The sequence below is a fragment of the Oncorhynchus clarkii genome, chromosome 5, assembly GCF_045791955.1.
Source record: "Oncorhynchus clarkii lewisi isolate Uvic-CL-2024 chromosome 5, UVic_Ocla_1.0, whole genome shotgun sequence".
Lineage (NCBI taxonomy): Eukaryota > Metazoa > Chordata > Actinopteri > Salmoniformes > Salmonidae > Oncorhynchus > Oncorhynchus clarkii.
The window spans coordinates 29,129,557-29,201,645 of NC_092151.1; the positions used below are offsets into that span (position 1 = coordinate 29,129,557).

The 72,089-nt window shown below is 40.1% G+C and overlaps 2 protein-coding genes across 7 annotated transcripts in view; both read left to right on the top strand.

The window, feature by feature from the left end:
- Positions 1-10,795: 10,795 nt before the first annotated feature.
- LOC139408627 (T-box transcription factor TBX3-like) lies at positions 10,796-42,614 on the top strand. Of its 6 annotated transcripts, none has more exons than XM_071152740.1 (8): positions 10,796-10,891; positions 33,434-34,031; positions 34,930-35,197; positions 35,650-35,796; positions 37,102-37,178; positions 37,812-37,969; positions 38,907-39,550; positions 40,721-42,614. In XM_071152740.1, the coding sequence occupies exons 2-8, from the start codon at positions 33,640-33,642 to the stop codon at positions 41,144-41,146; spliced, it is 2,112 nt and encodes a 703-aa protein (XP_071008841.1). In that variant the 5' UTR covers positions 10,796-10,891; positions 33,434-33,639; the 3' UTR covers positions 41,147-42,614. The 6 variants fall into 6 exon arrangements, with proteins under 6 accessions (XP_071008841.1, XP_071008837.1, XP_071008839.1 ...); XM_071152736.1 differs by having other exon boundaries at positions 10,830-10,891; positions 34,930-35,212; positions 35,632-35,796; XM_071152738.1 differs by lacking the exon at positions 10,796-10,891 and having other exon boundaries at positions 32,973-34,031; positions 34,930-35,212.
- A 19,882-nt stretch (positions 42,615-62,496) lies between these two features.
- LOC139409946 (T-box transcription factor TBX5-A-like) overlaps positions 62,497-72,089 on the top strand; it is a 24,026-nt gene continuing 14,433 nt past the window's right edge. The window contains exons 1-5 of the mRNA XM_071155353.1: positions 62,497-62,891; positions 63,719-63,891; positions 64,536-64,630; positions 66,364-66,483; positions 67,964-68,111. Coding sequence (XP_071011454.1) covers positions 63,748-63,891; positions 64,536-64,630; positions 66,364-66,483; positions 67,964-68,111 — 507 coding nt within the window. The 5' untranslated portion in view covers positions 62,497-62,891; positions 63,719-63,747. The remainder of the gene's footprint in view (positions 62,892-63,718; positions 63,892-64,535; positions 64,631-66,363; positions 66,484-67,963; positions 68,112-72,089) is intronic.

The following is a 72,089-nucleotide window of genomic DNA, read 5'->3' on the forward strand; positions in this document are numbered from 1 at the left end:
GATAGAATGAATTATAAGTGAAATAATCTGTCTATAAACAATTGTTGGAAAATTACTTGTGTCATGCACGAAGTAGATGTCCTAACCGACTTGCCAAAACTATGGTTTGTTAACAAAAGTGTGAAGTAAGTGGTTGAAGAACGAGTTTTAATGACTCCAACTTAAGTGTATGTAAACTTCCAACTTCAACTGTATATATGACATGGTACAGGTGTCTTCGTTTTTTACAACTCATAACCATGTGTGTGAGGTGTATTCCTTTGTTTCGATGTAGATTTATTGAAGACTACCAAGAAACACTCTGTTTGTCCATGATTTAGCCCACTGCAGCAAAAGGTCAAACACACTGTGAACACCCAACCAGCATAAGGTTCTGACATTGTGATGTCAGCCAGGATCTCTATGGTCATCCCTTACCGTTCAATTAGTAGTGAACATTCTCTCTATTTGTCATCACTAGGTTAAAAACCTGATGACAGTTGCTGCAAGGGGTGATAGTCCGGGCCCTTATGGAAATTGCCGGCCAAACTCCACAATTAAATCAAGGAAGTAGTTATTGAAAGTGATAGAGATTACAGAGTATTTGTCTTGGAGACTTCCGTCAACCTTCAGTTGTAGGTCACCAGTCTTGACATGGCCTTTTCCAGTCAGAATAAAGGTCTAAAGCCAATGAAACTTCAACTAAACCCCTGCAATCTCTATATAAACAGGCACTGAAGATCTGCTCAATTCTGACAACTTTATGTTTTTCTCAAATGTCTGTCTAGTTTATAAGATTATTAACAATGTTGCACCCATACCTCTGAAATATTTTGCCATATTAAAGGGATAATCCACCCCGAGGAATACAAATCATAAAACTCCTGTTAGCATGGTGAAAGCCTCTGTTCTGTCAGTGGGTAAAATAAAAAATGATCCCATGATTTAAATCATGTAGGAACACGTCATAGTTATATAATTCTCATCACTAGAGATAGGGGATAACACACTATCACATTTCATAATGCTTTTAAAACAATTACCTGCACTCCAGATTGCCAAATCAGCCAATAGACGGTATGGGCATACTTATCTAGAACACATACATCCGTTTATATCGTCCTGACAAAGTATATATTCTGCTTAGATGTGTTCAATCTAAACAGTGTACCAAATTATTCAACTCCGTTTCTCCTTCAAGCATCATATCGCAATGCGCCCTGTGTCTGTAGGAAACAGCGATAAGAAAGGAGGAGATAGGAATCCCTTTGGGCAATCAATGGAGAAACGCCCCACTCAACTCACATTGTCTCAATTCTCATGCAATCCCTGTTCAAAGTCAGAGTATAAATCGAGAACCTGCTTATTTTCCTCAAAAGCACGTAATGATTCCAAAGCTATAGAGAATAAGTTAATTATCTCACATCTTGGAAAATATTTGCAAGTTGTATTTCTTGTTCACTTAATTAATGCTAATGTTAGGTATTTGAGCTAGAGCCCAATTGACTCACATTCACTCCTTGAAGGAGAGCTCTCCTTGTCCCAGAATCGCCTAGAATGCACTGCGTGGCCCATTGACAACTTATGGGCAAAGTACACAATTAGTGATAAAACGATTCTAATGGAGTTTCCGATCTTCTCAAAAAGTAATCCTTGTGGGAAACCAACGTTACTCTACTCTCGCTCTGGTGCAGAGACGCCGTTTATAGCTTAGTAGCAGAGACGATTTGCAAAGTGAGTAAGACTTCTAAATTGATAGTGCAGTTTGTTTAGGCAATATTACAGCAAGCTTGCTACTTCACATGCTGATATTGACTTTGGTATTATTGTGTGTAAATATGTTTTCTAGCTAGCTAGCTACCTAGATAGCTAGCCTGCCAGCCAAAAGAGAGAGCGCATTGCATTGTGGGTTTTGTAGTAGACTTGAGCTGCAACAGATTTCCAAAAACCAAACTTGTTATAATGACAAAATAAAAATGTCTTCACAAAATGGATTGCTTTCACATATTAGTGTTATTTAACACTATGCAATGCTGTTATTTAATGGAATTAGTGGTTGGGGTTGGATTATCCCTTTAATCTCTTAACAAAACAGCAGTCACCCGGACCTCCACAAGAGGAGACTGTGTCATTCCTAAAAGTAAAAACACCTTTGGGCAGTCAGCATTCTCCACCTCGGGCCTTGGGAAATGGAATTCCCTCCCCTCTACCTTAAGAAGCACCAGTGACTTTAAATCATTCTCCATGGAGGTCAAACTGTGGATCAAGGCATATCAATCCTTCTTACATTGACTCATTCTTAATGCACTCAAGTCTCACGTGTCCTGTACTGATTGTACTATTTGTTGTATTTCATGTTTCCTTCATTTGTTTTAATCTGTTAAATCATACTATACTACTGTATGAGTGATGTGTATTTAGCTATGTTTATGTATTTAGTTATATTTAGTTAGGGACTGAGAATGAAAATAAGATGTGCTAACTCTGGTGCAAGCATCATATTTCACTGTTTTAATTGCATGGTCCCTTTAAATAAACTACTACTACTCTCCCTCTCTTGCCCTACATATCGGAGGATACGGAATCACCGCCACACAATCAATTCGTCAGTGGGAATGGAAGCAGGGCTTCCATTTTGAAGTTGGCTTAACCTTGCAGTGACACCTACTGTATTGCCGAGGCTTTGAAATGGTTGTGGAGAATAGTTTCCGCATGGCGGGATCTGCAATTAGACATGCCTGAATGAGCAAGAGAGAGAGAGATGAAGGAAAATAGGAAGAAGAGAGAGGGAGGAAGAAAAGGTAAAGAGAAAGGGAGAGTGAGAAGGAGAAGGAGAGGAAGGAAACATTTAAAGGGAATGAGAGAGAGAGAGAGAGAGAGAGAGAGAGAGAGAGAGAGAGAAAGAAAGAGAGTGTGAGAGAGAGAGGGGGGGGGGGGGGGGTGAATGAGGGAAAATAGAGACACCCATAAGTCTCAGATTTATGAGCAGATCATCAATTAACCACTCCAATCACAATGGATCAAGCTATTAAAGGAGCATTTAGTATAAACTACATCATGACTGACAACCCCCTCAAGTCACCAAATAGACCCTTGACAAGCAACGGACATTTTCAAATTCTCAGACTAAATTTTGTCCAGTTTGTAAATCTGAAAAGGCTGATGAGGACAAAATGAATGTCACTATCCACTCCACTTTAATGTTGTGTATGTGGTCCTACCTATAACATCCAGCTGCTGTACCCTAGACAGGTAAACCTTTCTGCTCTATTGTTGACATATTTACCTCGCTATTTGTCCTCCGCCTGCTGAATAAGGGCAGAATGTGTCAATTAAATGTATTGCTGATGGCGAGACAAGAGGAGGAAAATATCAATATGCAAGTGAACCCCTTTCCTGCAGGCAAATTACCGAATCGTCCTCTAGTGACCTCATGGGTGGAATGTTATAAAAAATCTGTATATAATTTCATAATTAAAAAACATTATTTCAGAAAACCCACCGAAAATCCTGTATTTCTATGTCAAACGGTTTAGTTATTTTGCAATTGTCTGCGATGTCTATAAAGTGTAATATTGGGATGCAAACTCAAAATGGAATATATTTTAACTCTACATCTGACATAAATGTAAATGTAAATCGTACAGGTGTCTTCTTTTTTTAAACCCATAACCATGTGTTTGAGGTGTATACTTTTGTTTCAAAGCAGATGTGTTTAAGGCTACCAATAAATCCTCTGTGTGACACTGATTTAGCCCACTGCAGTAAAAGGTTAACAGTGGGCTGTATTAAGCCTTGGGAAATTCACTGTAACAGTGTACAAACCAGTATACCAGTATATAGTAGTCATAGAGACTGCATTTCACGAAGCACTCTATTCACACAAACTCAATCAACTGGTTTCCAAATAAATATACTAAATCCAAACAATGTTACAGTGCAACAAAAATACAATGAATTGCATATTATTTCAAACATGCTTTGTTGAAAATATCATCGCTAAAATCAACAGAAAACAGGTCAAAAAAGGTGTTTTATTACTCCCAAAATAAATCATTCAATATTGACCTGAATCAGAGTCCCTTGATCAGAGTCCATATACCCAATTCATCCTAACATCCTTATAACATTTAACTTAGTGTGGGGACCTCAGACCTACAGTTTAAGACAGAAGTTTACATACACTTAGGTTGGAGTCATTAAAACTCGTTTTTCAAACACTCCACAAATTTCTTGTTAACAAACCATAGTTTTGGCAAGTCTGTTAGGACATCTACTTTGTGCATGACACAAGTAATTATTCTAACAATTGTTTACAGACAGATTATTTCACTTACAATTCACTTCATCACAATTCCAGTAAGTCAGAGGTTTACATACACTAAGTTGACTGTGCCTTTAAACAGCTTGGAAAATTCAAGAAAATGATGCCATGGCTTTAGAAGCTTCTGATAGGCTAATTGACATCATTTGAGTCAATTTAAGGTGTACCTGTGGATGTATTTCAAGGCCTACCTTCAAACTCAGTGCCTCTTTGCTTCACACCAAGGGAAAATCAAAAGAAATCAGCCAAGACCTCAGAAAAACAATTGTAGACCTCCACAAGTCTGGTTCATCCTTGGGAGCAATTTCCAAATGCCTGAAGGTACCACGTTCATCTGTACAAACAAGAGTACGCAAGTATAAACACCATGGGACCACGCAGCCGTCATACTGCTCAGGGAGGAGACGCGTTCTGTCTCCTAGATATGAACGTACCTTGGTGCGAAAAGTGCAACTCAATCCCAAAACAACAGCAAAGGACCTTGTGAAGATGCTGGAGGAAACAGGTACAAAAGTATCTATATCCACAGTAAAACGAGTCCTATATCAACATAACCTGAAAGGCCGCTCAGCAAGGAAGAAGCCACTGCTCCAAAACCGCCATAGGAGGGACTGGTGCACTTCACAAAATAGATGGAATCAAAAGGTAGGAAAATTATGTGGATATATTGAAGCAACATCTCAAGATATCAGTCAGTTAGTTAAAGCTTGGTCGCAAATGGGTCTTCCAAATGGACAATGACCCCAAGCATTCCAAACGGACAATGACCCCAAGCATTGTCCGTCGGGAGAAGGAGAGGAGGACCAAAGTGCAGCGTCGTATGTATCCATAATAATTTTAATCAAGAATGAATACACAAACAAAAACGACAAAAGAACAGTTCTGACAGGTGCAACAAACACTAACCAGAAAATAATCACCCACAACTCAAAATGGGAAAACAGGCTACCTAAGTATGGCTCTCAATCAGAGACAATGATAGACAGCTGCCTCTGATTGAGAACCATACCAGGCCAAACACATAGAAAAAGAAAGAATACCCACCCACCTCACATGCTGACCAAACTAAAAATAGAAACATACAAAGCAATCTACGGTCAGGGCGTGACACATACTTCCAAAGTTTTGGCAAAATGGCTTAAGGACAACAAAGTCAAGGTATTGAAGTGGCCATCACAAAGCCCTGACCTCAATCCCATAGACAATTTGTCGGCAGAACTGAAAAAGTGTGTGCGAGCAAAGAGGCCTACAAACCTGACTCAGTTACACCAGCTCTGTCAGCAGGAATGGGCCAAAATTCACCCAATTTATTGTGGGAAGCTTGTGGAAGGCTACCTGAAACGTTTGACCCAAGTTAAACAATTTAAAGGCGATGCTACCAAATACTAATTGAATCTAGGTAAACTTCTGACCCACTGGGAATGTAATGAAAGAAATAAAAGCTGAAATAAATCATTCTCTCTACTATTATTCTGACATTTCACATTCTTAAAATAAAGTGGTGATCCTAACTGACCTAAGACAGGGCATTTTTACTAGGATTAAATGTCAGGAATTGTGAAAAACTGAGTTTAAATGTATTTGGCTAAGGTGTATGTAAACATCCGACTTCAACTGTACCTACTATATAAAGCCCTAGTACTTTCACCACCATTCAACCCTAACCTCAGGCCTACCTACTATATAAAGCCCTAGTACTTTCACCACCATTCAACCCTAACCTCAGGCCTACCTACTATATAAAGCCCTTGTACTTTCACCACCATTCAACCCTAACCTCAGGCCTACCTACTATATAAAGCCCTAGTACTTTCACCACCATTCAAACCTAACCTCAGGCCTACCTACTATATAAAGCCCTTGTACTTTCACCACCATTCAACCCTAACCTCAGGCCTACCTACTATATAAATCCCTTGTACTTTCACCACCATTCAACCCTAACCTCAGGCCTACCTACTATATAAAGCCCTTGTACTTTCACCCCCATTCAACCTAACCTCAGGCCTACCTACTATATAAAGCCCTTGTACTTTCACCACAGTTCAACCCTAACCTCAGGCCTACCTACTACATAAAGCCCTTGTACTTTCACCACCATTGAACCTGGGCCAATGTTCCCCCAGAGGAGCTGTTAGTGGACAAATCCCTGCCATTGACCAGGTTCTGTACCTCCTGCTCTGGGATGATTGACACTTCGCCCCGCTTTGAAGTTCCACAGCCACAACAGAACAGCACAGGCAGCACTTCCTCCTCTGGAGCTCAGAGCGTGTGTTTGTGTGTTACCTCTTTCATGGAACCAGAGAGAACAAGAAAAAAAGGCCCACAACATAAAAAATAACCCAGATGTTTGCTACTTTGCTTCCTGTCCCAAACGCCGGGACAAGAGGAGGCCGTGGGCCTGCATTAATGAGGCTGGGTCTTCATCTGTGGATCTGATAGGGAAGGAGATGTACTATGATAGGCCATGGCACATACAGACACTCACCCGGTCACATGTGTTAGCCATAAGCTAGCCTTGCCACCTTAGTTAGGTTAACAGATGGACTGGGTTAAGCTTGCTTTAACTGAGAGCTGAAAGCGAAGCTAAACGGGGGGGGGGGGGGGGGGGGGGGGGTTGTTAAACTTTAACCATACACACTTAGAAAAAAGGATTCTAAAAGTGTTCTTCAGCTATCCCCATAGGAGAACCCTTTTCGGGTTCCAGGTAGAACTCTTTTGGAAAGGGTTCTTCCTGGAACTCAAAAGGGTTCAACCAGGAACCAAAAGGGGTTCTTCAAAGGGTTCTCCTTTAGGGACAGAAGAATATCCCTTTTAGGTTCTAGACAGTACCTTTTTTTCTAAGAGTGTAGAAGCGATAATGTAAGGAAATCAGATAAAAGTGAGGTTACTTCACAATCACTCAGTAACAACTATGTTGATACGCATGACATGGACCTGCCAAAGATCAAAACAATTGTAACTCTTTGATGGAGAGTGTACATAATATTATATATAAATTAATGGTCATGTTTTGAACATGACTTACAGAAAACGTTTGACCTCTGCCATTGCCAACAAAGGGTATATAACAAAGTATTGAGATAAACTTTTGTTATTGACCAAATACTTATTTTCCACCATAATTTGCAAATAAATTCATAAAAAATCCTACAATGTGATTTTCAGGATTTTTTTTCTCATTTTGTCTGTCATAGTTGAAGTGTACCTATGATGAAAAGTACAGGCCTCTCTCATCTTTTTAAGTGGGAGAACTTGCACAATTGGTGGCTGACTAAATACTTTTTTGCCCCACTGTATGTTAGGGCTGTTGCCAGTGTAATTGCCTTGTATTTTCAGTGGAGCCCATGAATCGGCCTTTTAGCTGGGTCTATTGTTGAGAATCCTCCCTTACATTCTAGACATCCTCCGTTGCCATCTCAAGACAGAGAAAGAGAACATTAAGCGTCATCTGAAATAATTATCCTGTAATTGCTAGGATGAAATGACAAAGGCTTGAACTTTTGCCTGTTCTTTACCTGAGCTATATGAAGCCAATGTCATCGCAATCATCCAATCGGATCTGAAATAGCCAGACAGCAATTTTTACCACTGCCTGCAATGTAATATTCTGAAACCATGCTATGGTGAACCATCAAATGTCTGAAAGAAGTACTGAACATCTCCTGAAAGATGTGTGTTATTTTTCTCCTGCTGTCTATTGTAGGATAACTATTTTTCAATTATATTTTCCATATTCTTAAATGATGAGTTGTACAGTCTTTAATTGCATAATCACCTTTTTCAACCTTTTTCCAAACAGGTCGTGGAAGTAAAAATACAATGTGTTCTCAATGTGTTCTCAATGATTTACCCGGCAAGAAAAATAAAGAGATGTCTGGCTGCATGATCATGAAACTTCTGCAAGGTTGTGTTTAAAAAAGAAAGAGATGTCTGGCTGCATGATCATGAAACGTCTGCAAGGTTGTGTTTAAAAAAGAAAGAGATGTCTGGCTGCATGATCATGAAACTTCTGCAAGGTTGTGTTTAAAAAAGAAAGAGATGTCTGGCTGCATGATCATGAAACTTCTGCAAGGTTGTGTTTAAAAAAGGAAGACATGTCTGGCTGCATGATCATGAAACTTCTGAAAGGTTGTGTTTTTTAAAATGTAAATAAGCCAAATAATAAAACGGTTTATTTTTTTCCTCCAAAATAAATATTACTCAAATTGTTATTGCAGTCTAGTTGTCTGATGTAGGCATTTGTCTCATCACCTGTGACAAATGTGAGGTTTGTATGGATAATTAATCAACTTGTCTGTCTTATACTTGTTGTAAATATATATAATTTAACAAGTTATAAGCCAACATGAAATAAGCCATTGGTAAGGATGGCTTGGTAAGATTGAAATGACTAAGGGTGGCAGCTAGCCTACTGGTTAGAATGTTAGACTAGTAACCGAAAGGTTGCAAGATCGAATCCCCGAGGTACAAATCTGTCGTTCTACCCCCTAGGCCATCATTGAAAATAAGAATGTGTTCTAACTGTCTTGCCCAGTTAAATAAAATACAAATTACATCCTACTTCATGTTAGTTTAACCTGAAATACTAACTCTCAGATTGTCACTTAAATTACTATAATTCAAAGTGAAATGAATGAATGACTAATATTGAAAAACTGACATTAGCCAGTATGGTTGAAGGGCAGGGAAGCATTGGAACTGTCAATCCTTAAGCTTCATCAAACATGCTTCACACCCAGTGGTCTTAGACTCACACCTGTTTCATCTAAGATCAGATACACACAATACATAGTGAGTCGTGTCTAAATCATGGCTTTACCAAGTATTTCAATTTGCAAACAGTGCAGATGTATCAGCTGAAGCTTTTACACTCGCTCTGAAAAGTTACGTTAGTTGCAACTCCTTGTCTAAAAGTACAGTACATAAGAGGAAAGAGTGAGGATGAAGAATGGAAATGTAAAGATTGCATGGAATGCTCTGGCATGAACTGTGAATGAACTCCTGAACCCCAATCTCCACCTAACAAAATCTGTCCTCAGCCTGATATATAGCCATAAAAAGCTTGTAGCAAGCACACAGGAATGTAATCTACAGATTAGAGATGCCTCTCAACGGGCTTCACAAAAAAATATTGCCTTCCCGAGAGGAGGTGCTATAGAAATATTATACAGCCCCTTTTGTGAGGATTATTCACTGTCCAGCATTATGTCTTTATGTTTACAGGAAATATCAATAGACATGATACTGGAGACTCAGGCTCTCATGAGAGAAATTAGTGACAATTCAGGAGTGTCTTCGTTCATGTTCTTTACAGTGCAAAGAACAGAGTAGTACCATCAAAACAAGTTCTCTGTGATACATTGAACAAGACCCTATAAAAAGGATATATACTAACCCCCAACCAGATACTAGATCTTTTAAACTTCCATTGCCTACTTCACAAGTCCAACAGCTGCAGCACAACCTTCTGACAACCTTACTCAACACATCTGTAACCACTACCGCAAGACCCTCAGTCTGATCCCTTCGATGCGATCATCAGTGACAGACACAGGGTTAAAAATGAGATTAATCAATGTAATTAAGATAACCACAGTAGCACAGCAAGAGTGGTATTTAACACTCATAATGCTTTGATTGTTTTTCCTGTGTAATCCCCTGTGGTGCTCTCAGCACGTTGAGAGGCTGATGAGTGGCAGGATTAGGCCTTCTAGGGGGGTTGTTTTGAGACACTCCCTCCCTGAGAGGGGCAGGTCTCTCTCTCCCTCTCTTTCTGCCTTGCTCCCTCTTCCTCTTTCTCACTCTCCTTCTCTCACTTTACTTCTCTTCCTCCCTCTCAACCACTCCTTCCTCCCCTCTCACTCTCTCTAGCTCTCCCTCCCACAGGAGGCTGTGTTGCATTCCTTCCAGGAGGGGCAGAGGTGTCCGTGGAAGAGCCATACTCAGTCTCCCCTACCCCCTCCCTGGGAAGACTCAGTGCGCCCTCCTCCCTGGCAAAGCTCTGGAGCTCCTTTGAGTGCGCTGCCAGCAGCGGCAGCAGAGACGTGACATGATTTGTTTGTCTGCTGCTGCATGTTTGCACCGATCACAGCCCAGCCCATACCTCCCCCTGCTCCCATCCAGGGGCTGCTTGGAGAATGGCTGCAGGGCTGGGGAGTGGGGGTTAAAGATAGTTTGGAGTATGATCCACGGTATGGAAACATTAATCATCCCAAAAATGTAAGCCTTGCTTGCATCCTTGCCCAGTTTGTGTGAGTGAGTAATAAAAAATTGCCATTACCGTTCAAATATCCTCTGTACAGTGTGTGAGGGTTTTCCCATCTTTTGTTATTGGCTTGTTTCCTGGTGCAGTGGTGCAGTGGAGGGTGTACTGTAGAGGCTTCCCAGTCCGCCCATTGATCCATAGAGTGGGCTGAAGGCGAGGAGCAGCCCTTTTTTTATGGCAGCCCGCTGGAGCCTGCCTATGGTTGTTCCTGGTTTCCTCAGATTGGTTTTCATTTAGTCAGGGTGCAGTGCCTCGCACATTCAGAAGGTGAGGTGAAGTGCTGCAGACATTTAGGGGAGCACCTAACAACTGCGCTCTGGGTAGGTGACACAATGGTATTCGGTGGTTTGCTGATACAATGTGTGTGCCTGTGTGTGTTGTTTTTATGAGAGTGGGGTGTGTGTACTGTAGACCTTTGTAGACCTTTGATTAGAGGTGAAGTGTTACCTGAAGTGATGACTGTGTGTGTGTGTGTGTGTGTGTGTGTGTGTGTGTGTGTGTGTGTGTGTGTGTGTGTGTGTGTGTGTGTGTGTGTGTGTGTGTGTGTGTGTGTGTGTGTGTGCGTGCGTGCGTGCGTGCTTTGTATGAGATTGGTGTGTGTGTGTATATATATACTTGCATGACGGCCTGTGGCTCTGAGCCTTTGGGTCAGATGCTGTGTTGTTTATCGTGTCAGAACTGGACAAGAAGGAAAATATAAAATATCACAATAATATACAGTAACTTTAAATAAAAAATCTATCTGAAACAAATTATACCTAAGAAGTTTACAAACATTTGACAAAAGAGAGCTATAAAGATTACAAAATGTAGGTATAAAGAATTGTCAAAGTAAATATGTCTATGCCATATGTTGCTAGAAATTCAAAACAGTTGATCAGCACATGGCAAACAATTGATATTATTATCAACAATAATCACCAAACGGTAGGATGGGGAAATTTCCCTAAGGTCTCTATGTTTACATGTGTTTATTTACATTTTTCCATCAGGAAAAAAGAGGCTAGAACGCTCTGGGTTGGTGGTCACAATGTCTATGCAGTATCCAATCAGAGAGTGGCTTTAATATGTGGCTGTGGGCCTTGATATCCCATTGCTCACAACCACAGCAGAGATCAATTATCCTGGAGGGCCCTGAACTTGGTCATCCTGTGATATCTTTAGCTTCTACTGGCAGCTCCTGGAAGGCTCCGGGGGGAGATGGCCGGAGAGAGATAGAGAAGAAAAAAAACCTGACTCCATATCAGCGGATCCATTTTCACTGGACCTTGAATATTTCATGTAGCAGGTCTTACAGCAGACACACAGAGGAGATAAATGGCAAACGACCATGTCCGTAACCCCCACTCATCCACACAGACAGCACACACCCACCCAGCCACTTCACCCCAAGGGCCACGGCAGAAGAATCATGTCTGGATCAGATTTCTGGTCACACTGACCATGTGGTTTATGTAACGCTCTAACACTGAGACATCTGTTAAGATGCACCAGACCAGAACATCCACATGTCCCATATATTAAAAACAAAGTAATGTCTTAAATTTACCAGAGATTATAGTTTCTATACAGTGGTTTAGGCTTAAAGGGTACAAACCACAAGGTTTTAAGATATCATTGTAAATATTAGAATGATACAAATTCAAGATCCTTTTCTTCAGTTCAAATGTTGTACGTCTTTCTGATAGATGTGTGCATAAAAATAACACAATATGACAGCAATCACATGAAAGGGGGATTTTGGTTGCCAAATGTTTTTCTTTCTAATATTTTCAATATGACACCCTGTTCCTTACATACACAAAACCATGTCCCACATATTTGAACATTTGAATTTGCCAGTTAAATGCTATAAAATAAAAAACTAATCATTTCAGAGAAGCCAGGTTATAACCAGACAAACCAAGTACGGTAACTATTGAAATTACGCAAAGATGGTATGGGAAAGACCATCCACCCACATACATGCTACATTCAAATATTACTCACTGCAAGAAGTGAATAACTTACCCCCAGGAGCCGACAGGCCATCTTGCATTTCAGGCAAATGCCATATGGGCTTGTTCATTTTTAGCCTAGTGGCCCTGTCTAACTTGATCGTTATCTGGCTAATGATGGGGGCCTCTTGCCTGGCTACCCATCCACATTGCTCCAGCCAACTGACATTTCTTCTCCATGAGGATTCTGGATTTTCTTCCCTTTCTGACGATTTCTAGAATGCAAACACATTCTGACCATTCTGATTGGTCCCAGAAACCAATGGGTTGGGCCAGAGCCGGCATACATGATGATGTTATCAACGTTGATACTCTGGTTGGTTATATTTATTAGAGATGAACCAGTCGCTGATTCATTTGTTTTGTACAACACCCCTCATTTCGAAGTCACACAAACAACTTCTAGCGTAGCCGTTTCAGACTGAATGTATGTAGCGATCAATAGAGCACCTGAATTCAATTCAGGGTGAGTCATCAGGCAAGGAGGCCTCAAGGAAAACAATGGACCGGTGTGGGGACCTCGAGGAGAAAATGGGCCAGTGTGTTAGAAATGCCAGGGTCGATTTCTGGTCCCAGTCTGCCCCTGCCTACCCCTGACCTCAAGACTATAGTACAACCTACTATAGCGATGCCGTTTCACTGGCTGCTTCCAAATACTTTCCTCTCTGAAACCGGAACAAGTCAAACCCTGTATTTGTTTATTATGTAAGTATGCTTTTGACCTGGCTTTCTCCCAAGATGGCTGTAACTGAGAGATTTGTTCGTGGAGGCATCAGTGCTGGCTATCAGTGGAGAATTATTTATAGAAATCCTCCCGTCCAAGATAGATGAGGGGAAAGTATAGGTTAGGGTAGATTTTGACAGGATGTCACGAACATCGATGTGAAGAACACCTTCGACATCAATGAATTATAGAAAATGTAAATGTTAGACGTTTAGATTACGGTCATCTCATTGCAAACCTCTTCTATTATATTGGTGTAATGTAGGCCTATGAGGCCAGATCACTCAGCAAGCTAAATAAATATGTGATACACATAATGAAAAGGGCCTGTCAAGCCGACCATGTCTGTGTTGTAAAAAGAAAATACTCATTTCAAAGGGAAGCACAAAACAAAACCTTTAACTGATCAAATCTATTGCATTCATTTGCCAATTAAAACAGAATGTAGGCCTATCATCCATTATGAGGAGAACTGAAGATTAGGAGTATTGACATAACAAACACACACACACACACACACACACACAATCATATCTTATTTAGGAAGTGGGTGTAAGTGACTCTTATGGATAAAAGAGACTCCAAATGTTTCTGATTTAGTTCATATATAATCTATAACTGCTTTATCAGTTCTCTAACTTTACACGTGTCACAGTTTTAAAAAAAACTCTCCCACTTGTTAAAGCGCAATATACTCTGTCAGTACATCCTTAAGAAATGTGAAATATGTCTTCTGTATGAAACAAATATGATAAGCTGCAATGCATATATTCACAGTGTCTTGGACCTAAGATTCCATAGTGGAGCTCCAGTGATTGCAGGACCCTCTTGATAAGATGTCCTCGCTCTCTTTCTCTATCTCTGCCTTCGGCCATAATAGAATACATGAAGGCCTTGAAATCTGACAAGCCAAAATGTATTTAGTATTGATGTCCCTCCCTGCCAGATTCAACAACAAATCAAATTGGCTGATTTCTCCCCTTTTTCTGAATGTTTTTATCTGCAGCAGAAGGGCCTGGCCATTGTCATTCAACGGCAGAACCATTTTGGAAATCACTGCTCTCTTTGTGCTCCCTCAGTCTCCTTGTCTGTATTCCCTGATGGGCTGCCCTAGATGGAACACTTCATTTTGTAATTTCCAAGTTCTGTATACAAATCCCCCTATGGCAGAGAAAGGAAAAGGGGAAATGAATGAATGAATGACGGTAAGAAAAGGTCTCAGAGTGAATCAAATTATGGCTTACTTTTTTAGATCATTTTAGTCGTTCTCTCAGCATTTCAAAATAGAATACATGTTGGAGTCTCCAGAATTTACATGACCTGACTTTACATGAATTAGCTATGCCACAAAATGCATGTTCAACTAAAAACTCTTCCATTATCAATAATGACTGATAATTGTGATGGATCTACTAAATCAGCAACACTATCAATAATTTTCTAAGCATGTCAAAACATGCACTTAAGGGTGTAAAAAATAAGAATGAAATAGCAGGACCTCTGCGAATGGTCTGCATAGAAAAAATATAATGTTTTAACTTTTTTTTAAACTAAAAAAACTACATAAAGCTCTGTGATGCATACATAAGTGTGATTTTATACAAACTACAAATACAAATGCACATGACTGACATATGGATACAACTTCAATTAATACAGGTTTGGACTGGAACCTTAACAGCATAAGCAGACTATGACACTATTACACATGCAGGGAAAGTCTATGAGTCAACGATATCATTGAACGACATCAATAAAAGGGTCAGCTAAAAACACTAATCCATTCAAAGTCATAAAACGTAGTAAAAACCAAAGAGGTTATAACAAAAAACAAACATTGATTTTCCTATTTCCTAGAGCCTGCAGTGCATTCAGAAAGTATTTAAACCCCTTGACTATTTCCACATTTTGTTAAGTTACAGCCTTATTCTAAAATTGATTAAATTGTTACCTTTTTTCTCATCAATCTACACACAATAGCCCATAATTATAAAGCAAAAATATTTTTTTTAGAAATGTTTGCAAATGTATTTATTTAAAAACGGCAATATCACATAAGTATTCACATAAGTTTTCAGACCCTTTATTCAGTACATTGTTGAAGCACCTTTGGCAGTGATTACAGCCTCAAGTCTTCTTGGGTATGACGCCACAAGCTTGTCACGCCTGTATTTGGGGAGTTTCTCCCATTCTTCTCTGCAGATCCTCTCAAGCTCTGTCAAGTTGGATGGGGAGCGTCACTGCACAGCTATGTTCAGGTCTCTCCAGAGACGTTTTCTTTCTTTTAATTAAATGTTTAAAACATACAATACACTTGTAGTGAAGCCGCTCAACAACTACATCACATTAGTCATCTAACAGCCTCCCATCCAGAGCGACACACAGAAGCAACCAGGGTCAACACTCTGCTCAAGGGCACGTCGACGCCCTGCTCAAGGGCATGTCGTCAGATCTCCAACAAGGTCAAAAAAATGGGACCTGAACCAGCGATCCAACTGCCAGCCCTCCAGAGATGTTAGATTGGGTTCAAGTCCGGGCTCTGGCTGGGCCACTCAAGGACATTCAGAGACTTGTCCAAAAGCCACTCCTGCGTTGTCTTGGCTGTGTGCTTAGGGTTGTTCTCCTGTTGGAAGGTGAACCTTCGCCCCAGTCTGAGGTCCTGAGCGCTCTAGAGACGGTTTTCATCAAGGATCTCTCTGTACTTTGCTCCGTTCATCGTTCCCTCGATCCTGACTAGTCTCCCAGTCTGAAAAACATTCTCAAAGTATGATGCTATCACCCTCATGCGTCACCGTAGAGATGGAGCCAGGTTTCCTCCAGACGTGATGCTTGGCATTCAGGCCAAAGAGCTCAATCTTAGTTTCAACAGACCAGAGAATCTTGTTTTTCATTGTCTGAGAGTCTTTAGGTGCCTTTTGGCAAACTCCAAGCAGGCTGTCATGTGCCTTTTACTGAGGAGTGGCTTCCACCTGGCCACTCTACCATAAAGGCCTGAATGGTGGAGTGCTGCAGAGATGGTTGTCCTTCTGGAAGGTTCTCCCATCTCCACAGAGGAACTCTGGAGCTCTGTCAGAGTGATGATTGGGTCCTTGGTCATCTCCCTGACCAAAGCCACTGTGTTCTTGAGGACCTTCAATGCTGCAGAACTTTTTTGGTACCCTTCCCCAGATCTGTGCCTCGACACAATCCTGTCTCGGGGCTCTATGGACAATTAATTCGACCTCAAGGCTTGGTATTGGCAATGTCAACAGTGAAACATTATTTAGACAGGTGTGTGCATTTCTAATTCATGACCAATCAATTGAATTTACTACAGGTGGACTCCAATCAAGTTGTAGAAACAACATCAAGGAGGATCTATGTAAACAGGATGCACCTGAGCTCAATTTCGAGTTCCATAGAAAAGGGTCTGAATACTTATGTAAATAAGGTATTTCTGTTTTGTTTTTAAAAATAAATTTGCTAAAATTTCTAAAAACCTGTTTTAGCTTTGTCATTATGGGGTATTGTGTGACGATTGTAGAGGAAAACAATAATGTAATAGACTTTTGAACAAGGATGTAACATAACAAAATGTGGAAAAAGGGAAGCGGTCTGAATACTTTCTGAATGCACTGTATATCACTCCACTCTGCCTTTGATAAGGTATTCATAGATGTGATGATGACTAAACGCTGAAAGCAAAAGACTACAATAATCGTCCTCCTTATTTTTAGAGCAACCTGTTGGTAGGTTATAATTGCTGTCAGATATCAGGTACTTTCACACTGCCTATTACACGTCATGGAAGATTATCTTCATCTGGGGCCTGAAATGCACTGCCTCTTCCTCGCCAGCTCCCTCTCTCTCGCCAGCTCCCTCTCCCTCTCCAGCTCCCTCACCAGCTCCCTCTCTCTCGGCAGCTCCCTCTCCAGCTCCCACTTCCTCTTCAGCTCCCTCTCCCTCGCCAGCTCCCTCTCCTTTTCCAGCTCCCTTGCCAGCTCCATCTCCATCGGCAGCTCCTCTCTCTCTCCAGCTCCCTCTCCCTCGCCAGCTCCCTCTCTCTCTCCAGCTCCCTCTCTCTCTCCAGCTCCCTCTCTCTCGCCAGCTCCCTCTCCCACGCCAGCTCCCTCTCTCTCTCCAGCTCCCTCTCCCTCGCCAGCTCCCTCTCTCTCTCCAGCTCCCTCTCCCTCTCCTGCTCCCTCTCCCTCTCCAGCTCTCTCTCCCTCTCCAGCTCCCTCTCTCTCTCCAGCTCCCTCTCTCTCTCCAGCTCCCTCTCCCTCTCCCTCTCCAGCTCCCTCTCCCTCTCTCTCTCCAGCTCCAGCTCCCTCTCCCACTCCAGCTCACTCTCTCTCTCCACCTCCCTCTCCCTCTCCAGCTTCCTCTCCCTCTCCAGCTCCCTCTCTCTCTCCACCTCCCTCTCCCTCTCCAGCTCCCTCTCCCTCTCCTGCTCCCTCTCCAGCTCCCTCTCTCTCTCCAGCTCCCTCTCTCTCTCCAGCTCCCTATCTGGAGCTGTGAACCAACCAGCAGTGTCAGAACTCTGACTGGCATCACAGACCTCTCAGGTCAACCTACTGAGTTAGCACACGCTAGAGGGTTAATACACTCTAAGAAGGGCTTTTTCTAGGGCTTTTCTACAGTCAAACTCGTTAGGGTTTTGGTACAAAGCAAAAAGCTTGTTGTTGCCTGCATGCAGCATGCGCCGTAATCACAATGTTTCATTTGGCATAATGTTGTGTTACTTCAACTGCATTTGGAACTGCTGCACACTCTCCAACATGTCAAGGAAAGAAAACTATAGCATTTTCCCAATGAACCGTCTTTAGACATTTCAATGTGTTATTGGTAAAATAACTACTGTGGAATATTCATATTCCATGTCAAGTAAATTGTCATGATCAGCATTCTGTTAACTTTTTTATTTTATTTTACTTTATTTAACTCTAGGCCTACACCCCTAAGTGATCCCAGAAATATTTGTAAACCCAACAATATTAATGAATAGCCTATATGAAAAATATGAAATGATTGTGACATACAATTTGGAAACCTGAAAGTCTTATCCAGTCATGATGTAGGCCTACAGACAAAAGTCATGAGTCATCAGTCATGATGTAGGCCTACAGACAAAAGTCATGAGTCATCAGTCATGATGTAGGCCTACAGACAAAAGTCATGAGTCATCAGTCATGATGTAGGCCTACAGACAAAAGTCATGAGTCATCAGTCATGATGTAGGCCTACAGACAAAAGTCATGAGTCATCAGTCATGATGTAGACCTACAGACAAAAGTCATGAGTCATCAGTCATGATGTAGGCCTACAGACAAAAGTAAGATTGGCCCCAAAAGGTTGATCTTTAGAATAACATCCATTATAGCTGCATTGTAACAACAGTATTGATTAATAACTATTTCAATTTCAATTCATTATAATCATGTATTCTTATGAATGAATGATGGTGATCACGTAATTTACAGATTAGGTTATTTGTGAAACATTATACTCAAAGAAAAGCCAGAACACTTGAGCATTGGGGCGCTTGTGTGTGTGTGTGTGAGGGTTGAGCCTTGGGACGCTTCTGTGTGGGTGTATGAGGGCTGTGACTAAATGTGTAGTGTTAGCAAATAGTGATCTCCCTAAGGATTAACATCAGGGCAGCGTAATGACCTAATGATCAGGCCACGTCCTCTATAATCCCGCTAATTGTTTTCACCAGGTTGAAGGATTTGGGAGCCGACCCTGCACCCAGCATTTACCTCCTGAAAAAAAAATCGTAAGGGAGGCGTTACAACCATTTTGTAGTCATGGTAGGATGAGCTAACATGTTGTAACATCCCTAGCCTACATATTTATTAGTCCAGAGCCTAGACCTATGTGCAGGGATTCATCATTTATGTCAGTGAGGACGTGATGTAGGCTAAATAGGTAAAACTGTGGAAAAATGTAAGTGAAATGCTGACTGGGCTAGATGACTTTGAGTTGCAAATTATAACGCTACCTATAGGCCTACGACATATATTTATATACATATTATGTATATGTATTTTCGACGTTTTTTAGAGAGAAAAGTGTAATCTCGAGTAGCCTATTAGTTCGTAATCCTGCAGTGATAGCCTATATTGTCGATTCCACCAAAATACCCTGATACATTTCTTCTCCTGTTAGGCTCTAACCTATGCCCGGATGATTGAGGTATTAGTCTCACGGGATAAATTTAATGATGATGCAAAATTCATTGTTTTTGCTGAAAATGTGTCACCCAATAACTGTTGCTGTGTGTAGGCCTATGTCTGATTAACCAAATTATTCTAAATTAAATGGCATTGATTCCTCTCCGTTAGGGTACTACCCGTTAAGATTTATGTTAATGCCGATACAAATAAAATAAATCAAATCAAATTGTATTCGTCACATGCGCCGAATACAACAGGTGTAGTAGACCTTACAGTGAAATGCTTACTTACAAGCCCTTAACCAATAACGCAGTTTTAAGAAAATACCTAAAACAATTAAAAATAAAAGTAAGAGATAAGAATAACAAATAATTCAAGAGCAGCAGTAAATATCAATAGCGGAGCTATATACAGGGGGCACCGGTGTCGATGTAATTGAGGTAATATGTACATGTAGGTAGGGGGGATGCAAATAGTCTGGGTAGCCATTTGATTAGCTGTTCAGGAGTCTTATGGCTTGGGGGTAGAAGCTATTCAGGAGCCTTTTGGACCTAGACTTGGCGCTCCGGTACCGCTTGCCGTGCGGTAGCAGAGAGAACAGTCTATGACTAGCGAGGCCTGAGTCTGACAATTTTTAGCGCCTTCCTCTGACACCACCTGGTATAGAAGTCCTGGATGACAGGAAGCTTGGCCCCAGTGCTGTACTGGGCCGTACGAGTTTAGTTATACGAGTTTAGTTATTAGATTATTTATGATTATTCAACAGCTAAACATGGCTATTACTTTTCATATCAGAAAGCTGCTTTGCGAAGTTAAAAGCCCAGAAATAACAGGTTTGTCAAGAAGTTACTCTGTCTCGCAGAGATTTCTTTTGAAACAAGTGACCCGCAACAGACTGGAGACTCCTAAACCCATAGCCATAACATCAAACACTCTCTACTATTTACACCGCAGCAGGGCGAGCCGGCCGCTGCCCAGCAAAATGAGAGAAGGTTAATGCACACATGTCAGCGGTGGGGTGGACCGACGAGTACAAGGAAGAGAGAACACTGGTCGCCGGCGCTCTGCGATTTGTGCTGCTCCATTTAAATAACTTGCCTTTAAACATGGTAGTGGAGCGCCAGGCACCCAGCATAATCATTTGTTTACAGTGCGTGCGTTGATAGTCATTTTTTAGGGTGACGTTTAATCCAGACTCGAGGGGAGGTGTCTTGCAGAGCCCAGACAACCTGGCTCCACCGGCCATCTCTATAGGCTATATGGCTGTCTATTTGAGGAGACATGGTGTAAATCTCTCTGGCAATCTTTACTTTACACTCCCTGTGACACTCACCTGAAGGTAACTTAATGGTTTATGGCCAATCAAATGAACCACCTTTCTTTCCCTGTACCAAGAAGGACAACATGATACTGCATACTTGGAAGTTCATAATTTTACAGACGTGTTGGGAGTTATTGATTTTTTAAGTTGGAGTATTCACTGCATAGCTGCTTCAAACTAATATTTATGGTTGGTATCTTGATAATATGGACATTAGCAAGCCAATGGATATTTCATTAGCAATGTATTGTCCATGAGCAAAGTTTATTAAAGGTCATATAAGCCTAAACAAGCACAATCCGTCCCACGGGAATTTATTATGGACCAACAACTATTCGTTTGGAAATTTGGAGAGAAATGGTAACTTGTAAAATAGTTTTCTATTATTTAAACCACTATCTACAAAATTAGTCTCCCCATTCAAGTGTGATTAGACCAATCTCCACAGTAATATAATAAGTGAATATGTAAATAAATAAACTAAGAGTTAAATAAACATCTGCAAATGGCTCCACTTTAAGGCATAACATTGTTGTTGCTACATTATATCTCACCCTTGATGATAACTCTAGCACTCAAACACAAACACGACACATGAATAAAGCCAACCTGGACTCAGGGGTAGACATAACATAGTAAATGTAAATCCGGGCCCTCTAATCAGTATGATATGTTATGTTTGGTATGGTATGTATTAATGTCCATCATCCATTTTGTATGATATGTTACGATTTACAAATGTAAGGAATTGCAATTCATACAATATGTTACGAATTTGCAAAACGTATGATATGTTCTGAATTCCAATTTGTTGTGGCTAATGTTAGCTAGGTGGAAAACGCTAACATTAGCTAGGTGGCTAACGTTAGCTAGGATAGGTTAGGTTTAAGGTTAGGGTAAGTATTTAGGTTAAGGTTAGGGTAATGGGAAGGGTTAGGTAACATGCAAAGTAGTCGCAAAGTAGATTAAAAAAAAGTTGTAAGTAGTTAAAATGCTAAAGTTGTCTGTGATGAGATTTGAACACGCAACCATCAGGTTGTTGGACATTCACGTTATCCACCCACATAATCCCGAAGCCCCCCTACTTTCGTTTTTGCCATAAGTAACCTTCTGTCTCATGTTACCTTACCAAATGTAACATATCATAGTAATTGAGTGTCCCGGATTTACATTTACTATGTTACGTCTATGAGACCAGGCTGATAAAGCATGATCATTCAATTATGTTACTTTTAATGCTTGTCTCAAAAGTGTTGATCTCCTAACTCCTCCTAACTGCAACCGTCTTTATATTGTTGCACCATGGACAGATAGAGGAACTTGAGTTAGTGTAATATTTACTGTTCACGTTTTATTGTTTATTTCACTTTTGTTTATCCATTTCACTTGCTTTGGCAATGTAAACATATGTTTCCCATGCCAATAAAGCCCCTTGAATTGAGAGAGAGAGAGAGAGAGAGAAGCCCCTTGAATAGAGAGAGAGAGAGAGAGAGAGAGAGAGAGAGAGAGAGAGAGAGAGAAAGAAGCCCCATTTCACCCAGTGCTCAGCAAAGTAGGTCTGTGCCACTCTTGATTAGGGATTGTTCTCAAAAGATGGTTTCAGACATGAGATAATGAGGTCCTGATAATGCGGGTCTCCTTTAAGTTTTTCCCATGAATCCGAGCTGTCGCCAGTTCACTAAACGACACTGTACATCGGCACCAAGCTACTCACTTCTAATTTGTTGCGCACAAAAGCTGATCCACCGCAAATCCCTACTAACAAACGAGGGGCAGTGAACAAATCATATAGGCCTAAAGTTCAATCTTCCTCATTTCTCGACTAATTAACTGGAATCCCACCTTATTCTTAATACAGTGACCAATTAATTTGCGATTTATGTCAAAGGTCCAAGGGGCCCAAGTAGGTCGCCAGGAACATTTGTGAAGGCCTGTGGCTTCACTATGGGCTATGGATCTTATTAGGCGGATGACCCTGATGCGTAAAGGTTACAGGCTTTTTAGTGCCACGGTTTGAAACCTAAGATTTTTCCTAAACGGATTTTAATTGGTTGGTTGAATGGTTTGTGTGCATGTGTCTTGTATGTATCAGATCCATCCGAATACACACACTGACATTTTAGCACAGAACTGAATGTTTGCTTATCTGCACAACAGCACACAACTACAAAGGCCTGGGAACGTTACAGGTTTCACTATCAAATAGGAACAGGACAGGAGGCCTACAACAGGTGTTAACGTAGGCCCATAGTTGTATTTCCAATACATTTCTATCATTGTTTTAAATAGCCTATAGTGGCTTAAACTTATCTGACAATGGCAATTGCTTAAATTCTTAAGGAATGTGCATGCTTGTAAGCACGTGGTGTTAATGCATGCTTGCAATTGTGTGCCCAGTATAACTTTTGAATGTGTCTTTTGTAATCACGTTGTTATTTACTCTTTAGGTGTGCATGACAACCAATGATATCACCATAACAGTTAACTTAAAATGCAGTCACATTTTTCCCCCAGCAAATCTTTTTTTCAACCTTTGCAAAAGTGAATGGAGACCCTACCCCTCCTATTCTATTTGATGTTACAGTAGATGCTAGTCCAACCAGGTTCAGTTGACGTTCAAACACTCCCCCTCATTACACCAAAAATGTCTCTATGCAAAACATCTGCGGGAACTTCAATAAGGCAAAGCACAACTTCTGATCGCATCCTACTTATCGTTCAGTTGTATTGGCTGCCTTTGTAAATATGGCCAGCCGCATGTTTCAAATGTCACAAGACGCTGACAACTTTAAATGTGGAAACACCAAGTAAAGATAGCCTATAATATGCAGGGAGCCAATGGAAGATCCGTCTGCAATGTGCCTTTTATTAAAGCAGTGCTCTATGACTTGAAACGAACAAATCATTAGGCCATTTTAGGATACAAAACGAGAAAACAACCATTTTGATTGTAAAATAAATGGTGTTATTTATGGAAGAATTGTACGTGTCGGGGGGTGGATTGTTAGCATGAGGCGTGCATGGACATATGGTCACTAAAGTGGTGTATGAATCTGACTTTAGGATCATGCCACTCAAATCCCCAAATCCCCAAATTGTACACGAGTCATGTCAGTGTTTGCACTAACATAGACCGAATTGTAAATTAAATGTAAACACATTCAATAGGCCTAGATAGGTATATTATTAAATTATAACTTGTGAGTTGCTGTTTGTAAATGTCAAAAAAGATGATCATCTCAAGTGGAAGTAACTGTCGCTTAAATTACTGAAGATATGGCAAACACATAAACGAAAGACTGCTAGATAGTTTACGTTTTCAAAAGTTTTATAAGCACAGGAATTAACCCTGCATGCCAGCAGCGCTTCCCAAACTTTAAAGCGCTTCCATAACTTAAATCTATCTATATGTGGCATAAGGTTCTGAGTTCCTTATAGAGATAGAGATATGAGTATAGGCGTGTAGCATATGCTTTCTTTTATTAGGCTTCATTATTAAGATGAGCATAACGCTGTTATTAAAACCCATCATATATAGCATTTTTCAGTATTGAGTATTGAGTATTTTTCAGTATTGGGTATTGAACCACTGTTAGCCAATTTAGGCTATACAAATTCATAGATGTTGCTAAAATAGGAAGAATGAGAATATAAACGGTGAGAATATAAACGGTATGTTTGTTCTTGGGTGATATAGGCCTAACCTAAGGCGGGATGCCCAGAGGAATTACCAATAAACATTCAGAAGGCATTATGGCTGAATAGTTTGGAGAGGAATCTATCCAAATCACAGAGGAGCAAGTGATGGATTCAATTGACCGCACTCAACCGTTTTAGTTCGCCGTGTATAGTTTAGATTGTTGTTCCCGCTGCTGACAAACCCGTTAATTCACCTAGTAGCAGAGACAAGGGAACTGGCAGGCAACTTCCAAAACATTTGGATTTCAACCGAAAACTCTCTACTCAAAATCACGTCTAGCCAATCATGTCCGTACATTATTTTTTTAAATGATAAATATCCTAAATTAATCACGTGTGTTGGAGCCTATATCCTTTACGGTTGGTGGGTGTTGGGGAGAGAGAGCCCCACTGCAAACGGTTGAATGCGCAATGAACACTAAAACTCACAGTAAAAGCACGAGATGTAAGCCTATAGGTTTTCACCCTTGTTTCTGGTGAAGCTTTGAAACGTTAAAAACATAAACGACTTGCTTCACAGCATGTTTTTCCAACAGGTAATTTAGTTATTTACAATTAGCCTACTACACTCTAAATAATAAAATAACTAAAACTTATTGAAATGAATTAACTTTTTCCTCCAAAATGTGTTTATGATATTAGATAAAAATATTGTGTTATTAAATGTTTCATAGACTCTCTAGTTCAGCCTTTCATTTGGTGAGGACTTCGTCAATATTTCCCTTTTATCGATTTTGAAGCGCGGTGATGTAGGTAAGCCTATGTTAGGCTATATCAGAAAAATAAACATCGTGGTGATTTTTTAAATGAAATAAAATAGACAGTTGAATTGTATAAAAACACAAATTTGGGACACATTTGATGTAAGATTGCGTCTATTTCTCTAGGGAAAAACATATAATGTCTTAAAATTACTCTACAGCTCACCATTACTCATTTTGTGTCATAACATAGTTAATCAACCATTTCATCTTATAATACATTTGAAAATATCTTACACTTGAGCCTGTCACCAAATAATTTCTAACATACTCATAAATCAGAAAGTTAAACCACAGTATTCATTCTAGAATATAATATTATTCAATCCACATAGTTTCCTAACAATTACAAAAAAGTGTATCCTTCATATTGTCATCCATTTGGCCTTGCTTGGATGATATTCCAAAGAACTCTTCTCTGCTGTACACCTAAAATAAATCACACTTTTCAGACCAAAAAACAACAGCTATTGTAGCCATTTGAGTTCATCCAGTTGCCCCTGAAGCCCATGTTGAATGAGATGGATTAAGGGGCTCAGCCCAACAGCCTGGGGAGCTACAGGAGAATCCTCCTCATAATGAAGCAGAAAAACCCTCTGAGAAGGTATGCATAGTGCACCGGAGACATGGACCGCTAGACTCAACCCAAAGCTCCTGGACGGCTAGACTCAACCTAAAGCTCCTGGACGGCTAGACTCAACCCAAAGCTCCTGGATGGCTAGATTCAATCCAAAGCTCCTGGACGGCTAGACTCAACCCAAAGCTCCTGGACGGCTAGACTCAACCCAAAGCTCCTGGGGGGGATGACAAAGTCCTCTCCACAACCTTTTAAGGCTGTCAAGATATTGGGTTCTAGATTTTAAAAAAACAATAATCATGTTAGTAAGTGATTACTGAATACATGAGTTGGTAAAAGAGCTGTCTGGAATATGCAGCTGAATACAGAATGGTGTCTTTCAGACTGGTGTTTCGGGAGGGAAATTGTGACCACTAGGATGCATGTTTAAGGCACTGGATTGGATTTAATGCTCAGCAATGTACTTGATATCTACCCAACGACAGGGAGAGAACTCAATACTCAAGTAAATATTCATTACTCAGAATGGTTGATTCCAGAGCATGAAGACCTATTCTACTGTATTCAAGCCATCCATGGAAATCCGCTATAGTCCCCTTAGCCCCTCAGACTACATGGTACTTGCCTTTCTGCCTATGGTTTTCCATTTCAAAGGTCTCTATCTCCATGTAAATTCCAAAACAATGTAATACAATCTGACCCCATTGCACATTTTCCAGAACTATGGGGAGGGGGGGGGGTCCAGCGTTTTGACATGAGCCACACTCTTATCCCACTTAACCTGTTGAGAGTACCCACCCTAACCCAATCCTAAGATTATTTCTGTAGGATTGCAAGCTTTATGCCGCCCTCAACCTAAAGACAGAGAGTCTTGGTTAAATATTCAATGGAAGGGCCCTGTAGGGTCCAGAGGTACTATAAAGCCACACAATCAAGTACTATGCCTATTGCCAAGGCAGAGAACTAAATGGACAGAAGATATCCCCATTAGGCCTTCCTTGTCCCATGCAGCAGGGAACCATACTCAAAAACAATGCACTCCCCATCAACAAAAAAAACTTAGTCTGTGCAAATGTTCCTCTTGTTCATCTTGTCTAGAAACATAGTTGTATATTCTTTACAAGCAAAGGGCTTATATAAAAACCACACTGCAAACAAACTATATACAATACATACGTACACAAATAGAAAAGGTTTGTCAGAACAGATAACACATCCTACTACTTATAAATGTATAAATTCATTGATCAGTAATAGAAACCTGTGGTGAAAAATAGATATTATTTCTAAAGCGGGCAAATGACCTGCGGATTGCTGTCTTTTATACACTCTCTAATTGTGTATTGTTTGTAATACTGAATGTGATTCTATCAACAAGAGCAACCTTTTCAGAAGAAAGATCTGAGTTTTGACCAATTGCTGATGAGTGGTGGCAAATAAGACAAAATAAGGTGTTTCACATGAATGGCCCACATCTGAGTCATTTACCACTGGAATGTACTGCACAGCTACAGGGAGTATAGCCTACTAACATACTATTTTCACTACTTAAAGTATATTTCACTATTATTGCAAACCATTCAGTCAGAAACCAGCATCCATTGCTGTTTTGCAAACATTAGCCAAGGATTTATAAGGCATGTGTAATGTTTTGTTCTACTTATTACCTGAAGATAAGCGGTTTAGTAAGCAGTTAGTGAGTTCATGCTCTTGTAATATTGCCTCAATATCAGTAAATGCTGCCAGACATTTCAACTACAACCTCTCATACTTCAGTAGCTGTACAGAAATGTGTTTTATCTCATATTTGACTTGACTTACATTGACGAATTTACAACATTTTGTAAATATGAAGTTGTAAGTCAAGGTTAAGAGTAAAGCTCACTGCAGAAGGACCTCATCAGTCAGAAGAGCACAGGTATTCCCAGTGCAATTTTCTATTGCTCTCTGAACTGAAGTAAATCCATTACTTTGACATGCAGTCATTAAACACATCCCCCTAATTAACTCAAATGTTTTTCATCAAAATCGGTAACAAGTTCCTGCAATAATAGAAGAGAGCAAGGGTTGACTTGCATAAAAATGACTGACAGGCCAGAATCATCGACAGGTGAGAGTTTATCATGTTTCAAGAAAATTGACTGAGTATGGTGCTGATTTTGGAAAGGGCATTTCGCAACCTCTGCATTTGGATCAATGGTCCACATGAATCAATTTGAAAAAAGTGATATTACTTACACCTTTGGGGTAAATAATACATGTTAACTATGTTGTCATTGCAATACCTAAAGAACAGTTACGACAAATGTATATCGACACATATTAATTTCAAGCATTGCACAACTTAATTGACTAAACTTGTCCCTATCATGTGAAGTTGTGTCTAAATGTTCCAAAAGAACAACAACGTTGCCATTACTCAACCCTGCACCTTAGAGGAATGGAATCACTGGTTACTTTAATAATGGAACACTAGTTACTTTGAGAATGTTTACATACTGTTTTACTAATTTCATATGTATATACTGTACTCTACTGTATTTTAGTCAATGCCACTCCAACATTGCTTGTCCTAATATTTATATATTTCTTAATTCCATTATTTTACTTTTAGATTAGTGTGTATTGTTGTGAATTGTTAGATATTACTTAACCGTTGGAGCTAGGAACACAAGCATTTCACTACATTTCACTACACCTGCAATAACATCTGCTAAAAATGTGTATGTGACCAATAAAATGTGATTTGATTTGATTTGACATACTCCATTCTCAGGTAGTGCCATAAAGTCTCATCCCATTTATCATTTACAATCTGCAAATAAAGACGGAAGCAAAAATGAAACACGGGACCCCCATAATCAATTCTCAGAAAGACTAAAAAGTTTGACTTAATAAACATACAAACAATACACATTACATTAATCCAGTGAGCTATCCAGTCTTTAGTTTTTCTGACTGTACAGATCACCTAGGGAAAGGACAGTGTGTATCAAGTGAGAGAAAACACTACTTGATAGTTTATGGGCATTACTTGTACCAACAAAACTTCTGGTTTTGTCCAGCATAGATAACATTAATTATAAACATTGATAAATAGATATACATGATTCATTGACTCGTCTCTCTAAACAAAAACAGTTATTTTCTCTAAAGATTATTTCTTAAAACAACATTGTCTATGCCTATACTATAACAAACACACTATTGATAAACAGTAGGGCATATAAACAAGTCACCTTTGTATTTGACAGGCCCAAACTACTTAGTATCCCTACAGTCTACTACACAGACTGGAAACAAACAGAATGGGATTTCAGAGCCTATTAAACAAATATATAACTTTTTGATTGTGATATACATTATCACTCTAGATATGAAAACATTGACAACACCACCTCATCAATCAGTTGTGTTAGGTATGCATTTGTATTGACACTTGGGAGTCCCTAATAGCCCTAACCCTGTAAAACTTTATATAGTGCATGGACCGCTCTCTCAGGGCTGCTTAGCTAATTAAGCCTGGTGGCCACAAAGAATGAAAGGGTGCCGCTCTGTCAACAATGCTTCCTATTTGGTGACATCTTACACTAAATTGAAATGTGCTGCTAATAGGGGTGAGTGACCTCTTAAGGACTGGACCCTTTTTTTCAATTTTCGTTAAAATGACATAGCCAAATCTAACTGCCTGTAGCTCAGGACCTGAAGCAAGGATATGCACATTCTTGATACCATTTGAAAGGAAACACTTTGAAGTTTGTGGGAATGTGAAATGAATGTAGGAGAATATAACACATTAGATCTGGCATAAGATAATACAAAGAAAAAAACGTGTTTTTTTCTGATCATCTTTGAAATACAAGAGAAATGTCACAATTTATTATTCCAGGTTATGCACAATTTCAATTTTGACCACTAGATGGCAGCAGTGTATGTGCAAAGTTTTAGACTGATCCAATGAATCATTGTATTTCTATTAAAAATGTTGTATCAAGTCTGCCCAAATATGCCTAATTGGTTTATTGATACATTTTCAAGTTCATAACTGTGCACTCTCCTCAAACAACAACATGGTATTATTTCACTGGAATAGCTACTGTAAATTGGACAGTCTAATTAGATTAACAAGAATGTAAGCTTTCTGTAAATATCAGATATGTCTATGTCCTGGGAAATGTTCTTGTTACTTACAACCTCATGCTAATCACATTAGCCTACGTTAGCTCAACCATCCCGCAGGGGGGACTCTGATCCTGTAGAGGATATAGAAGAATAAGCATGTAATCGGCACAGGCCTGACCTCACAAACACAAAGAGGACTATAGACCTACTGTATGTGCCCTTTTAATAAGTGAACAGCATGTTCAGGCTAAGATGACTGGAGGGAAGAGTTTGCCATAGCTTAGTAACCATAGGCCTATAGTTTGATCAATGCTGAATTGTATTTAGGCCTATTGTGTCAGCAGTTATCTCATTAGTTAGTCCAGCAAATATCAATAAATATTGACACCTTACAATGCACAATATATGCTGCCCTCCCCTAATTAGTCATAGAGACACAAAGGATAGCTTGGGGACAGTTTCCCTGCTCTGACATAGCGGCTGACAAAAGAGAGCACACAGGGTGTCACTCCATTGACAATAACTAAGCTACACTCACATATAAAGTCTGGAGAACTGGACAGCGAAACTGCAAACTGGTTGTCCCTAATAATTGCATTCAAATGTTAAAGATTAACTTCATAAATACAACACAAGGAAACTATTTACAAACTGAAAATGAGGATAACCCTACACTGTTGCAGAAATCTGTCATTTATACAGTCATTTTAGGTATCATCAACAGTCAAACATTCTGAAACGTTTTACTGCAGCATACTGTAGATGATGGTGAATTGTGGGAATATTGCTGGATTTCAAATGGTACTGTAATTCAACCCCACAGAAGACAGTACCGTACCCTATCTTTAGAGCGCCAAACACCTATTGACCACTAGTGGGTGCATGGTATTGTTGTTTCTGGCTCATTAACATATTTGTGGCACACCTTGTAAGAGGCTATATTTGTTGCACCAATTTATCTCTTATGTGGTTATAGTGCACCATCAACTAAAATGTATAGGGGACAGGATGTGGCAGCAAATCTTTAAATGGTTTAACATTTTGCCATGTCCTTTTGGTCTGTTTTGCCCTGTAGTTGTCGTCAGTTTGGAAGCCTTTTGTTTAGGCCTCTAAGAAGTGCAAGTGATATAAAACACCAAATATGAATTCATGTGCTGTAATGTGTAAACACTTTACCTAGCAGCCAACCTGCTTGCACCAATCCCTTTCCATACCCAATTCCGATTACAGTAGCATTTACTTTTTTTACAGTATAATACAGTCAATTTTATGGTATTGTACTGTGTGTCATTACACAGTGCTTGCTTTGATACTGTATGTATTATACAGCGGGTGTACTGTAATGTAAAATACATAACTGTACTAGCCACTGAGCTGCCTGTAAATTACTGTCAAATTCATGGCAGTCCCTTTACATTGTAGGGACAACAACTTTCCTGTCACCAGGAGCTGGTAAGACTACTGGGTATGGGGGGCATTCAGGCACGCAATACACTATGCCTCATGCAACTAACTACCCATGCACTCATACCATCAAATAGTCTACTCAAAGGACCATGTCACCAGCCTCTGTCTTAGATTGCTCAGTCAAATTGACAGTATAAATAGGTGTGTTTCCCCACTAACAATCGTTTGGTTAAAGGATAAAGAACTTTCATGAAATAATGGATAGTACTAGTTCAAAATCTAGCTCAGAAGATTGGCAAGTCCCTATAGTTCAACCTTGTAGGACTACGATTGGATGGGATGTTATTTGGTCAATGTTTGGTCAATATGGCTGACCACTGCCACTCCCTCTGTAGTTTACTTGTAAATGAATCCTTAAATATTTGGCTGGTGCAGCTGTCTAGACTTGTGCTTAATGTGCTTAATGTCCCTTGAATGACCAGATAAAACCAACCTGTCTTGATAAATGATCCAATATCACCAACATATTATCACCACCAACAACGTTTTTAGTGGGTTTTATTTTCGAAATATCGTTATATCAGTGTGTGTGTGTGTGTGTGTGTGTGTGTGTGTGTGTGTGTGTGTGTGTGTGTGTGTGTGTGTGTGTGTGTGTGTGTTCGAGAGAGAGAGTTTTATTCACGCTTTATTCATGTTAACCTGCCTTAAAGTGTGTAAAGCAATATTGTCCACAGACAAAACCACACACTATAGGCGCCATGCATTCAGTACACGGAATGTCCCTGTCATCTCTTCACATTCAAGGTAAAATGAATACTGCAATTTCGGAGAGTTAATGTCGAGTGAAGCTTAATGATGACAAAATTGGCTATCAAACGCATCACTGTAAGCCAATGTGACAGATTGAATCAACAAGACATATTATATGCAATGAAGTGTCAGCAAACATGAACATGATCGTTTATGTAACGTATTGTCATATTATTAACATTGTATAGCCTATGCTAACTGGACATCGGGTCATCGCGCGACAACCGGTCAAAATCCACTATAATATTTCACGAATATGGTGCTGATAATGGTAGCTTGTCGTGTTGCTCAAACATTCCTCTCCGGTGTTGTAGATCGCTACAACAAAGAACAACGGACAACGGACTATTTCTGTTCATCAAATCAATTCCAAATGATCAAATCAGTGACGATAAATTATGTATATTCATTCACTCCATATAGCCTAAATAAAGCGTCCACGACTTCGCACAAACATTTTGTCATTCAATATTTTGATGACGGGGCCAACCCTGCCGCTCTGACTGCACACGAGACAGTACTATCTTACGGACAAAGCAACTGAGACTGGCTACTTTTCCTTTGCAGGGTCCCACAGACCGAGTGATCGCACTAGTTCTAATGATGTTGACATATTCACACAATATTGACTGAGGCAGTGGTTTTTCACAGCAGCATTTGAGTTTCCAAACACCTTTTTATAAGTCTGAAGTCTGTCCCCTCCACCCGACCTGTTAAAACCACGCCTACGAAGCCACACAATTGGTCCAAAAGCGTGAAAGAGCCAATCAACAGAGCCCAGCTTCTCGTAACATGCAACACATCCATACAGTTTGAAGCCTATGGGGCACAGAAGCGCTAGGAATATCTTGGTGCTGGGACCTTACCACCTCTCTGCCGTCAAACGACTCCTTTCTCTGCATAAGTCTTTACTGAAATGTGTGTGTGCGTGAAAGAGAGACGAAGAAATAGTGTGCGTGCGTGTGAGGGTGCATGTCTGGAACAAGTAAAGACAGAGGAATTATTCCGCGCTATTGAAATATTTCAACACATCGCTTTTACAGGAGGACTGAAGCCAATGAAAGCGAATTCATTTGAAGAGGAATGCCGATATTGTAGCCTAGACAACAGCAAGAAAATAAGGCAGCAGTCAATTAAAGCGTAGTTACTCACCCGTGTTGGTTTAATTCGAAAATTGTTCGCAAGACAACGCATAGCAAAGTGCTCAACGCCCGTCAATCTCGGAAGAAAATCTTTATCTCAACACAATTGAAGACTAATGGAGTGCATTTGTTCATTTTTCATTGCAGACACTTTGTTGGAACTCATAGAACGACAGTAAAGATAATTCATACCATCCAGCCGAACACAAGTGGATGCTTATTTCTGCAGTGGTGACAGTGGACTTCTCAAGACTTCTCAATTTGAGACAGTTTTGCTCGTCAAGAAATCTGCATAGACTGACTATAGTATTCAACTAAATAAATCCATATATTTGGTACCTGCCTGGACTTGGATGAGCTTCCTGATGAGAGATCCAGTCATACAAGGAACGAGTATGGCATACCATCCGTTTTTACCTCACCGGGGTCCGGAATTTGCCATGAGTGCAATGTTGGGTCACCATCCTCCATTTTTCCCGGCCCTGGCGCTACCTCACAACGGCTCCCTCTCTCTCCCGGGCGCCCTGGGGAAGCCTATCATGGACCAGCTGATGGGTGCCGCCGAGTCCGGCCTCCACTTCTCCTCGCTGGGGCACCAGGCAGCCGCAGCCCATCTGAGGCCTCTGAAGACTCTGGAGCCTGAAGAAGAGGTCGAAGACGATCCGAAAGTTCACCTGGAAGCGAAGGAACTTTGGGAAACGTTCCACAAGCGAGGCACTGAAATGGTTATCACGAAATCCGGAAGGTGAGCTCAACTTTGATGTGTTCGAATAAGACATATTTGTGTTCTGCAGTCGAAATACATCAGTATGCATCTTGTTATTATGAAGATCATTCTGATCAACAATACGATGGCATGCCTCTCGAGTGAATTGATTTAATGATGGGTGCTTGGAACTGGACCTCCGCGAATGGTGGCCAACGTTTTGATTTCAAACTAGGGTGGTTATAGGCTACGTGTAGGCTACTGAATAGAATAGCCTAACTTTGTCCTATCGACAGAATCTGTATGGCCACATTGCATGGTCATGTAATCTCAACACGAGATAAAATAAAACCCAACCCAAACTATAAAAATATACAACACATAAGGCTGTTACATTTTAACTTCTTATGACACAATACAACTGTGAGCATTTCTAAAATGTACTCTACAAAACATTTTGTCCACGTTTGTAAATCTAAAATCAGCCCACAATACTAGGCTATGAAACGGAAACATGTATGTCTATATGCCTATTATACCAAAGTGTAATAACAATTGTTATTATCACAACAAACAAATAGTAGGCCGTACAAATACATTTACACAATGTACATATTATGCGATTTAAAAAAAATATTTCTAGGTGGCAGATATTTGTGGGTGTTTTATGTTCTCGCACAGCCTCTGTTAGATTAATAATTTCTTCATGCACTAAATCGTATGGCTGACGCATATACGTAAAGGCATACAAGTAAATGTAAAATGTGTCATATTTGAGTATTCGCAGTGTTACATTTTCATTATCATAACCAGTATAATAGCAATGTAAAGATAGCTGCTCCATATGTATGTATGAACATAGGATAACAATATTCAGTCACAGTGTAAGGGAGGCCAGTCCACTGTTTTTAAGTGATTTTCTCATTCCATTTCACAGGCGAATGTTCCCTCCGTTTAAAGTGAGATGCACAGGCTTGGACAAGAAAGCAAAGTACATTCTGTTGATGGATATTGTTGCAGCCGATGACTGCAGGTATAAATTTCACAACTCGCGTTGGATGGTGGCAGGGAAGGCCGACCCCGAAATGCCAAAGAGGATGTACATTCACCCGGACAGTCCGGCTACTGGCGAGCAGTGGATGTCAAAAGTCGTCAATTTTCACAAACTCAAGCTAACGAATAACATCTCCGACAAGCATGGATTTGTAAGTTCATCTAATGTATGTTTTTTTCTTATTTGCATGCTTCTCGACATTTTTAGCATGTATTATTGTTATCATGATTGTTATTAGTATTATCAGAGGTATTATTATTAGTAGCCTAATATTAATAAGCCCGTTAACGTTGCCTCTCTGTGGTCATATGGAGTCGAGGGCTGAAAAGGCTTCACCAAAATATACAGGCCTAATTTCAATTGAATAGGTTTGTGTCCAACATGAATGAGGTTTTAATATTTTCACTGCAACATGTTTCTCCAACTTTTTCCCCAACTGCTTCGGCCTATATAAATGAGAACTTTCCAATACAGCCCATTGCATCAATTAGGCTAGGCCTGAACTACGATTGAGTAAGCTACAAAAATGGCTAATCTTCATCAAAAGTTAGAAATCCGTGTGTGCTTATCTTTTTTTAAATCCAGAATTCTTTCCTGTTCCAGACCATCCTGAATTCCATGCATAAATATCAGCCCAGATTTCACATCGTGAGAGCCAACGACATTCTCAAACTGCCCTATAGCACGTTCAGGACTTACGTTTTCCCAGAAACGGATTTCATTGCTGTAACTGCCTATCAAAATGACAAGGTAGGCAGAAACACACTTTATTCGTTTATTTTCATGAAATTGTTGGATATTTATTTTTCATCCATCTTTAGTCAAACAGTTTATATAGCCAATGCTAGCACTGCGCTATTTGCCATCATAAAATATGAAAGATTTGTTTCATCTTGTTTGAGTGTTGGGCTTACAAGCTATCGTGTTAGATAAATGTAAACCTCATCTCATGCCGTGTTTCCTACTAAAGCAATTGGGTCAGAATTCTCAGGAATGTATGTAATACATAATACTTCATTATATTTAATCACATGGAAAGGATTTGGCAACGACCCAGACTGTGTGTGTGTTTGTGTGTGCGTGTGTGCGCGCGCGCGCGTGTGTGTGTGTGTGTGTGTGTGTGTGTGTGTGTGTGTGTGTGTGTGTTTGCGAGACATTCAGAGAATGGGGGAGGTAGAGTGTGAGAAAGAGAAAGAGAGGGGAACAGAATGTGCAGTTACTCAGAGAAAAGAGCATTTTGATTTTAACAGGCTGCGCTGGTGGTAACATTTAATTCCACATGTGATACACCGCTAATCAAAATCATCTCTTATGTTGGCTCTTTGATATGAGGGAGAAATGTTAGCTAAATGTTACCTCTGGGCACTTGGGTCAAGCAAAAATGCAGTTAATGTTTGGCAGCCACATGAGTTGAGGAATATTGTCAATCGTGCCAAAATGTGCACTTGGGAGGGGTGGAAAGCGAGAGGAAGTGAGTGGGGGGAAATAATGTGCTCTGCGAGGTTGACATTCAGTATGCATTGCACGTGTGTGTGTGTGTGTGTGTGTGTGTGTGTGTGTGTGTGTGTGTGTGTGTGTGTGTGTGTGTGTGTGTGTGTGTGTGTGTGTGTGTGTGTGTGTGTGTGTATGTGTGTGTGTGTGTGTGTGTGTGTGCGTGGAAAATAAAATGGTCTCTAGTAGCATCAACAAATTTCCAACCATTCAGATGGTGGCTCAAATATGCAATTCAAAAAAAAAAATGATTGCACTGAGATGCAGCAACAATTAAGGTTAACTGTTGAACTTTAAGAATAGAAATCGAGGATAAATGTCACTAAATTTACCCACTTCTACAAACATTTATTATAAATTTAATTAGGCAAGTCAGTTAAGAACAAATGCTTATTTACAATGATGGCCTAGTGGGTTAACTGCCTTGTTCAGGGGCAGAACGACAGATTTGACCTTGTCAGCTCGGGGATTCGATTTCGTAACCTTTCGGTTACTGGCCCAACGCTCTAACCACTAGGCTACCGGCAGCTACCTACAAATATTTATAACTTTGATTTCTTTCAGATTACACAATTGAAAATCGACCATAATCCCTTTGCCAAAGGATTCCGTGACACTGGCAATGGAAGACGAGAGAAGAGGTAAGGAGAAGTTTAAACTATTCCCTAACTGCGCAACAAACATTTTACGATTTCTGATGTCAGATTCTATAGAAGCAATGGCTGACAGTAATCTTCGTGAATTCCAAAAAGCGGTACGACTGTCTTTGCAATTGCACAACCCCTTCAACCTAAAAGTATGCTATGTAGTTCACGTTTTATTAATGATTTGGCAGAGGTAATAGACATAGCTTATCATGTTGTATTTACATTGTTATGGTTCTACGAGTGCAGAGGTCTACAGAGCAAAATACAATTTTGAAACTCCTACTTTAGAAATAGTGTGGAGTTATTGATAGTTAGCTCTTCAAAAGCTTTTCTTTACCGTTTTGACAACATAATACAAGAAAATGGTTTGGGTGGTGGGTTATTAGTGGTCTACAGTGGGTTTGAATAGCTTGATTTATTCGAACAGACATATATATTGATTTATAAAATGCATCTGGATAATCTGCACTCAAAATGAATTGCAGGCCTGTGAATTTGCCTATACGCAAAGACTGTACATAGCAAGCCATGTCCTATGCCTTGAATAAATGATCCGTTTTCTTATAGATCGTTTTTTTATTACAAAATAATAGTAGTGATGACCAATAACCTGTCTGTATAATGTAGGAAACAGCTGGCCCTGCAGTCAATTCGCTCATATGAGGAGCAGCAGAAAAAAGAGAACGGAACGTCCGACGACTCCTCCGGCGAGCAGGCCTCATTAAAATGTTTCGACCAGGCCTCGTCTCCCGCAGTGTCTACCGTGGGGCCTCCCAACCTGAAAGGTAATGGAGCCCACAGCCTCTGCTTGGGTTAAGATTCAGAACTAGGCCTACACGTTCCGCATCTCACAGACCCACATAGTATAGACACCTACATTAACCTTTGCTGTGAAATATTTTCCAATTTGCTACATTTTGGATTTAGTTTGAATTCAGTTGGATGTCTTTGTATATCAGTAGACCTATTGTGTTGAATAATTGCACGACAAATTATATAATTTTGTCCAGCACCAACAAAAAATACAAACTATGTAGCCTAACTTTTATGTAGGCTCATTCTTGTAATTCCCATTCACATGATGGGTCTCTCGTGCTAAGCATTTAGCAATAAAATGAATCATACATCTGCCAGAATGATATACTGGATATAGATATATATATATATATTTGTATAAAATAAACGTTCGAGATGTAGGCGTAGTCAGTTATCTGAATGACAAAAATCGTTAGAATTGTGAAAACATGACATCGGTTAAAATGAGGAAAATCTGAAGGACTTGATCATATGCTGAAGGTTCATTTAAAAATAAAAATACATCTGTAGCCTATGGATTTCAATGTATCTCAATACATTATGAACACTAGCCTACGTAGCCTAAAGCATTAGGCCTAGTCCTTTTTACCATGATTAGCGTACAGTAGTATCCTACAGATAATTACATCTCATTGACAGCACAAATTACGATCCTCCAAACGAGCATGGATTCAAATCTTGGCATATTTATTTATATGAGATATCATTTTGACGATACTGATTGTATATCTAGTTGTACATTTTTATTTTCATTTTTTATTAATATTGCATCGAAAGTCATGAAGAAAATTTAATAAAGTTGGCTATATGAGAATTTAGGAGAATAAAACCAAAAACTAAATGAATCCTGATTAACTTTGATCATAATTTCTCATGTATCACTAACTTTTGACTCATTCCTGATAGATTTCTGCGAGAGTGATGAAGACAGCGACGATGAAAGCAATGGAAACCTAAAGGATGGGCCGGACTCCAGTAAGATCTCAACCACTACGGAGGATGGGAAGGATCGTGAGGCAAGCCAGACTAAAGGCCATCAATTTGGTGGCAGTGATTCTAACGGCCGGTCTCGGGAAAGCGCCCGGAGGACTGAGAAAAGCCAAGCGGACTCACGACAGAGCCCCATCACGGTGATCTCCAGCACGACTCGGTCCGGAGAAGACTTCAAGAGTCCAAGCCGGGACCAGCCCAAAGCGGACGAGTGCAGGTCTATAAGCAAGGAGAACTATATGCCTTTGACTGTTCAAACTGACAGCAGTCCGCACTTAAGCCAGAGTCACATGCATCATTTTGGATTTCCACCGGGTTTCGCGGGACAGCAGTTTTTCAATCACTTGGGGGGCGCGCATCCCTTTCTTTTGCACCCCAGTCAGTTCAACATGGGAGGCGCGTTCTCGAATATGGCCGCGGGCATGGGCCCCTTACTGGCAGCGGTGTCCTCTGCAGGGGTTAGTACCATGGACACGGCCAGTATGGCGTCACCCTCGCAAAGCCTGACGGGAGCTCATGGACTGCCTTTTCATCTGCAGCAACATGTCTTGGCATCACAGGTAAAACCTGTTTTATTACCACCAGCAGTACATTAATGCCCGTGTAAAACACATGCTATGTGCTCCTGAGTTTTTCGTTACATTTTGACGCATATACTGGACTGTGTAGCCTATTTCATCTTAGGTGTCCTTGTCACCATTACTTTATGTGGAAATGTCAACATGGTGTAGAAGAACAAATAGTATAATTTCCATTTAGTTTTAATAGCCTAGTTTATTCCTTATAGTGTTCAAAACCACAACAGGGCGAGCATAGCCTATTGTAGACAGTCGTGTTATAGCCTAAATAATAACCGAATATGTTTTATAGGGACTCAAGTTTTATTTAGATTTTAGGAAGGTGTGGATATTATTTGTCTCAATTGTTTACAGCATATGTTGGGATTTAGGCAGAGACCACCTAGGCGTTACAACAAAAGTTTTAGGCTAGTGTTGATATGAACTCATTAATTAAGTCTGTGTTTTAGAGGAACATGGCGAATAAGATGTGCTTAGTTCTTCACTGGTTCGGGGAGGGAAAACAACTTCTCCTAAATACATAACAGATTTGCTGTTTCCATCTAGTTTCAAAACACATGTGTTGCAGAAATAGTTCCTTTTAAATTGCTATTTTATGAGCAACATCATATATAAAGAATGTTTATTTGGATTCACAATTCATTAACTATTTGCAAAGCTACACAAAACCCGATATCACATAGTGGTGGGTCTAGATATCACTTAACACAAAAAAAAATCGAAATATTTTGTCAATTTGATTCTCGGAATGTTTTCATGGTTTTACACGTGGATAGCGTTATATATTCCATATTTAAGGCTAAATTCAAGAAAATGTATTGGTAATGGGTTTACACCCATCTATGTATAAAATCAGTACGCATAGACACAGAAAAGCATCATCATGAAAATCGCTTTATGAGAAAAGTGAAAGGAGGCTTACACAGCCACATAACATTTCCCGTGAAGCTCACGTGTCTGCTGGATTCATTATTCACACTCAGTCACTACATGACCTCAATTCAATATATAGGCCTACATAGACAGTGTACATTGTGAACAATTTAAATGTAGCATATTTTTCCTGTTTTGCTGTGTTATTATTTATGGTGACTAGCGCCTGTTAAATTTGTGCATAGTTCTATTCATATCATTCCCCTCCTCTCTCCCCAGGGCCTGGCCATGTCTCCATTTGGGGGCCTGTTCCCTTACCCTTACACGTACATGGCAGCAGCCGCGGCAGCCAACTCCGCAGCCTCCTCTGTTCACCGACACCCCTTCCTGAACGCAGTGCGCCCCCGCCTCAGGTACAGCCCTTACTCCATCCCTATGAGCGTTCCGGACAGCAGTCTGCTCACCACAGCCATCCCCTCCATGGCGAGCAGTGCGGCGGAGCTGAAAGGGGACGGCATGGCCACGAGCCCCGTCTCCGCCACCCTGGACTCCACCTCGGAGGTCACCAGCAGGTCATCCGGCTCGGTCTCCCTGTCCCCAAAAACTTGCTCTGGGAAAGATTCCATTAACGAGTTGCAGAGCATTCAGCGTTTAGTCAGCGGACTTGATTCCATACAGGACAGGTCACGAAGCGTGTCCCCATAGATTTTAATGTTGTTGTTTTTGTTGTTGTTGTGATGATCATATAAGGACGACGAGGATGAGTATGACGACACCCTTCTAGCGAATGCGGGTTTAGAAAACTGACCTATTGAACAGTTTAGATTTTGAAATGCACTTTGGTTAAATACACATCTCATATGTATATTTCTCTTTTGTTAAATTAAACAACACTTTTGAATTTTTCCTGTTATTTGAATACCATACAAGTATTGAAACTGAAAGGTTGGCATGGATAATACTCACAGATCTTTGATAAGTTGCTGCTGTGTGATGTCCTATGTATACGTTTGTTTTACGTCGAGTTACTGAAGTAACGAAATTTGTTTGATTTAATGTGCACTCTGAATTGGTTATAATTATTTGAATTCACTTCTCTTTATCTTATAAAGACTGCTGTGTTTGATGTATTAACTGCATAACTATTTGAAGCATATCATTATGCTTATCGGGGGTAGGTGACACTTTGCATGCCCTACAAAACGCTACATGTCTCTTTTATGACTGTCAGTTTGTTGTTATGATTTATTTTCACGACCAAATTCAAATGATACGAATAAGGCTAAAGGAATGCTTCAGGCTGATCTTAAAACCAATCTGGAGGAGAGAAAAAAATTGCTCCCTCCCTTTTTTTCTAAGGAATCAATCAATTGGTCTTCGGTTATTGATTTTACGAACGAATGTCTCTGTTTGTCAAATTATAAACGCAGGATTATGCTGCGAAAATCCATATGCTGGCACTTGTTTGAAGTATGCCAAAACAGAACCGAGGTTATAAACTTCATGTGCGAGTGGTTGAGACTGTCCTAATTTCGCATGCCGAATCCAACATAAGTATTCAGCTGGCAAAGGGAATCTGAAATACAATTGAAAAGGTAATATTGATTATAAATGTAAATAGTGATATATACAAATATTTATGTAATTATTTCATATTGATATTGATATTGCGTGTAAATACAACGGAGTAGTTTGATTTTAGGGATCTGTCCTTAATTTATTGTCGATACCTGTGTAAAGATAGTTCGTGGGCTATTACCCTTGTTTTTCCATCTGCATTTTATATCCCCCTGAATACGGATTTACCTGTACCTCAAATATCCACAGAGCTAGTTGTTTTAGCGGACACACATGTGCCATTGTACCTCTAGCCTACCTGTTGTCTCTGTGTGTTAAGTGCTACTGTTCAGACGAATGACAGCGAGAGCACACATCAACAGCTTTCTGAAAAGAAAAAAAAACATTCGTCTAGGTGTGTGTCAAAATGGACGAATTTTCTGTTTAAAAATGCTTTGCAGCCTGATAGTAAAAATGCTGCATCTTATTGAAATATGAAGGTTCCTTTTGTGTTTCTAAAGTTGTCATTGGGTTATGTTGTATTCGGTTTTTGTCTAGTTTACAACAACAACGATGTGTTCTTGAAAGTGTCAATAAAATAGTAAAATGCAGTCTCGATACGCTTCCATGTGTCCGTTTCTTTAGGCCTACATGCTATTATTTAAACCATGATGTAAACTCTGTGGATAAATACAAAGTGATGTAATTGCTCAAACTAAATTTGTGTTGCTCCTTCTCTATCATGCAGTCTGGCATAGCCAGTCTTTCTCTTTCCACACTTTGTTCACTTTAGCATTTAGGGATAGAGGCGTCGAGACAATGATCAAAGAGTTGAGAAATGTTATTAAGATAACCTGAGAGAAGGCACTGAGATACTCTCAACCTCAGCTGTGATACCTGGAATTCCTTCCTGGACGCAAGACCGCGCCAGAGCGAGTCATTGTGCGCGTGTGTTTTATGGGCCTGCTGAGTAGCCTATTGACTAATTGTTTATTTCGGCCAACGTGAACCCTAAAGAATGTAAAATAACTTGATTGCGCTCTCCATTGCGCCTAGAATCATGAGTTTATTAACTTCATATCTTTATTTGTAAATGGTATGGTTAATAAGTAACGACAGTGGCGCTAGGGAATATGAGTAAACATGACACAGAATCTCAATTGCTCTGTCTATTGCTCACCTGGCGCCTTCGATATCTTACTGGATTTTATTGCACGGAAGGCGGCAGTGCGTCTGCAATAGGCTAATGTTGAACAGGATTCTTACGTTGATATGCAAGACGTAACGCCACCTAGTGAACACTGCACAAACTACACAACCACATGACAAAGTACTGCAGGATGATTATTTTGAACAGGGTCAATGCTATTGGGGATCATTGGGACGTCCAAAATCTAAGTCCTAAACCTAACCGTAACTCTACCCTTAACATAACGTTAACCCTTACCTTACCTTAAACATTTTCAATTTCAACTTCAATGGGGGGTAGAGACGTCCCAAGGATATCGGATAGCACTGACCTTTTGTATACTGTGGACTCTGACCTGATGAAGCCAACCAGATATGGAACATTGGAATGGAGAATAGTTATGGCACCTGAGATTAACCAGACCATTGCTAGATGTGTGGTTTTCTGGAAATGGAGAGAGAATGGGCACAACCAAAACAAATACAACCCAACAGGCCTACAAGAATGGAGAATTGGCATATTAATGTAATTACAGTGTGTTTATAGTAATCATATATAATGTAAAATATGTCACACTTAATGCTTTGCTGATGCCTTTGACCGTAGAAAATTAGAGGAGAGGAAGAATGTCGGCCTACTGCGCTTTTTACGCATGCGTCATGCTTAATTTGTCATTCATTTAGAAGCCTCCAAACACCTAATTCATGTTACGCCTACCTCGCTTCGTTTCATTGTCCAATATTGGTCATAAACTGAATCGATTGCCGTGTTAAGTTCTACATTTGGATTTTGGACCTATATTTCGAGAAATCGGACAAAGGTGAAAGCCTAGGAGGTGCATTTCACAAAATGATATAGGCAACTGCAGTATCCACCCCGACTTAATAACACTATTTTTCTCATTCCCTCTCACTTCTCTCTCTCTCTCTCTCTCTCCCTCTCTCTCTCTCGCTCTCTCTCTCTCTCTCTCTCAAACACAAACACACAGAGAGAGAAATAGGTGTTTATATTTTCAATATTAGGCGCATGCAGTGCAAATAGTAGCATAATCTTCCACAGCGAAGTAGAAGTGTGCCAAACATCTATTCATGTGGATCCATTGTATTTATTCGAGGCAATTGACCTGGGATATCATTTTCAATTCTCTGCGAATGGGGTCAGACCTTGGGAGAGTATCCTTTATAATAACAGCTCCATTACTCAAGCACCTGACAGCTTGGGCGAAGTTCTCCCGTGTCCTTGTTAACACCATTTCCATCACAGCGCGCATGCGACTTTGCTCCAATAAGCACCTGCTCGACGCGCTGAGCCAGTTATGAGCAACCAGTACGCGCTGGTTGCTCATACCATAGCGCGTTTTAGGACAATGTCATTACAGTTGATTCATGCATAGTACCCATATACTGTGTATGTTGTGCTTTGTCAGTATGTCTTATGTTGTCTATATTTCAGGACAATAAAATAAAATATGAAATACTTTTCTATAGCTAGGTCTATGTGATACTGGTCAACGGGATTGAGATGTCCAGTGCCCCAGAGACCTACAAAATAACCAGGTGTTTCACAGGCCCACAGTCTGATATTGGTTTCAGTCAGTGTAAACTAGGCTATAGTGCTGAGATTAGAGTTTGAGTGTATTAAAACGCATGCCACAGTTTTATGCCGCCACTCAGTGGCTATGAAATAAGACTTTGGTATTACATCAAGTCAATGATTTACAAGTCAATTACGTGTATTTATTCAAAAATGATCTATTCTCAATTAAAAAGTAATTACAATTGAGTGAAAAAATACAAATTACGTTAAATGATTGATCGATTAACGTATGTATTGTATTGATAGAAATTGCTATACTAATTTCATGACAGAATCACACATTTTGCATGGTGTCTGTCTCCCTCATCAGGTAGAACTGGGATTTACCATAATACTATGGCTCTATTTTGATCATGATTTAAGCATGTAGCACTGGATTGGCCTTAGTAAACCACATACAACACTAACGAGTCATGGTCATCTTGTGTTCATGAGTAATAACAGCTGGTATCACTGTCCCTAATGCATATCATTAAAGTTATGCGGCCTAACATTCATAGTTAAACCTACACAACTGCTATAAAACGCCCTACAACATTAAACAATAAGAATCACACATTTTGTACTCAAAGATTACATTTAAGAACTGATTTTTACACTGCGATATATATTTTGAATGATACTTTTGTGTCTTTTTTTTGTGTTTGTACGAATGAAAACGATATATTTTGCAATCTCAAGGAAGTTTATTTAAAGTTATGAATTTTTCTCTGTACATTAAGTAAACCCAGTACAAACCACATGTGCACATATTGTTTCCAATGATTCCTTTAATGTTTACTGGTTGCCTGCCGTAAACATTAACCATCTTTATGGCATTGCTGATAGATGATTCCCACTTGTGCACAGAGAAAAAACAAGGGTGAATAGTGATAAACAATGTTCCCTTAATTTTTTTTCAGCACTAAGTAAATTTCAGGTCTGCTGAGCTCAAACTTGAACGTTGTGAAAATGATGTATAATGTAGAGTAGTGGCCTACCATCAAAATCAATGGAGAAAATGCCTCCCATAACATTTAACATGGAAATAGCTGTTCTATCATTCAGCCTACAGTAGCAGCCAATGTGGTGTTCAATGTAAGCCTACATTCCATGAGACTTTGGGGGGGGGGGGGGGGGGGGGGGGGCATGCAGGGCTTGACATTAACCTGTTTATCCACTTGTCCTTCAGACAAGGAGGTGACTGGAAATGTTGTTGTGTTGTTGGATGCAAGAAACCACTTTACAAAATAAAATGTTTTTTATTCACATACCATTATTACAGATAATCAGACAAATTATGCTACCCTCTGACTATTGGCTAGCTTATTCAAACCTGTCTCAAAATACAACACTGCCCCTTTAAGACGAAAAAAAAAGCTCTTTACCTAACTGGCTTTTCGTAGATGTCTAGAAATGTATACATTTTGTGCTCTTGTAGGAAGCAATCCCTCCCTTATTGCTGACTACAAATGATTTATAACTGGGCTAATAACTCACTAACTAGCAAAGGATATGAACAAAATGTGCACATAGGGCTACATGCAGCTCTCGCTTTGATCTCAAAACAACAGCATCTACTGAAGACCACTCATGCTGTAAACACAGTCCAGATCAAAGTAAATGGCAAAGATCCATATATGTCAATGGTCTATTTAAGCAATAAGGCACGAGGGGGTGTGGTATATTGCCAATATACCACGGCTAAGGGCTGTACTTACACACGACCCAACATGGATTGCCTGGATACAGCCCTTAGCCGTGGTATAGCCATGTACCACAAACTCCCGGAGGTGCCTTATTATTATTATAAACTGGTTACCAATGTAATTAGAGCAGTAAAAATAAATGTTTTGTCATACCCGTGGTATACGGTCTGATATACCACAGCTGTCAGACAATCAGCATTCAGGGCTCAAACCACCCAGTTTATAATTGCATATACCAGTCAGAGTACAGTCTGAGTAGGCTGTGTGAATGGAATAGAATCCTACTCTGATGCGTTCTGCCTACAACAAAATCTCTTGCATAGTTTGTTTTGTTTCAGTATATTGCATTGAAAGTGACATATATTGCATTGATTTGACCACAGTAGAGGGAAATGTTGATAGTGTTAACAGGGAAATCTCTAGAACAGTGGTCACCAACCTTTTTTGAATCAAGATCACTTTGAATCAAAATGCAGATTTATTTTTAACATGACTTAAAAAACATAAGCCTATGCAACATTAACCAATTAAATGAGGTTTGTGCAGTAAGCTATAGGCCCAATACATTATCACCGCATATCGGCTTTGCTTGAATTGCCCTGCCAATGCACTGTTGTTCAGGCCACTTAAAAAATATGTATTTCAAAATTTGAGGGAGGCTATATGATCACCCCGGTAATAGATCAGTTGTTGTATTACTTGTGAAGCACAGCTGAGTGAGCATACATTTAAATCATTTGCTTTTTATGTTTATTTTATTGGGCGGATGGTGCCTGCATCTGATGGTCAGTCTCGGCAGAGAGAGAGAGCAGCAGACTGAGGGTCCGCCTCTCACCATCCCTTTGGTCTCCCTCTCCTCCACTGACACCTTCCAGATGATGGAAAAACTCGAGTCGCACCGCATTAATGCACACATTCATGTTGTTACTCCTATGAACAGAGAACGTGAAATATTACTTGATATTAAAAAAGACCAAAGCCGATATTAATAACAACAACGCAAGGCTATATATACATTTTCCTACTCAATCATTCCTGCTGCAGTGCTTGTTGTAGCAATGAGTGGAAATAGACAGTGTTGAGTAAGAACTTAAACAAACTCACTCATAAAAACAGTATATATTTTCTGTATTCGTTGACAGTCTCTACCTTGTCATTGTTTTAAACGTTCTGAAATCTCACAGTATCAACTTTGTTGTAGCTATCTTTTATGCCCTGCTACATTACTGCAGACACCGCCATCTGAGCCATCCGTTCTGCCAGCAGTAGATCTTTTGTGCAGTTGATTTGCTCTCTGGGCCCGCCCGGGTAGGCAGAAGTTTGTACCTTCAGCCACATAAAATTGTTCAAAATGGCAACAGTTCGCCTATCCGACGCACAGGGCAGCTGGATTGGGTCCACATACAGCCAACAGTCGGAGACGAATAACAAGAAATTAGGAACAGAAGGCTTTATCGTTGGGTTTTTTACATAAATGTTTGGCGATCGACTAGGAATGCCTTGTAGATCGAACAGTTGAGCGCGATCGACGGGTTGGTGACTACTGCTCTAGAAAGTTGAGTGAAGTTCAATCTCGTGCTTCTCTCTGTGAGTTTATAGTTCTGCTCCGCAGTCCCGGGGGAGCAGGGTGGCAGTCTCGGGGCTACTGCACGCGCCCAGTTTAGAGACAACCTTGGTGAAAAGTGGTAATGTAATATGGTGTTCTAGATGTACAGAACACTGTTATGCAACTTATAGTACTCCTTGCCTTAGAGAAAAAACAGTGCTTTTGGGCGAAGTAAAAGAACACCAGAGAGAACGTTACGTCAAAGCTCAAGAGTTTAAAGGAACAGAACTAGCGATATGTAAATCAAACCTATGGATGGCAGTATCACTGAATAATTAGGCCTGGTACCCCATGACGGACCTGGTGGAGAAGATTTGGACGCGTTACACGATTTCCTTTCCTGTGCATAACATTAGTTTCTGAATGTACGGTCCTAATTACTATCACAGTAGAACATATGAAGCGCCATTGTTCCTCATGACATCCAATAAGAGAATGTAGCCAGCAGCACACCCATGATCCTTAAGACCTACCATAATAAACTGACGGCATGGCCGTTGGCACACCAGGCAGGAACAAGTCGCATCCATCTTTAAATCATACCTGACATAAATCAATCAATGGAAACAGTAAAAAAAAGGAATTGTCACGTTGTCAAAAAACAATTTTAAAAGATCTCAGCAGTAGTGGCTCAGGCTAGAGTCAATCATAGGTAATTTTTACCATATAGACAGTTGTTCTATCTGTATATTTTTTTACATTGTGAATGACTTGTTTAAACTGACACAGTTCAACTCAATTTCACACTTGCTTGATTCGCCAGAGTAATAAAAAGCATATTGTGTTATGCTGATTATACTTATTTTCACTAACAAGTACAGAATGGCAAATTTATTTGTTAGTGTGGGTAAGCGGTTTATTGTTTTGGACTTTCTTTCCCTCATAAATGCAACCAGAGAAGATAGCTGAATTGTTATGGTTAAGTTGACATCTTGAATTCATAGTAATGTGATGTATAATGAGCAGAGAAAAAAATACAAATTGGCACCTATAATTAGTGACTCATCTTCATTTTCCTCAATCTTACTGATGAGTGACTGCAATCTTTTCCGTTGTGCTGGCCACTTCATTATTGCCAGGCAATTAATAGAGATGTAGCATTAGCAGACAACTAGAGGGATGGAGTTGATTTAGTATCTAGTCTGAAACAATATTTTGAATGACAATTAAATGTTGAAAGCAACAGGCTTTATCCAGGTGCAACTATGATAAATTGTCATAATTAAAGTTGGAAACAAATGTTGTTATGGACAGTGTAAAGGAGAGGCCTTACACCAGGTCAGTGGTGCTTGGAAGTAAGCATGATAGATCACAATAAGTTATTGGCTAGAATATGATGCCACCATTGAAAAGCAAAGATGCCTGCACTTGGTATTACTGTATCGGACAGTAGGGGGTAGCATTTGCCTTGCTTGTTCACAGTAAATATGATGTGGCCTATAGGTCACGTGTTCTACATTTTGAGCTGCAAACCAATGTCGCTAAACCTTTTGTCCTTTGGTCAATATCCCACTTCAAGAGAGACTTTAATTCAATAAATTAAATCCTAGAGTCCAACCACTATTGTTATTGTATCCATGCTTCAAATATACTACAGAAACACCTCATCTAATTACACAAAGTAGCTGGATGAGATTCCTTAAATGAAAAAAATGTAAGCCCATTTATTATACGATGAAACAAAAACATTAGGTAGTAAAATAGTATAGATTTAAAGTAATTGTGATCAGAAACGCTTGTGACTCATTAGTAATACCACTCTAAACCACATGGTGGAGACATCAGTTCACATTTTGAATTCAGGGTCCCAAAAATGTAGTCAAACACTTTACTATATTAACTCAGTCTCTGTGTTTTAAAACAGACATCTGGAAAATATGTATACACAGGTTCATAGACAATCCACGCGATATGGAGACAGAGACTGAGTTAATATTGTAAATGTTTGATTACATTTTTGGGGACCCTGATTTCAAAATGTGAACGGATGTCTCCACCATGTGGTTAAAGGTGGGATTACTAATGAGTCACAAACGCTTCAGATCACAATTACTTTAATTTCATACTCTTTTACTACTTCATGTTTTTGTACATATTTTCCAGATATCTGTTTAAAAACACAAAGTCATGTTACGTAAATATGCATCAAAACGTTTTTGGAATTTAATCCACTGTTTCTCAAGTCAATGATGGGGAACCCTCATTTTTGTTCTAACCCACTACTAACACTAACTCAATAAACCAAGGGTCTGGTGATTGGTTGAGTAGTCTAATCAGGTGTGTCAGTGCTGGGTTACAATAAAGATGTGTACACCATGAGGGTCCCCCAGGAATTCATTCAGAAAAACTTATCTAATCTACCCATCCACATATGGCTTTTTTAATATATATTTATTTATATATTTATATATATTTAGTCAGTTAAGAACAAATTCTTATTTACAATGATTTACAAAAGGTCTCCAGCGGGGAAGGGGGCCTGGGATTAAAATAAATAAATACAATATAAATATAGGACAAAACACACATCACAACAAGAGAGGCACAACCCTACATAAAGAGAGACTTAAGACAACAACATAGCATAACACAACCCACTGGCTCCATGTCATCTACAAGACCCTGCTAGGTAAAGTCCCCCCTTATCTCAGCTCGCTGGTCACCATTGCATCTCCCACCTGTAGCACACGCTCCAGCAGGTATATCTCTCTAGTCACCCCCAAAACCAATTCTTTCTTTGGCCGCCTCTCCTTCCAGTTCTCTGCTGCCAATGACTGGAACGAACTACAAAAATCTCTGAAACTGGAAACACTTATCTCCCTCACTAGCTTTAAGCACCAACTGTCAGAGCAGCTCACAGATTACTGCACCTGTACATAGCCCACCTATAATTTAGCCCAAACAACTACCTCTTTCCCTACTGTATTTAATGTATTTATTTATTTTGCTCCTTTGCACCCAATTATTTTTATTTCTACTTTGCACATTCTCCCATTGCAAATCTACCATTCCAGTGTTTTACTTGCTATATTGTATCTACTTTGCCACCATGGCCTTTTTGCCTTTACCTCCCTTATCTCACCTCATTTGCTCACATCGTATATAGACTTGTTTATACTGTATTATTGACTGTATGTTTGTTTTACTCCATGTGTAACTCTGTGTCGTTGTATGTGTCGAACTGCTTTGCTTTATCTTGGCCAGGTCGCAATTGTAAATGAGAACTTGTTCTCAACTTGCCTACCTGGTTAAATAAAGGTGAAATAAAAATAAATAAAAAATAAATAAAATAGCAAGGCAGCAACACATGACAACACAGCATGGTAGCAACACAACATGACAACAACATGGTAGCAACACAACCTGGTAGCAGCACAAAACGGTACAAACATTATTGAGCACCAACAACAGCACAAAGGTCAAGAAGGTAGAGACAACAATACATTACACAAAGCAGCCACAACTGTCAGTAAGAGTGTCCATGATTGAGTCTTTGAATGAAGAGATTGAGATAAAACTGTCCCGTTTAAGTGTTTGTTGCAGTTCGTTCCAGCCGCTAGCTGCAGCGAACTGAAAAGAGGAGGGACCCAGGGATGTGTGTGCTCTGGGGACCTTTAACAGAATGTGACTGGCAGAACGAGTGTTGTATGTGGAGGATGAGGGCTGCAGTAGATATCTCAGATAGGGGGGAGTGAGGCCTAAGAAGGTTTTATAAATAAGCATCAACCAGTGGGTCTTGTGACGGGTATACAGAGATGACCAGTTTATAGAGGAGTATGGAGTGCAGTGATGTGTCCTATAAGAATTACTAAGCATGTTTAATCTTGTTAAGCCTTTGGTGTCACCTTTATCATTTTTGGAACATTTATTTGACTCAACACTTTTTTACAAACAGGAAGTTTGGGGTAGCCTACACATCATTTCGTCATTGCAACATCAAGATTTGGAAATAAGTGAAATTCCAGACTACACTCATGTAATTGCATCATTGCAAGCAACATGTATGTGCATTGCATGATGTAGGCCTACAGTAAATGTACATTTCACAATCAACCAGTTAAATGTAACTAAATTTTAAAAATATATATATATGTTTTTTAAATCATCTACATAATCACCAAAATGAATTATTTATCATGAGAGGTCCATAAACAATAACTAGTAATGCTGCATACTCAAAGAAAGGTTAAAATCTCAACTTTCTGGTAAAAAAAATAGTTGTAAATTGCTGAGGTGTAGTCACTTTGGAGGACACAAGCTCAAGTACACAGTACAAATATGATACAAGATATAAAAATATGTAATATTTTATATTTCCTATTCAACAAAGCTGTATGAATAAGGCTTGAAATGACTTGTATGTTTTCTAAATATAGCATAATCAAATTATAAAATGACTAACTAATATTTCATCTTCCTAATAACTGTAAAATACGTATTTGTGTTTTTAGTGTTAGAGAAAATTTGCCCCCATCATTGTGAAAATATAGTATCACAGAGCTCAAGTTTCCTGAACTCCTTAGGAACTCACCTTCAGTCTCATATTAATCTTGTCCGTTTATGGCTAACAGAAAGTGTTTTTGTTTCACATCAATTAATGATTTCAGATGAAGGGCTATAAATCGACCTCTGAATGTGCTACCATGATGAAGCCACTCTCTCCTGCTGCGCTACTATGTAATGATTGAAGCACATGTCTGTGGCTGTGATGTAGGGTTCAGCCAGGAGTTGATGAACAGTTGGAAGAGCCAATTAAATGGTGGGAGGGACATCCCAGCTTCAAGTGGTTTCAGATTTCACATCCTACATCACACAGGCTCAGAAAGATACTACTGTGTCGGTGGGAACCAGGGCTAATGCGCAATGCAAGCAATTTCCATATACGGAATCCACAGATCGATTTATAAGCAAAAATGTCAGTCGGCACATGTAGATGAGCTGCTGGGAATGATAAAAGGCAAATCTCCATCTCCTGAGAGGCCTAATAGACTCCAGCACCAGCAGCACTTCATACACAACCACTGTTTGCAGATTAGAGGGAGTCATACCACACACACACACACACACCATGAAAGTAATGTGAAGTGTGTAGCATGACAACAGCTTTGGCCTTTCACCTACCACTTTCAATCAATGACAGATTCCCTGGACTTCCTTCTGTTGAAGGAGCAATGAGCATGTACTGTTGTGAAAAATATAATTCACACGCTTAGTGTATTTCAATTGTCTGAAATGCTTTGAAGGATGCTTATGTTCAACAGAGATCCCTCCAGAGTTAGGGTATGGGTTTACTGCAATAATATACACTGAACTAAAATATAAACACAACATGTAAAGTTTAGGTCTCATGTTTAATGAGTTGAAATAAAAGATCCCAGAACACAACACAATGCCACAGATGTCTTAAGTTGAGGAGGTGTGCAATTGGCATACTGACTGCAGGAATGTCCACCAGAGCTATTGCCAGAGAACTTAATGTTAATTTCTCTACCATAAGCCGCCTCCAACGTAACATTTTAGAGAATTTGGCAGTACGTCCAACCAGCTCCACAACCGCAGACCACATGTAACCACACCAGCCCAGGACCTCCACGTCCGACTTCTTCACCTGCAGGGGGTATTTCTGTCTGTAATAAGGCCCTTTTGTGGGGAAAAACTTATTCTGATTGGCTGGGCCTGGCTTCTCCATGGATTGGCCTTGCTCCCAAGTGGCCCACCCATGGCTGCGCCCCTGCCCAGTCATGTGAAATCCATAGATTAGGGACAAAGAAATGTATTTCAATTGACTGATTTCCCTATATGAACTGTAACTCAGAAAAATCTTTGAAATTGTTGCATGTTGCGTTTATATTTTTGTTCAGTATAGGTGAAACACTACAGTAAAGTACAGGAACAGGAAAGTGTTATTAACCTGACTATTTAAAAAAGTGTGTCTGTGTGTGGCAATCAAGATTTGTTTGCTTATGACCAAATGCACAATAGGGATGTCATGTGCACAAGACTAAAGTCTGCAGGTGTTCACATGGTTTTGCACATGTGTCAGGTGATATAACTGTCAACTTCAGAACTGGGGCTCTAATAAGTCGAGTAAACACATTTTCCTTTCATCTCAAATTTCAACCTACCACACAGACAAGCCATAGAACAATTAGGCTAACATTTCAGTTTGGGCTGGCCTAGTGCAACTTTTTTAGCAAACACTGTTTTGTGCTTGGTTTAAGTGGGTAGCCTAGCCTGCTTTACATATGAACTCATGAATGTTCACTACGCCACAGGAGGTTGGTGGCACCTTAACTGGGGAGGACAGGCTCGTGGTAATGGTTCGGGTGGTGTTTCCAGGTGTTTGATGCCATTATGCCATTATATTTGCTCCGTTCCAGCCATTATTATGAGCCGTCCTCCCCTCAGCAGCCTCCAACGCACTACACTTAGAGGCAAAGGTGTTCCTGGATTTCCACGTTTACCTTCTCTTCATTGTTAGGGTTCGGTACAACATTTGGTACAACATATTATGACACCATTCCTGAGAGCTATGACTCTAACATGCTGACCAGACCGGACACTTCGCGTGCGCGAGCGTCGCAAAATAAATGTAGAAATCCATGTTATTCTATTATTGCACCCACACTGCTCGCGCGCGCCAACGTCATATTTCTGACGCAGATCCCGCTGCAAGTCCTGCCTCTCCCATCTCCTCATTGGTTTATAGAAGCAGGTACCCACGTGCCATTTCCTCATTGGTTATACCCACGTGGAGTGATTGAAAGACGAACTGTTTTGCCGGTAGTCCTGGTAATACAATGACAGTTTAGATGCGATCACCATATAAATTAAACGATGAAAAAGCCTGGAAGGAGGAGAGATGGCTAGAAACGATTCGGTTGTCCGTTTTATGTGTGGATTAATTGTCGGTGTAGAGGTCCTTGTGCATTTCAGGTAAAATATCAACTCAATGTTTATATCCCAGGACAAATTAGCTATGAACAGCAAGCCAGCTAAATAGGACAAATTAACGTTAGCTAGCAAGTGCAAGCTAAATTGCCATACATGTTTAATGCTTTTCGATCTGTCCCCAAATTAATGTAATGGGAGGGGGGGCAAAATAAATATATGCACGATAGTGCACGATAGCACACGCGCGCAGCCGGTTTGGGTTCCGTGTAAGAAACACTTATATGCTTTCTGTTTGGTACTCACAAGGACTCCCAGACCCTAAATCCCTGTAAGGACTGCCAATTCTGGACCAGACCAGACAGATCAAACCAGAAGTTTCCCATCCCATACCACACCATAAATTTCCCACGCAACTCACTTTACTCAGTCTCCCCTAACTGTGTTCTGTTCTGCTGAAATGGGCAGGCACCATCCGATATAGCTTCCCAAACAACATTCAGGTCAGGGCGACATCCAACCCATATCTCAGTTGTTCCTAGTTTTCAAGTAGGCACCGTATGCACGTGATATTTAACTATTGACTGATTGATAACTGAATACTTCTTGTGATGTATGTAGTGCAATGTCTGCTTTCTCGCTTGATTCTATTGAAGTCGATTTTGGTACGTCGGTCTTTTCTCTTTTTGCACATGCCAATGAAGTGAAGGGCCAATAGAGGGCAGCAGAGGACATGACATGTAAAATAATGTCCCATAATTAAAGGGGAAATTATGTCAGAAGATCAAATCGATTTAAATTATGATAGGGAAACAGGGAATATAAAATATGCTTGCAATTAATAATATTGTAATTACCATCAATATTATTATGATGTATAATAATTAGTTATTTATGTCTGAATCCACATGTTTGATTTGAGCATATCTGGCCTACAGCTGCAGAGTTCCACTGAGAGCCAGCTGGGGGAAGAGGAGGGCTGTAAATGAGAGGTTGTGGGTAGAGAACGGGATCAGGAAGTTGGAATGTGGGTCCCTGTGTGTTATGTGATTGTTAGCAGAAATGTGTCAGCCCAGCCCCACCACTCCTCGGAGCAGGGCTCCATGCAGCCTGCACAACTCAGAGCCAGGCTAGAGGTGTGGGGGACTCTGCCTCTGAACGCTGCAGTGCCATGCAGCCCCAGATAACTTATCATCCCTGTCTCTAGTGGAACAAGCATAAACCCACAGGGAGGAGGAAGAAGGGGTCTTAGTGGAAGGCTGAGCATAGAGCCATGTGTGGCCATGGAGGGGTCTGCCCATTCTGCGGAGGGTTCGGTGGGTCACCCCCTCTCTTGGAGAGGCCTGGAGCTGGAAGAACCGTATTGGCAGGAGAAGGAGACTCTGTGATGGGATCTAATCAGGAAGGAGGACACAAGGCACACAGACAAATGAGGCATCAATCAGGACACAACACATCACTTTCTAGTCATTATGCAAGACTGAAAGAGATGGGAGCTACAGTATGTCCATGAAACTTTGGCTCTGACACATTCTTTGAAGGTGCATTTCTAACATATCCTAACACTATTTACTCATTTTACTTTCTTGGAATGTTAGAGGAAAGATGGATGTTTACATTTCAAAAACTTGTTCACAGAAAAAACATTCTCTATAGAATGATGAATGCTGTTATATAGTATATGTTTTGGATTGGACCTAGGTGAACAGAAAGTAGTTTTGCCTAATAAGAATAGAATCACATTTGTGCATATTCATTCAATCACAGAAGGGTCACACAGTCCTGAGGTGAACTAGGTTGATTGAACCCAGGTTGCTTTCTGACATGTCCTGTATCTCTGTCCCAGACTGACTCTTCTGGCCCTATCAATGACAAACTCCATGTCACAGTCACACATGGAAAAGTCTCAGCCTGAAAAAGTCTCAACCTGTTCTTCTTCTTTCTACTATTCTCCCCAGGTCTTGTGACCCAAACCATAGCTGGGTTTTCACCCACAAACCCCAGCTGGTTAGGAGCAGCTCTCCTCACCTCCAAGTCAGGGGCAGACCTGCAGTTACCCAACAGCGCTTTCACCTGTCTGTCTGTGGGATTCCAGACAGATTCCAGACACTTCCCAGGCCATCCATCACCCATGGGAGCGCCACATGGAGCGGAATATCAGACCACACAATCACCAAACATACTGGATGACCCTGAAGTATAGAACACGCAGAATGTCTCGATGTGTGTCTGTCCATTTTCTCCTCAGGGCGAATAATATGTAGCCAAACCCCTTGCATATTTAATTCTGTCTAGGCTTTCCATGTACCTATTATGTGTGCCTCTCTCCACTGGGAAATCAGATGCAAGCCTCAACCTAACATAATATTAGGTATTATTATATATTATAATATTAGGAGATTTTGGGCAACCTGTGATCATTGCATGGGTGCATGGACTTTGTAGTTTTGTCTTTGGAGGGAACTTGCATGATCCTAATTCGTTATTATTAAAGGGGCTACAATTACCAATCCCACAACCAGCGCATTAAAAGTCAGTCGTTAATGCATTATAATTAGCCTTTTAACGGGAATGAATATAACACACACTCAGTGCACAAAGCATTTGTATCACCTTCCTAATATTGAGCTCACCCCCCTTTTGCCTCAGAACAGCCTCTACAAGGTGTCGAAATGTGTGCCATAGGGATGCTGGCACATGTGGACTCACAGTTGTGTCAAGTTGGCTAGATGTCCTTTAGGTGGTGGACCATCCTTGATACACACGGGAAACTGTTGAGCGTGAAAAACTCAGCAGCGTTGAAGTTCTTGACACACTCAACCCGGTTTGCCTGGCACCTACTACCATGCTTCCGGTGGCGCTGCACAGCCATTTTTTTGTGGTTTCAGTTAGCTTTTTCTTGTTCTATATGATACCCTAATGTGGATTATTCCCCTTGTGGATTATACATATAATGGACATGATACGAACTGTATCCACATGTGTTGTCTGCTGTAGTTATTGCGAGGGATTTATTTATGTATTTATGCATCTATTGGTGATGCTGTGCTGTTGTTTGTGGGGATGCAAGACACCAAAAGGGACACACATAAAATAATTACTATTACCCCGTTCAAAGGAACCTAAACATTTTGTCTTGTCTCCTCCCCTTCATCTACACTGATTGAAGTGGATTTAACAAGTGGCATCAATAAGGAGACATAGCTTTCACCTGGATTCACCTGGTCCGTTTATGTCATGGAAAGAGCAGGTGTTCCTAATAAGGTTTGTACACTCCGCATATAATACAACATTCAGAACATATTTAGGCCATGCTTTTGATTAAGTTGCGCTCTCGGCTCCCAATGGTCTCTTCTGTAGGTAATAACATGGTAAATATACCTGCATTATGTACGGCCCTAATTGGTGCAAGTGTTCGATGGTCTTAATTTAAACGTTATTGTAAATGTTATGTATATTCTCTCACCACGTGAAGATTAGTTCATTATTTCAACATGAATAAAATATAGCCAAATGATTTACCTTTTTGAAGATAACCTTTTTGAAAACGTTTGCTGCAAATGTTCACAAGCGTGATGTTTTGCAGGAGTTGCAGTGTGCGTTTGTAAAATATGTGGTGTTAATAATATTACATGTTTTTCGATCAGTTTTATGAGTAATTAGGCCTAAACTTTCACTATGAATCACAACCACAATTGTTCAGCAAAAGTGAAAATGAGGGACAGTGCCTTAATTCACAAATAATTACAAATAAGTAAATATTTTTATTTTTTTAAATGCAAAAAAGCGTTTGATTTCTAGGTCTGAAATTCACTTCTTGCATACATTTTGCACTTTTCCATTGAGCATTGCCAAAAGGCCCATTTTATTCTGAGCACACCTCTGGCCGTGACCTACACCTTTATCTGGCGATTAATTAATTTGTCAGTTTTGTGCACGTACAATTAGATACCAATTATTAAGAACAGACTTCGATAAATTCATCAGAATTACAGTGTATTGAAACAAATTCAAATCATACACAAATGCGTCACGATTATCATAGTTTAGGCTACGGTATTAAAACAGTTTTTTGTTATATATTTGCATTCGAAATTAAGCCTGATGCTGACAACCAAGCATAATAGCAAACACATTTGTTGTTGTTTTTTTGTGTGGAATTGTGTGGCTCTCATATGTCTAATTCAATCCATATTATTTTCTGATCAGACTTTACATTCAATTCCAAAAAATAAGATGCAGTGCCATGTCGCTTACATTTTTGTTTTTACATCTCGATGCAATTACATGTAGGCCTAATTACACTGTATAATACGTTTTTTCCCCAGTTTCATTACAATCAATCATTATTTATTGTAGGCTGACTCCAAAGGGCCTTGCTGAGTAATGACGTTCTAGTTGTACACGTAGCTAGGCTATAGAGTAACTAACTACATGGCATAAATGTAACCTAATAAAGGGTTGACACTTAATCCTTGGTTTTGAACTACCCGACCATTCTGCGTTTCTGGACCGTTTGATCGTGAGATATTTTCACACTGGTGTCGTTCATGCGTTATAGACAGGCTATCGAACATAACAATCAAGAGGAATTGGCATGTTGTTGAACTTTCAATATCATTCATTGCAATAAAATATGCAGTCAATTAATAACAGTTTTACATTTTAAAGTTAATGTCCAACAGCTATTTTGAAACGACTTAGATGCAGTCCTTTTACACAGCTAAATTGATTGTTGTTTTGTTGTTGTTTTTCGTTATTACTTCATTAAATGTCAGGAATCAGAATGTAGGCAAGCCCATGTTGAAAATTAATTGCTTTATATATATAGTATCATCTCTGATAATTTGATATATCCCGAACTGACAGTCATTAGCCAGTAACGTTCAACGAAAACGTTTGGTCCGTAAAACTACTTCCAGACTAATTTGTCAAACCAAGGTTTGAGTCCCATTACGCACATGTTTACCTGTTGTTGACGAATATGATTATGAGGATAATGCCATGAAGATGATATTGAGGATGGTGATAAGAATAGTGATGGTGAGGATTATGATGATGAAGACTGTGATGATTCTAGCAGATTGTGGTTGCACTTTTGGGCATCAGTAGTTGTGTTCTCATGGGAAGTGAATGTTCTGGTCAATCATTTGAAGGAGGAAAAAAACAATATAATGAACATGCTTGTGCATTTCGTCAAATTGGAACCAAATTGGATTTACGCAATCTGGCATGATTAGCCCGATATCACCTCCATGCTAAACAATGCAGTATGAGAGTTTACATTCCAGTGGTGCGTTGGGTGTAATGTTGACACAGAATGCAGTGAGCGGTGCATCACTCCTATAAAGTTGTGTTGCCTAAACACAATTCAGAAGTTACGTTTCCCTTAGGGAGTCGGTAATAATTATTATTTATTTTGTCTCACGCACACGCACTGTGTACGATCTTGAATGGAAATAGTGTATTTGACAACAACAAAAAAGTGCACCGTTGTGTGCACTTTTTTATAACGACTGTTTCCTGTAACGCTAATTTTATTAAATGCATTACTGCTGTTACCTCATGTAACGTCCATATTTATTTGACAGAAAGCATTGAGTAGCCTAGCAGTTAAATTCCCTCGGGTAATGTGGCGTATTTATTATTGAATAAGTTATTCGTCACTTGGTTTTAATTTCACGAAGGTCTTACAGTATTAATTATTAGCGGAAGGCTACACTATTTGATTGACCTGCAGTCACAGAAGTAGTAGTAAATGGAATATTGAGAGTAGATCTACAACGACTTACACCAATATAGTATTTTAAACATTGGTACACCTCTTGACATGCATGCGCTCCATAGTTGTCTCGCAAGGTCAGCCTATCTCATTCAATTAGATTTGCTACTTTATTTTTCTCCTCAGAATTATCATTATCAGTTCAGTGCATATCTTAAGGAAAGCTCTTGCTTTGCCCCCGGCGGCCAAGAACTGGGCTACTTTAGCATGAGTTTCCTGGATCTGCATTTTATCATAGCAAACAACCTGTTCGCACACAACGGGTTATCATTTGCTATATTAGGCCTATAGGCCTAAAGCTGATGAGTTAATTTAAAGGACATTCATTTCATTACAAACGTTGTCTTTTGGGGGTAGGCCGAATTTCTATTTTGGTGATGTGTAATATTTTGACACGTGTGAATAGAAATGCTATTTATGATGAGTCCTAGCCTAACTGTAGCGGTCACTCGTCACATGTGTGGTGTAAGTGGGGCCAGGGTGTGGGCTACAGAGTTATAGCAATTGCCATAAGAACCACTGACATCTTAGAAGTCTAAATATTGACATCGTGCCACTTAACTGACCCAGAACAGCATATGGGGTCATACCACGCAGTGTGAGGTGGCTTTCGTCCCATATTGTTTTTGTCACACAGTTCTTCCCATTCGACGTGTGTCACAACGCGCTGAATTAAGTCAGGGAAATTGCCTGTAAACCAAATGTGGTTTTATCAGAGGCAGTGCGCCTGCATTCTGGAACGATAGCCTCGGGAAAATCAAACCTGATGTAGTGTGCACAGTGCTCATCTTAACAAAAAATCAGGAAGCTCACCATAAAAAAAATCCATGTAAAATAGAGATTTCGGTGCTGTCCACATAAGAGTAATGCCCAGTTAAATACTAGTATTTCGTCATTTTGTGATCCCTGATGCTTCCTGCGAGATCAACGACAAAAGCTCTCTCTATATATTATATGACAATATCCCTGCGAACAATGGAGAATCTTCCGTGTAATTTTGTATTTAATATCGATTTGTACGATATCTGGCCTTCAATTAACATTATTGGCTTACTCATCCTCGTGGAAGTGAGGGCATAGCCTATACAATTGTGCTGTGCTATATTGTAAAGGTCATTCACTCAATAGAATGTTTCTCTATGAATGTAAAGCTAGGCTGCCGTGGCCCACTCCATGTTCACCTAATGTTACACATTCACACATTGCATGGATATTTTCTGTACAATCCACATTTGTTGCCTATTACCCACATGCACTCCCATTTGCCTATGCTTTTGTTTGCCATTGTTTTTAGATCTTCCCAAAGTATCCCATCACAAAGTGTACTTTTCGGTTATCTGATGCAGGATGCCCAGGCCAAATTTATAAGCACATACCATTTTTTCAATATGATGGATGTGCTCTCACACATGTCTGTATCTGTGTTTGTCTCAATTGACGGCGATTAGTTATTTCTGTAAACAAAATCCCAATGGCGAACGTTACTGAGTCTGCTCAATAGCTAAATATATCCGGAAGACTTAGCAGTAAAGGATAGGTTTTGGAGAGAGGGCGGAAGGGGTTGAGGGACGCGGGAGGGGGGAGGGGGAAGGGGGGACCTGAAGAAGACTATTCTTGGGGTAGACCATTGCTGTTCAGGCACTGGATAGGCAGAGGACAACCCAAACTAGCCTACGCTGCTCGTCACAGACTCAGCGCTTCCGCGTCATAACGCGTACTACTGTGGGCCATTGGTGCGTAGAGAGAGAGAGTGAGAGGAGGGAGGGGAGAAGGTGGTGACGGATCTGCTCCTCTGTAAACTTGCTATACTGCTATGTGCTATCAGCAGGGAAGGCTTCCCGAACAACGGTCATCGACTCTAAAATGTACAATAAAGTAACACCGCGTGGTTATTTTAGCCATCTTTGCTAGACTCCTGAATCTCCCTTCACCTGTGCGTTTTCGCTTGGTCACCGTACATTTGGACTTGCACTGAAGATAGAGAAAATCCATGGGGATATTAGATAGCCTTTTCGGGCTACACATTGGGATTATACATTGAATTGGGTGGACATTTTTCGCAAACACTTTGCATTTTTGAAGAAACGACCTCTGCTGTGCCATATCTTCACGACATTGAAAGTGACGTATCTGGTTACAAGGTAAATCCGTTTTTACTGTGCGGAGTATTCCGCGTTCCTGTGGTCAGTGGTTCACTATTGTCGTTGTTATCGCAGGTCATTTTAGTGTAGGACCTCGTAGTGGAAGAAAATAGTCTGTTTTTGCATGGAGCCACGTCGTGCTCTCTGTTTTTATGCCTACAAATACATGTATGTTTTTCAGTGATGGTTGTTACCAACACCATCTATGGTAGGCTATTGTTTTTTGTTTCAATTGGCTTTTTAGGAATACACAACCTATAGGATCTGTCCCGAATTAATGTTTTTTTGCGACCAGTTGTCTATATTCTCTACAAATACGAACAATGTCAGCATCATCAAATTTAGAAACCTTCAATGAGTGGTGTCCTTGCTATGAATATATCACAATTGGTATGTTCATTATAGCCTAGCCTACTTTTCACAAGTAGCCTTCATCATTCGTCTTTATAGTATTCTTTATTGTGGGCTATCAGTTATAATGAAACACACGTCATTTGTCCAAATGGTGAAATGTATTAGAAGAATAAAGACGTCCTTATCCTTATTAATAGTTATCTTTACTGGTAATTAAGTTATATTTTAAGGGAAAATATTGACTGATAGTTTCACAAAATTAACCTAAATAAGTTGTGTGTGTGTGTGGGGGGGGGGGGTGTATGTGTGTGTGTGTGTGTTGGCCATGTTAATAGCAGGCCATGTTGTCTAATGATGGCTACATTTTTTGGCCTACAACTCATTAAAGACGACCAATATCACATCAAAAAGTTATGCGCATATTCAGGACAGAGAATGGGAGGTTGAAATGCGCTTTTGTTTCGATCTGACAGTTGGGGCCTTGGTCTCCGGAGCTCCAGACATGGCAGACCAGAAGGAAACATTTGGACTGCAAAATTCGCCCAGCGGGTCAGAGTCAAAGGAATTACACACTGAGAGTAAAGCAGAGAAACAAAATGGATCTTCGAGCAAATCTCCATCCTCCCAGACGACATATATTCAACAGGTCAGCTTTACACGCTATTTTGAGCCTATGTACTTCAGGTCTCAAGTCACTGCCTAGGTGTTGTTCTTGACCTGTATCTAGGCCTACGTATTAAATATGGATATCTGTAAACGACTCATAAGAGAAGTTCGTGCACTGCAAACTTTTCAGACCTTAGTGTGCATAAAAACGTAGAATTACCATTGTTTTGAACTATAGCCTATAGGCTACAAAGTTCCGTGAAATGATCGTGTCAATCAACTCGATTAATCGCTTGGTAGTTGGTTACCGTAGTCTAGTCCTGCAATTATTGCAGTTTAGTGTATTTTCTTTGTGAGATTTTATTATCTGCCTATTTATAGTCAAATCACAGAATTTATAGGCTAGTTATATAATATGCTTAATGGGAAATGATGGTATACTATTTCAGAATAGTAGCCTTTTGTTTCACGAGGTAGCCCAATGTGAATGGTAGGCTAATATGAAATTATATTATGTCTAGGTTTTTGTTAAACTATTATTGAATTTATACCACAGTGCAACATTTATCCTGTATGAATGACATGACATATGCATAATACTAACTGGGCTAAAAAAGCTTACCAATTGGTCTCCACTGCAAGAAAGGTCATATTGATATTCCTCTTACTTGTCTAATTTTGAAGGGAATGGAGGGGATAAAAGTGTACCTGCATGAGAGGGAATTGTGGGCGAAGTTTCATGAGGTGGGGACGGAGATGATCATCACCAAAGCGGGAAGGTAAGAGAGCAACGACTGCTTATACTGGCATTAACGGATTATGCGAATACGTTTGAGAAACATACAATTGCATGTGAGGTTATGTTTTAATCATTATTAGTAAATAAGAATGGTCAGCATTTAGTGGTTTAGTGGTTTTAGTTTTGACAGTGCTGTCTGAAAAAGTTATTTCGTCCATACATTTGCTGTAGACCTATGTCCACGGAGAAAATAGATTTTTACAAATCTTTTTGTGTTGCAATAGTGATAGCTATACTGATGCTGTACTCGTTTTCTGGAGGGAGGCCTACTGTATTTACACTTCATTCTTTACCAATGTACCACGGCATAGTTCCCTAAATACATCTAAAGGGATATAGTCGGTTTGAGACTAGTTTTTGGGCAGATAAATGTACACGAAACATGCTTTATAGCCTATATATCCTCAATTATTTTAATCCTGTCATTTTTTCCACCCTTCTGTTGTCTTTTTCCAAATTGGATGTATGATATTACTTTTTATTTATTTATTATTTCCTTATATTCTTCACGTTTGCCATATTGAAAGCATTATCGAGTGACTTTTCAAGACAAAAAGGCCAACACGGCAATTGGGCTTATTGGGTAGACCTGTCCTGCTCAGAGTCTCTCACGGAATATGGTTGAGATATTCTTCTACCTCAACTTAGTGTGAACTTGAATATGCATGATGGTCGGTGGTCTCTGCTCATGTTAACAAATCGTCTTGTGGCTCTTAGGTAGCCTATTTATTATTCATTTCAGCTATGTCTCAATATCCTTCCAGTCTGCACTAGGTTCGTGTTTTTTTCCCAACTGCATAAAGCAGTCTTTATATTCTGTCCATTCATTTTCCCGTTATTGGCTTGAGACGTTATTATCCCTCCCGCCCTCGTTATTAACCAACCTACCCCTTTCCATCACCTCGCGGCTGCCTCTTTATTCAGGCAGGTCACCCGTTTGAGAAACAGCTTGTAGGCCTGGAGGCTTGTATCCCAATCGGCGTGCGACAGCAATTTCTGACGTTTTTCCAACCTGATAGACCCCATTTCATCAGGGTACTTGTGTAAAAGTTCTGAACATATGCACGTATGTTACCATGCATCTGGTTACCATGCATCTGGTTTTAGTGACGCATATTTGATGCAAAAGCAGCTAACGTTTATTTAACCGTGAAACTATAGGCTCTTCCTTAATAGATGTTTTATTTTGTTGAAGTATGCATTCGCTTCAGTTGTTGCATGTGTGAAATTATGCAGTCGTTTCCAAACGAACAAAATATATATTAGGCTACCTAATTCCCTTACATTTTATTATGTTTGATTGATTGTTGTTCTACCTTTCATTTGGTTATGCATTGGCTATCTGACGTTGATAGCATACAGTGGGTTCACACCCTGACCCACCCCAAAAGACGTGCAGTGTATGCATAGTTGGTCATATGTTGATATTTTAAGATAGCTAAGTTTGGAACAAGTTGTGGGCTTCTATGCAACGACTGTGCGTCAAGCTCGTATAATTTCCTTAAATTTGACAGTGTGATTTCGGAAGTAATCAATTGATATTAAATTGAGTTGAATGTCGACTCTTGTCCATAAATGTGATTGCATAGACTGTAAATAATCAGAAATGTCCTTAAGGAAATATACGGTAACTTCAATCACCAATAGCCTATAGCAGGCATAATGTATTAATGTATGCACTTACATTGTGTAACTATATTGTTCCATTTGCAGGCGAATGTTTCCCAGCTTCAAAGTGAAGGTCACTGGATTGAACCCTAAAACGAAATACATACTCCTGATGGATGTCGTGCCTGCGGACGACCATCGCTACAAATTCGCCGATAATAAATGGTGTGTAAGACTTTAACAAATAAAGTTCCTCTGGGATCGCATCAGAGCTAATGTCCACAGCCTTATGACAATAAGTAGCCTACCTGTATACAAGATATGAACATGTCATATGTAGCCTATTTTTGACCCAGGATGTTTCACCTTGTAATGAGGTGTTTTCTGTTTGCAGAGTGCAACACGCCTACTGAGTTTTAATAACTTTACAATGTATTTCTGGAGCATATGGGTCTATAGCTATCAGGCTATTGCATATAGATAGAAGGAAACTGTAGTCAATGTGCAATAAAGTAGCCTAGTATTAGGTCGTGTCCAGTTTATGTAAATAAAGCATTATACTTCACACATTGGAATTGGAATCAGTCCTGGGACTAAAAACGTGTTTTATTGAAATTAGGTTGGCCTACGATTTATGGCTCAGATTATATTCGAGGGCATTTACTGGTTCTTTAGCAAACTATTCATTATAGCTCAAATGTCGCAGCCTTAGCCTAAGTACTAAACGTTTACCAATTCTGAAGAAGAAATAGCTTCCGTGTGGTGTAGGGGGATCCTTGGCAAATGCTGGGGAGTTGTTCTGACTACCTACTAGAGGTGGTTTATGCGAATTAATGAACTCATATTTGTGTTGATGTTTCCTTTGGTGAGGGTTTAGATCTCTTTAGACAGCTCTGAAATACAATCTTCACCATCAGCGAAACACAGCATATAAACACTAGTTGTTAGTGTCATGTCCATCTGGTCAAGAATGCCTTGTTTGGGTCAGTGGTTTTCAATGGCGAATACCGCCGATAATGATCCGTTCAGCGCATGTTGTGGAACTAATCTGCTTTTGGTCAAGTAGCCTAGGTTACTGTAAGAAAATAACGTTCGCCCTTGCAAAATAGCATGCAGATTATTGGTTATGCTAATTGGGCTGACCCAACCCAACTGTCCTCGTAGCACGACACACCTAATGTAGACTATTAAATAAAATAAAATAATATATATATTTTAATTATTGTCGCGCAATAGCCATTTTTACAATACTTCGTCATTCTTCTTCCAACGGGTTGAGAGTACAGGCTAAACAAAAGTAGGCTATAGCCTACGCGGACAATACTACAAACCAAAGGCTAGGCTACAACTAAAGGCATTTCTCAAACCTTACATTTCATTAACTGGATAACCTTGTTAAAATCTCCAGTTTTGGAACAAACCCCAAGCCTACTTCCAAATAGCCTAACTGAATTTATTTCGAAGAAGCCTTGGCTACATATTAGGCTAAACCACTATTTCCGATGAAAGGGGAAAGGGAGCCTAAGCATTTTCATGAACAGCGTATTTTAATTGTGAGAAAGTATTTTTCATGAGTGGAACAACTTTGTAGGTTAGAGGTCGCTTTTATCTGCTCACATAAACGTAGGCCTATCGTACCATTTATAGTTGGGTTAATTTAGCTGTGATTTGAGTGTAAAACGCTGACTTTGGTTCTGTGATTCAGGTCCGTGACCGGGAAGGCCGAACCTGCCATGCCCGGGAGGCTCTACGTTCACCCGGACTCTCCTGCGACGGGGGCGCATTGGATGAGGCAACTTGTCTCTTTCCAGAAGCTGAAACTGACGAATAACCACCTGGATCCTTTTGGACACGTATGTGTTACTTAACTCTTCATATGTTACGGCTTTGTCTGCAAGATGCTTGATGAATTTCGTAAAGGATTATAATGATTAACACATCATCTGCATGCATTAGTACAGACAAGAGGTCAGATGGCATCCGCTTCTTTCTTTTTAACGAACTATTATTATGAACTCCCAAGACCCCAGATTTTGTGATCCATGTCGGAAACAAAACAGCAAACAAAAACATAAATTACATCATCTATTTTCTTCTATGTTAAAAATTGTGATTTTGGCTAGATATTTTATGGGGTCGGGGGGTGTGGGTGACATTTTGGCCAAATTACACATCTCAACAGAGAATGCAGGATTGGACAGATTACAATAACATACAATACAACAGTCATATCACGTATAGGACATAACAACAGCACCATGCTATAGTTGACAATCCCAAAAACAATAGTGGTTGTTATATAACTTGAAATAAGGAAGTAGATTATGCACAAATAAACCAATTACAAATTATGTAAAGCTAAGTGATAAACTTCCTCTATCCATCTCTTGAATTATAAGAGGCAGGAAAGTAATATCAATATTGGTCACTTCCTTGTTACTTCTAATTGTATGAAGCTGATAAGAATTGCAGTTGGTGGAACCTACTCTTTCTGCCCAGAGTGAAGCAAATATGTGATATTACTTCAGCATAACACACTGGGTGCAAACTAAAACACTATAAAAGGTCAGCACAAAATCAGTCACAGATTTAATAGCAACTTGTAGTCATTGATGATAGCTGTAGTAGGGAGTATGTTGATTGGAAATCATTTTGTATTGTTTGCATGTGTTGAAGTCAGTAATAGGCCAGATTTTACTCACTTTGACTATCACTTACAGCACTATCTTCTGCCTGATCACATGACTCCATTGGCGGTGTGTGAGAATTGATAGTGATTGTTGCCTTACCAAAACCCAGCTAGTAGAATGAAATTGGAGCTCAGTTCAGTTGGAATGTGAACGGTGTTGTAAATTTCGCGGCCAGAATGCATTTTTGATTGGTTGCAGTGGTTCCTGCTTGCCTTCTTTCGTGTCCAGGAAGTACCATGGGATTCATAAATGAAATACTGGTGCCGAGCCCCAAAAAAAATCCATCAGCTTGTTGGTCCAGCTGGCTGAAATAACTTTGAGACGATTTATAATTACTAGCTTCGGACGTGGAGCTAAAACATGTCGGTGAGGTAGCTTGAGCCAGGAGGGACCTGAAATGTCTGGAAATTAGACAGAGCAGAGCAGGACCTCACCTCCTCAGCCAGAGAGCATGCTGCTATAGACCAGTCTCTCCTATAGCGTTTTGAAACCATTTCCATTGGTTGAAATTCATGTTTTTTATTATTGTATGTTTGGAATTGACTATGAATGTGAGTTTATTGAAGGGATTTCTGATATTCCTATGATAGATTTCTACAGTTAATTGTATATGGTCAATGTTAACATGCATCTTAATGACTATCTATATATTTTGTTTCTTATTCTCAATCATTTAGATGGTATAATCTCAGCTATTTGGGTTACATGTTGCTAATTGAGCCTTTCGTGTCTATCTGATACCAATAGTATGCATATAAACATACAGTATGATTACCCATTTTCAACTTAGCACCTATGGTTTATCCAACACAACACTTATCACAAGCCTAAACTATGGCTTTGATCTTCCTCTAGACTTGCGAAACATTTTTCCACGTTATTCATCTTCTCCAAAATGTGCTGGCGCTGGTGCGCTCGTCCAGTCCTCCCCACACATGTTTTTGCCAGCTGGGTGGGTTGTGGATATCTCACTGTTTATGTTCGAATGGCAGTGTGAGATGAGCAATAGATGATGGTGTACAAATTCTGCTAATCCAACGTCTTCAGAAAGCTCTCTGATGTGGAGGAACTTGAAAGGCAGCCGCAGGGGACCCAGGGTGATCCCTCACTATCATTAAATACTATCATACAGAGTCGGGGGGAATGGAGATGCAGAGAGCCAGGCAGCAGAGAAGGCGTGTGCTGGAGGCCTAGTGGGTGGTCTGGTCTGCTCTACTCTCAGACAGACAGACAGACAGACAGACAGACAGACAGACAGACAGACAGACAGACAGACAGACAGACAGACAGACAGACAGACAGACAGACAGACATGCAGGGAACCAACCCACAGTATGTCTGTCTGTGCTTCTTGTTGTTGTTTTTGTAAGAAATTAACACAATACTTTTAGTGTATAGGTTACATGACAGACTTGGGAGTTAATTGTAACCTTGTCTTCTATCTACATGTTGTAAATCAAATCATCCCAATGGTTTGTATCATTGTGAATCTGTTAGCCAGATAAAGGGAAAAGGGGACACCTTTCAGTTGTTTAACTGAATGCATTCCACTGAAATGTGTCTTCCGCATTTAACCCAACCCCTCTGATTCAGAGAGGTGCGGGGGGATGCCTTAATCGCCATCCACGTCATCGGTGACCGGGGAACAGTGGGTTAACTGCCTTGCTCAGGGGCAGAACGACAGATTTTTACCTTGTCAGTAACTTGTACATTTGGAGTGCAGGTGATATACGCTGATGTTCATAATTTATTTTTAAGTCCCCAACCAACCTTCATTGAAGGCTTTGTGATGGGATTGGTGAATGTGAAGATACAGTGCCTTCGGAAAGTATTCAGATCCTTTGACTTTTTCCACATTTTGCTACTTTACAGCCCTATTCTAACATTTATTCAATTGTTTTTTCCCCCCTCATCAATCTGCACACAATACCCCATAATAACACAGCAAAAACAGTTTTGTTAATGTTTGCTAATTTATACAAAAATAGAAAACTGAAATATCACATTAACATAAGTATTCAGAACCTTTACTCAGTTCTTTGTTGAAGCACCTTTGGCAGCAATTACAGATCGAGTCTTCTTGGGTATGACGCTACAAGCATGGCACACCTGTATTTGCGGAATTTCTCTCATTCCTCTCTGCAGATCCTCTCAAGATCTGTCAGGTTAGATGGGGAGTGTTGCTGCACAGCTATTTTCAGGTCTCTCCAGAGATGTTTGATCGGGTTCAAGTCCGGGCTCTGGCTGGGCCACTTAAGGACATTCAGAGACTTGTCCCGAAGCTACTCCTGCGGTGTCTTGGCTGTGTGCTTAGGGGATGTTGTCCTGTTGGAAGGTAAACCTTTGCCACAGTCTGAGGTCCTGAGTACTCTGGAGCTGATTTTCATCAAGGATCTCTCTGTACTTTGCTCCGTTCATCTTTCCCTTGATCCTGACTAGTCCCCCAATCCCTGCCACTGAAAAACATCCCCACAGCATGAAACATGCCACCACCATGCTTCACAGTAGGGATGGTGCCAGGTTTCCAAGAGTGACAAGTGGCATTCAGGCCAAAGAGTTCAATCATGGTTTCATCAGACCAGATAATCTTGTTTTTCATGGTCTGAGAGTCTTTAGGTGCCTTTTGGCAAACTCCAAGCGGACTGTCATGTGCCTTTTACTGAGGAGTGGCTTCCGTCAGGCCACTCTACCATTAAGGCCTGATTGGTGGAGTGCTGCAGCGATGGTTGTCCGTCTGTAAGGTTCTCTGATCTCCACAGAGAAACTCTAGAGCTCTGTCAAAGTGATCATTGGGTTCCTGGTCACCTCCCTAAAGAAGGCCCTTCTCCCCTGATTGCTCAATTTGGCCGGGCGGGCAGCTCTAAGAAGAATCTTCTTCCATTTAGAATGGTGGAGGCCGCTGTGTTCTTGTGGATCTTTAATGCTGCACACACTTTTTAGTATCTTTCCCTAGATCTGTGCCTAGACACAATCCTGTCTCGGAGCTCTACGCACAATTCCTTCGACCTCATGGCTTGGATTTTGCTTTGACATGCACTGTCAACTTTGGGACCTTATTACAGGTGTGTGCCTTTCCAAATCATGTCCAATCAATGGAATTTACCACAGGTGGACTCCAATCAAGTTGTAGAAACATCTCAA

Excerpts from the sequence above, each read along its gene's own strand:
- LOC139408627 (XM_071152736.1), top strand. The coding sequence starts at position 33,640 with ATGAGCTTCCTGATGAGAGATCCAGTCATACAAGGAACGAGTATGGCA. Across the intron at positions 35,797-37,101 it reads CTGCCTATCAAAATGACAAG|ATTACACAATTGAAAATCGA; the intron begins GTAGGCAGAAAC and ends GATTTCTTTCAG. Across the intron at positions 37,970-38,906 it reads GGGGCCTCCCAACCTGAAAG|ATTTCTGCGAGAGTGATGAA; the intron begins GTAATGGAGCCC and ends CATTCCTGATAG.